The sequence below is a fragment of the Lactuca serriola genome, chromosome 1 (assembly GCF_051521515.1).
Source record: "Lactuca serriola cultivar US96UC23 chromosome 1, Lser_US96UC23_V15, whole genome shotgun sequence".
Classification (NCBI taxonomy): Eukaryota; Viridiplantae; Streptophyta; class Magnoliopsida; order Asterales; family Asteraceae; genus Lactuca; species Lactuca serriola.
In genome coordinates this window covers 97,618,905-97,690,993 of record NC_136408.1, presented here as the reverse complement: position 1 = coordinate 97,690,993, position 72,089 = coordinate 97,618,905, and the positions used below count along the sequence as shown (strand labels likewise).

The 72,089-nt window shown below is 35.3% G+C and overlaps 3 protein-coding genes, 1 long non-coding RNA gene and 1 pseudogene across 13 annotated transcripts; 2 read left to right on the top strand and 3 right to left on the bottom strand.

The window, feature by feature from the left end:
* The first annotated feature begins 4,631 nt into the window (after positions 1-4,631).
* APO4 (APO RNA-binding protein (DUF794)) lies at positions 4,632-6,355 on the top strand. 2 transcript variants are annotated; one of them, XM_079033642.1, is made up of 3 exons: positions 4,632-4,699; positions 5,048-5,303; positions 5,451-6,355. In XM_079033642.1, the coding sequence occupies exons 2-3, from the start codon at positions 5,050-5,052 to the stop codon at positions 6,172-6,174; spliced, it is 978 nt and encodes a 325-aa protein (XP_078889768.1). In that variant the 5' UTR covers positions 4,632-4,699; positions 5,048-5,049; the 3' UTR covers positions 6,175-6,355. The 2 variants fall into 2 exon arrangements, with proteins under 2 accessions (XP_078889768.1, XP_078889764.1); XM_079033638.1 differs by having other exon boundaries at positions 4,661-4,750.
* Positions 6,356-18,489: 12,134 nt separating this feature from the next.
* On the top strand, positions 18,490-20,738 carry LOC145059303 (uncharacterized). The gene is made up of 5 exons (XM_079007163.1): positions 18,490-19,128; positions 19,246-19,383; positions 19,496-19,713; positions 19,781-20,241; positions 20,308-20,738. The coding sequence occupies exons 1-5, from the start codon at positions 18,490-18,492 to the stop codon at positions 20,736-20,738; spliced, it is 1,887 nt and encodes a 628-aa protein (XP_078863289.1).
* Positions 20,739-44,784: 24,046 nt separating this feature from the next.
* Positions 44,785-45,423, bottom strand: LOC145059294 (secreted RxLR effector protein 161 pseudogene; annotated as a pseudogene).
* A 4,537-nt stretch (positions 45,424-49,960) lies between these two features.
* On the bottom strand, positions 49,961-50,877 carry LOC145095808 (uncharacterized). The gene has a single exon (XM_079033631.1). It carries the CDS (start codon positions 50,743-50,745, stop codon positions 50,221-50,223), a length of 525 nt encoding a protein of 174 aa, XP_078889757.1. The 5' UTR covers positions 50,746-50,877; the 3' UTR covers positions 49,961-50,220.
* A 1,614-nt stretch (positions 50,878-52,491) lies between these two features.
* Positions 52,492-55,638, bottom strand: LOC145095789 (uncharacterized). 9 transcript variants are annotated; one of them, XR_013703727.1, is made up of 6 exons: positions 55,460-55,638; positions 54,576-55,349; positions 53,926-53,978; positions 53,216-53,378; positions 52,815-52,921; positions 52,492-52,669 (listed from the first exon to the last, which is right to left on the bottom strand). It is a non-coding gene; the product is annotated as an uncharacterized LOC145095789 (long non-coding RNA). The 9 variants fall into 9 exon arrangements; XR_013703724.1 differs by having other exon boundaries at positions 52,492-52,921; positions 54,576-54,691; positions 55,063-55,349; XR_013703726.1 differs by having other exon boundaries at positions 52,492-52,921; positions 54,576-54,680; positions 55,063-55,349.
* Between the last annotated feature and the right edge of the window lie 16,451 nt (positions 55,639-72,089).

The following is a 72,089-nucleotide window of genomic DNA, read 5'->3' as shown; positions in this document are numbered from 1 at the left end:
ATGAACACACATCCCACTATCTATCAAATGAAAACCATATATAACCTTGATGTAAATACAAAGTGATCATATAGTTATTATTCCCCGAACTTGATTGAGTTGAGTATTACTACGTGTATGAGTCATTGTTTCCACGTTGCGAATTCCTATAACCATGCTAATATGACGGATATCCTTACTGTAAATGACATTTGTAACCCCTGAACTTTCGTTCCAACTGTAGCTAACAGTCAGGGCATGGGATTGTCTGTCTCGTATAGATCTATACACAAACTCACGCTCTCCTTACAGGAGACTCTGGCTATAAGTGTTGGACTTTCGTTTAATACTAAACAAAGCCGCTGTCTCACAGATGATTCGCTAACAATAAGTTCACTAGTAATATTTGAAAAACCTTTTAGTAAATAAAAATAACAATTTTCATTTTTAACTTTATACGATAGAAAGAGTGGATTGACTCATAAATTATACTTATCACAATTTATATACGTGTTTTCCTATCGTTGTTCCTTTTAACCTGTAATTTCCATAAAACGATACTTATCATAGTTTCCATGTATATTATTTATATTATGGAACTTTGTTATTAACAACATTTAGAAGTTTATAAGTTTGATAATAATGTTTGTGATTCGAAGTCGATATTTTTGTGTAATAAATACGTAAAGTATAAGAAAACATAACCAATAGTTTGAAACACAAGTTTCCTTGTGTTATACTTGTATTCCCCCCCCCCCCCCCCTATAAAACATATAAAAAGTTTGGAAAAGGTGTAGGGGTATAAACTCACTTGATAAGTGGAGAATCGCGCAACGCTTCATTTCTAGGAAGGATCGTTCTTGACGAAACAACGGGTTTCTGGTGAAAAATCGGGCTTCACGCAAGTAGTACTTTGACTGGAAAAGATTTATTTCTTGGGAACTTCGGGACTTCGAGCCTTCTTTGGGATCTGGACGCGTAACTGGGGCGTCGGGGTAGTCTCGGGATGCTAAACGCAGAGTAAAAGTGGCCAGAAGAAGAGAAATGAGTAGCCTAAACCCGACACCTTCGGTTTCTATTTATAGGGTCATTTTTGGGGTCTCATGTCGTGAACCAAGCTTATTCACGTCGTGGGCTTGATCATCACTGCATGCATCATTGCAAGTTGGGTCTGACAGATTCCAGGAGGCGTCAGCACTGAGTTCACGTCGTGAACCTCTGTTTCACGTCGTTAACTCTGACACAGTGTTGGGGTTCGCGCCCTGAACTTCAGAAGTTCATACTTTCGCATACGAACTCCGCTTTTGACGTTCTTTATATTAACGCGAAGCTGAGATTATGCTCTACAACTCTCGTTTAGACTTCGTCGACTAATTTTGACTTTAAATTTTATTATATTTATTTTTAGTAGGTCGGGACAGGAAAACTCCGTCAAAAATCCATAACTTCTTCATCCGATGTCCGTTTTCGTCTGTCTTTTTACCGTTGTACTACTATTGTCGAGATCTTTGATTCTCATTTAGATTGCGTTGGCTAAAAGTCGCTCGATCTCTATTTCGAGTTTTTAGCTGTCTACTGCTATGTCTGAAACTTCGAAAAATCATATCTTTCTTATACGAAGTCAGATTTGGGCGTTCCTTTTGTGTACGTTTCCGGTTTAATGATATCTACAACTTTCATTTAGATACCTAAGGTTGAAAAGTATTTTTATTGAAATTTCATATTTTACCCTTAACAGTATTTTACCGGTTTTGTTGTGGATCTTCGATTAGTCATAACTTCTTCGTTATAACTCGGATTTCAGTGTTCTTTATATTTTTGGAAACCTAGTTACTATATCTACCAATTTATTTATCCTAATTAAGGTTATTGAACAATTTATTTGTGACCTAAATTTGACTAGTGTTACATTTGTTATCCTTTAACGCGTAGTTTACTCTAAAATGAGCACATAGTCGGCCAAATGATTCACGGGATATGCATAGCACTTTAACACATTGTAGAGGATTACGGTGAAGTAACACTGACGTAAATTCATGTCCCGTCATTTCCGAATCGTTGTCCCGCACTTGTTTGACACCCCTCTTTCAAAAGTAGCGGACATACAAGTACATTAGAATTATGAGTAGTATTTTTTTTTGTCGTGATCCATTAGGCACCTATTAATCAACAAAACTACCAAATAACATAAAATAAAACTCAAGAACCAACTAGGATAAGATAATAACATAACATAAATCTCAAGTACCAAATAACATAGCATAAATCTCAATTACCAAATAACATAACATAAATCTCAAGTACCAAATAACATAAGATTCAAGTACCAAATACTACAAATAACATTCAAGTAGCAAATAACCAAAAAACATAACCATAGTTCCAAAACATGCAATTAAAACCTAAACAACTCAAACATATAAACTTAACGAACAATATTTCCATCCTTTAAAACCCCTAAATTTGTAGTTGTCATCTCGATCCATCCTATTAATATTTTGTGGATCATTAGGCAAATTTACCCACATCTTTCTTTTATTCATGGTCCCTCCAAAAATGTGATATGCAGCAAATCGTAGAGGGTCTAGTGGGTCTAACTCGAGCAACTCAAGCTTCTCTAAACATTGGGGAATTGTTGGCCCTTGAGTCAAATGGCGTAGAGCTTTTTGCATCTCCAATGCTAAATCATCAACAGTAATAAAAGTTTTAGGCGAGGCACAAGAAGGTAGATCAGGTGAGGCACTATGAGCTCGAGGTCTAGGAGTTGAGGGTTTAGCCCTTTTGTTAGGGTTACCAGAAGGTGAAGCGGCTGAAGGTAAATCAGCAGAAGGTGAAGCAACAGAAGGTGGTGGCTGAGTAAAATGCTCACTAGTATGATTGGAAAAGTAATCCTCTTTATCTATGTTAATGGAAGGGGCGTCCATAAGCGTTAGTGGTGCGTCATGGAAAGAAGATGATCCATGTCCCGATGGTGTTTGGGATGTGGCATAACTGAGATTACCAGATGCACTGTTTCCATCAAAGAGTTCTATGGGACGGCTTTCAAAGAAGCGGCTTTCGGATGTCCCTAAACCCAATCAATGTAACAAAAGTAATATAAGAATAAATGACAACTATATACTCACACTCCTCATTTGTTAAGTTAAAAGTATTTGTTTGTGGATTGTAAAGGTTGCCAGTTTTGTTTTTTAAGTATAACCATCATGTGTATTTGGCTTTAAGGTTATCATAGGTGTTTTTTAATTGTCATTGATTCAAATCCACACTATACTTTTCCTTGATGGTTGTTCCTAACTTGTGTCATGATAGTTTGTGCAAACTCAAACCTTTTCTACACACGGTTTGTACTTCTTCAATACAAGTGAGCAATAAGCGTTTTTTTTTGTAGGGCGTTTTTTTAGATGAGGTTAGAAGCGGTTAGAAGAGCCAAACCCAATGTTGTATGGGGAAGAGGACGGAAAGAGATTTTTGAGCCCGAAATCTGCGGAAAAACAAACTGCTGCGAACTTAAAAGTGTTGCGCGTGTGCTGCGCCACGCAACACTAAGAGGTAAGAAGAGTTTTTTTAAAAAAAAACAAACACAACCTAACTCTAAAAGGTGGTCATAATTTTCAATTTCTTGTCTTATTTCATAAAAAAAAATATCAATACTTATACAATTATACGATGCTAATAATATTTTTATTTATTTTATGAGACATGAAAAGAATACAAATCTCATGATAGCTTGGAGGTTTTTGGTTCTATTTGAAAAAAAATAAAAAAACATGAAAATATTTGTTCCTTTTGACAATGTTTTTTAGTTACAAATGTTCTTATCTAGGTTCATGAATGGATTATAAGTTTTAAGACGTTCTTAATAGTTGGATTTCATCTTTTTTTACATGATCAATTTATTTTATTGTTTATTTAACATCTTAAGATTTTGCTTTTCTTTATTTCACAAGCTGAATAACATTATAACTTTTACAACATACAAATACAAGATACAAGATACAAAATAAGCATATATCTAAAAATAACGATTTTGCCTCTTGTCATAACACATTTTCAAATTTACACTTATTCTTTTAAAGAAATTTTGATTTAACAATTTTCATCTTTCATAATTTTAAAGTTAAATTATTAGTATTTTATAAGTTTTGATTTTGATCCCTTAGTATATTATAAAGTTATGTTTGTTGTCCCTTACATAACTTACAACATTCGTTTTTATTAATTGAAAAGAAATTCTTTGCCACAATGAACGGAGCAACATAAATACGAGTTTACTAGTGATTGAAGTGTTCATTGGTTTGATAATGTGTGATAAATCTATTCTAGTTTTAATATTATCCATTCTAGTTTGATAATGCCAAAACGAAAGGCATAAAATGGAAAGGAAATTGTGGAAAATCAGATTAAAACAACCATTCAAAAGTTTAAGATCAATTGCATATATAAATTTCAACACATTCACGTGGTATATATGCATATTTATGACGTTTTTCAAAATATAAAAAACCTTTTCAAAATAATAATGACATTTTTATGTGAACGTACAATGGGCTTAACCGGGCTTTAGGTCAACAACAAGGCCAATTCGGATAATGGGCTTTGGGTCAGCAATGAAGCCCATTTGGATAACTGATATTGGTGATTCAGAAGTCCACAACACCTAGCTACCTTCATCTTCTTCGCATTCACAGCAGCGAATCTCCAAATCCGAGCACCTGCGCAAGTAACTACATCACAATCTCTTCATCTTTCTTCATTAATTTTATGTTTAGAGGTTTTCCTTCGTATCTTAATTTCCTGCTTTTTAATTTTTTTTACCTGGCCATATATCCTTTGCCTCATGTCTCATTAATCTCGTTAATGTTTGTTGATCATGAAATCAATTTCATGTTTCATTTGAACGCTAATTCGATCAATTGCGAACTGGATTCACAAATCACATTGAATGTTACCATTTTTAAAGAGTCTTCATTTGATCTTGACGACGGAATTTCTAGGGTTCGAATGATTGTATGTATCCATTAGACATTTGTAAAAGCTTCTCATTTGATATAATATACATATATGGCAGCTATGAAGAATCCGAGACTATGGTGTAACACAATCATGGTGCAAGGGTTAATTGGGATCACTCGACACTACAGATCAAATCCAAAAGTAGATTTTAAGAAACTGAGGCCCATGATTCTGAAGAGGATCGAGAATCGAGCCAAATATTATCCAGTAAAAGACATGATCCCTGTTGCTTATGATGTCGTAAGATCAAGAAGCCTTTTGATTCAAGGCGTATCCACTCTTCTCCAAGTAATACCCATCTGGTCTTGCAAGTATTCTCTATCTCTCATTCACTGTTTTCTTCTTCTTCTTCTTCTTCTTCTTGTTCTTCTTTTTCTACACCTTTTGTTTTTCAAAATAAACATACAATTGGTTTGATGATTGATAAAACACACATATACACTATCTTCCACTTACAGATTCTGTCAAGAAGTGTACATTGGTGAAAAGGGTCACGCAATCAAAACCTGCCATGGGTACAAACGTCATTCCAAGAACAAACCCCACGAATGGATCAAAGGAGGTATAAATGACATTCTTGTCCCTGTAAACACATTCCACCTAAAAACCATGTTCCAAAATGTGATCAAACACGATGAAAGATTCGATTACAACCGAATACCCGCAATTCTTGAACTCGCGCTCCAAGCAGGTGCCGATTTTGATTTTGACCACGAGGGTATATCCGGAAACAAAATTGAATGTTTAAATGTTGAATCTTTATCACCCAATGATCTGAGGGTAATTTCGGAAGGAACTTTAAAGGCATGGGAGGTGGTTAGATCGGGTGTTCAAAAGTTGATGATGGTTTATTCGGCTAAAGTTTGTAAATATTGTTCGGAGGTTCACGTGGGCCCATCTGGACATAAGGCGCGATTGTGTGGGGTGTTTAAGTATGAGAAGTGGCGTGGAGGGCATTTTTGGAAAAAAGCCGAGGTTGATGATTTGGTGCCTGAAAAGGTGGTGTGGTTTCGTAGGCCTCAAGATCCGGTTGTTCTTGAGGATAAGTGGCGGTCATTTTACGGACATGCCCCTGCGGTGGTTGATTTGTGTACGAAAGGTGGTGCGGTGGCACCGATTAAGTATTATTGTATGATGAAACTTCAAGGATTATCTGCTGATGTGGCATTTAAGACTCGCTGAGATTAAAGACATTACATAACATGTTGTACTGTGTTTGATATTTATCAGACTGACTGAGACTTAGATTTAGATTGTGAAAGAAAATGAAAGTTTTTGTCTTGTTCTATGTATGTGAAATTAGACATTTGTAACCTTGTGGTATAAAAATGGGAAATGCCTAAATAGTAATCAAGTTTGATAATCGTTTAACTTGTGGTTTTTATACTTTTTGTTCTAATTACTCAAGTTTCAATTTTGTTCTATGTATGTGAAATTAGACATTTGTAACCTTTTTACTAAGGAAAAATCCACCAAAACAATCTTAGAGATCTTAGACGAATAAATCAAACCAAAACAATCTTAGCAACCAATTTTGCAGCCCATTGTATTCCATTACAATATATCCATTTTCAAAAGTTTCGGGAGTTCCTTTGACTTCCTAATTTTTGGCCACAAATGGTTTGCCATCATGTTGTACTTTTTGCAATATGGCAACCGATCCATTGTCAACTTGGCATCCACTAAACGACTTGGCTATCGTTCGATGGGTCGCTAGTAGTTTCAAAATTTATAATTTGAATTTTGAAACTCGATTGAATTTTGAAAAGGAGAAATTGGATGAGAAAAAGAAAGCTCGAGATGAGAAGCAAAGAGCACGAGTGAAAAAAAAAAAAAAAAAAAAAAAAAAAAAAAAAAAAAACTTGCAATATAGAGTTTTTAACGCACAACATCGATCATCTCTTCAAAAACTAACTCGAGATGGTTTTGAGGGTTAGAGAGAAAATCATGTAAAATATTACAGTTAAACTTAATTTGTATCATTTTTATTTAATTTTTGTTTTTAGCTATGTAATTGTTTTAGTTAAATATGTATTCTAAATATTTATATAATTATTAAATTTTATTTTAAAAAAAGTTGGTGTTTGTGGTACCATTTTCTATTAGTTTTCTTCAGAATGAGAAAAAAATGATGTGACCAAAAATATGGTAAGTTGTGATACCACATCAACTAACCCACTCGTCTAAGAGATAAATGACTATTATTATTATTGTTATTATTATTATTATTATTATTTCATGCTGAAATAAGTAGAGGCCAGGCTGTGGTTGTGCAAGATGAGTAAACCTCAATTTTATAATATTTGAAACTGTGATGATCTAGAGATTGTTTTTTCAAGATAAGTCAGAATAATTCAATGTCTTAATTCAACAACCTCATTGCCAAAACAATTAGTACAATAATAAATCTTTGCTGCTTGACTCTTTTTTAAGAAGCTAATTATATGTCAGTTGTTGACTTTCATTTTTTTGTTGTTGTCGAAGACTTGAAGTCAGCTTTTACCTTGAAGTTATGGCATCCATAATCTCTCATTTTGAAATCTTTGTTGTTCCTGAATCTATCATGTCTTTGAAATCGAAGGAATATATAAAATGCATTGAAAATCTGAAAACCAGGTTGACTGGTGACCCCACCAGGGGCCACAAAAAAAAAGCTGGTTTCATTGGTTTCAAAATACGTTGTTGTGTAGAGTCTAGAGAGGTCCATTAATTAAGATATTATTCAAAGTTAACTACTCATAACTAATGTCATGGGAGTAGTTTAGATGTGAAATTTTATAAAAGATGTTGTATGTAAAACTAGATACGTCCAAAATAGTATTATTATGTTATAATAATATGTGATAGGCCTGATGGATATGCCAAAAGAGTATATACAATTAATCTTTTCACAAAATAGCTAAGACTTTTGCAATAACTTGAGAAGGTTCATCAAATTTATTGAGACAATTAAAAAATTTCTTGTTCAATCCCGAAAAGCAAAAAATGTTTGTTGACGTTCTACAATTAAAAAAAAATTCACAAATTCGACTGTGGATTAATCGATCATTGTGATCATGTGAACCATGTTCAATTCTTTTTTCACTTCGTGTGTTTTTTATTTTATTTGCATCTCTATTATCGTGTACATGTTTATTGATGTTTTGATAAAGTTAGATATTCAACCCTTACTACAAGAGGTGACCATTAGAAGAGGAGGATGTGGGAGTTACAGATAGCCGAAGGAGATGACCCCTATTTGTATAGTACTAACAACTTTGTTGGTATAGTAGACAATACTGGAAATTTAATCAGGATGCTGGAACTCCCGAAGAGAAAGAAGAAATTGAAAAGATTCGTCAAAACTTCAAAGATAATCAGAAAAATGGAGGACAACATGCTTGTGGCGATCTCGTGATGCAGATGTGGGTACCAAGCACCATGATTTTCAACAAAAAAAAAAATTTTCAATTTATATCTAGTATATCAAATATGCAGCTATTATATGCCATGTGTTTTAAGACCGGAAAATGTCACTATAGTATAATAAACTTTTGCTGTTTATCCAATTTGGTTACTAACTTTTTTTTTTGCACAATAGATTATTAAACTCATCTATAACTTCTCAATTAACTCATTTTCCTCAAATTTAACACGTTACCTAGTAATAAAGCTGATGTGACATTAATAATTACTTTTTCTTTGTTGTTGGGTAGCTATGTAATTAGTTTAACATGTCATCCACCCTTTTCCTATTTGTATTTGTAACATCCCTAAAACAACCATAATTTTTTTTCTTTCAAAAAATCAGTGTAATAATAAACAAAATGGGTTTCCATCCATAACATGATCAATATAGTATCACCAAAAACATCATCCAAAGCGAAAGTCAAATTCTTCTTTAGAAAGAAAAGTCACAAATGATAAACATAAAATGGATGGCATAACCCCTGATCAAGATATCCCAACCAAATCAGCTCCATGCCTTTCGAACCTCAGGTCCTGCAACTAAAGACAAAAAACAAAAAAACTATAAGCCTACGATCATATGCATTCCACTTCATACATATAAGCATCAAGTATCAAACACTATCACTTATATTCTAAACACATAATATTGGTACCAATTACATACCAACATGATGATTCCCCCTAAAGGTCTATCTCAGACACTGCCAAACACTTCCAACTGAGACTGATCACATCCCCCGAAGGGTCTATCATGACCATCCAAACCTTGACCACTTTATCGGGGTCGTGAATCTAACTAGATTCCCCAAGGGGATGGTCTCTAGCCGTCATACACATAACACATAGACCATATAATAAGTAAGTTCATGAGAATTCACATGATTGACTGATAAGGAAATCTACACAATGAGCTAAGCGATATAGATGCTTCCTCGAACCACTACATAATAATAAAACATAATTTAATAATTAAGATAATATACTTAACTTTCCTCTCTAAACGAGTCGTTCTCTTCCAAATCTGATTTTTAGGGAAAAAAATACCATTTTGCCTTTACTCAATGATTTAAGACTTACTTTCACTAAAATTGACTAAAAGTCAAACTTGGTCAAAAGTCAACGGCCCACCACGCCGTGGCGAACCCCTGACCACGTCATAGTCTAGACATGACAAAATAGACGCAACAATCTTGACCACCATGTCGCAGTTTATCTAGAAGATTAACCCCTTCATTAAGCACTTAATCCTTAACGATCAAGGCTTAGGTTCTCAGATCTAAATCTTTTCAGTGATTCAGTGGTTAAAGTTTCCAACTTTATCCACTCTAATGCCCTAATCTCATTAGATCTATAGCCCTAGTTTGTTTTGTGCATTTAAGCCTTTAACTCTTTGCATGGCTGAACAAAAACATTCATAAGGACATTTTTCTACATCATCAAACCAACGACTTGCTCAATAACTCACTGAAGTTATGGAGTTGCTCATACTCCCAAAACATGGTGTCCCTTTTCCAAAATGGCCAAAAACTCATGAAGGAATCTAAATCTAGGAAGTAATAAAGATGAAACAAATTTCAGGAGACTTACAATGCAAAAACAAGGAAGTTACAGGTGAATTTCTTGTGCAAGAAGGGGAAATAGCTCCAAAATGTGCACCAAAAGAGCTCCTTAAGCCACCTAGAGCTTCGAACACCTCAAACAATGACCATGGGGGCTAGGGTTCGGAATAGAAGGATGGAGGCTGAATCTATGAGAAACCCTAGAAGTTAATGATGCTTATATATGCTCAAAGCCCAAAACTTAGGGTTTTGTGCACATAGCGGCGACGCGGCGTGGTCATTAGATGACTACTGCAATGTGGTGACGTGGCAATACCATGAACTGATAATCCAATCATCGCGCCACGGGGAACCAGTATTCCCAAAATGTAATTAAACTCTAAACATGGAAATGATTTAGGAACTCAAACTTGATTAGAGATTGTGAAAAACTTAGATGCTTTGGAAAAGGGTTTCTTTACGATGGAAATGGCATATATAAGATTAGAAGAAGGGATGGTCGAGGTCTGTGCAATACTACAATAGAGATTTTAGGTCTCTACTCTATTGATGTTTTGTGGAAGGGTTTTTTTTACTATGTAGAAGATTTTTCTATGGATGGTTTCATGACAAGGTAAAATCAGCAAAAAAAAAAAAGACTTCTTTCATTTATCCAATAGTTAAACTTTTCATCCTTTTTATTGATCCATATGGATTTGAGTTGCTTAGGAGGATCATTGACAGTAACTGCATTTGGCAGTGGTACTACAGTTTCATTTTAATCAGTAGAAGATGAATCCACATATGATGAATTAATAGAGACATATTCTACGGTAAGGGAATCAACAAAATTTGATGTATCCTACATGGATTTCGACATATCCATGTTCTCTACATATTGATCACTATTTTTGTGATTTTGGCTGATGGGAGAAAGATTCCTAGGAATATCAGACAGTTAAGCTTCTATTTCAAGTAATATAAGAGAATTTCACTTATTGATTTGTCTTGAACCTACTCTCTGCCTCTTCTGCTATAGTTTCGCCTCTATCTCAAGGAACAAAATGTCATAGCTATTCAACATGGGATGCATGGATTACTTTTTCTTTCTATAGTGACTAGATTTCACTATATCTTTGGCATTTTCAACTTTTTGAATTGGAACATTCATGTGTTTTTTAGAGTTTTTAGACAAATGATTGGTTAATATTGATAAAAAAAACTTGCTAGGTTTTGTATTTCCATTTGTTAGAAATATGGTTTAGTGGCACTTGGAAATTTGAGAATCGTGATAATCACTTTCAAATCGAAGTATTTGGGTGGTACTCCCAAATCCTCAATTGGATAAGACTCAGATAAAATCAGAGAGAAAAGAAAGAGAGAATGAGATGGTGTAATTTCGTGAGTACCAGAAAAGTGACTAAAATTGGTTATAAACCTTCCTTATCTGAAAAACTGTCAAAACTGTCATAGAACAATTTTTCTCAACAATAAAAATTGTCATAAATCTGGGTTTTGTATAAAGATGAATTCAAAGTCAAAACCGGGTTAAAATATTCAACATTTGGATTTTCTGATGCATTTTTAAAACAGCAATATAACCCAAAGTCAAAAACTGTCATATAACAATTTTTCTCAACCGTAAAAACAGTTTTTCTCGACCCCAGCCAGGAGGCTCTGCCCCTTGGACCCCGCTCCCAGGGGCGCTGCCCCCGGACCCCCGTTCGTTCAGGGGCTTCGCCCCTAAATGACAGTATACTTTAATACTTGATCAAACTTAAACAAGTGTGTACTCCACACCCTTCCTTACTTGTTTAATATTTATCAAGATCATCTTTAGTCAACAAAGTAATCCCTATTACACTTAAATAACATTGATGATAACGAATCACCAACACCATTTGGGCCAAATCAGGCTTTCGAACAACTTAAGCAACCAAATCATACATACCATTTCTCACGTTTCCTTTATCAATAAAATAACTTAATTATACAACCAATTGGATACCCTCACTGAATTGCAACTTATAGTCCATAAAATGGAATAAAGAATAACACATATCAAAAACATCCTAAAATCATACAAAATTCAAAAACCATGTACTAATTCACCCCTTAATAACCTTCAAAGTACAAAAATTTAGCCTTTTTAACAAGTGATCATGCAACAAATATTAAGAAACCATAAAACTAAAATGGAACTATTAATTGTTATATATAAATAAAGGTTGAAATTAAACTAATCTTCATAAAGAATCCACACATGCTTATGTTGTCTCTCCCATGTTACCTCTACCTTTCTGACATATTTTATTCTGTCTCAAAACTAACCTCAACTTGAAACACCACAAAGCTTAAGAGATGAAAGAATAAATATTAAATGAAAAATCAATTTTGGTTGACAATTGAACTTTAGAACTTCATATTTTAGGATTCAGTATGTATAATGGTAAAACTTCATAGAATTAGAAATCAGATGATTGAGAAATCGGAAAACTCAAAGAGTAAGAGAGTGAGACAGATAGAGTCGTAGTCTCGTTGGGGGCTTCACTTCAACTTGTCCACTTCGATCAATCGCTTGGGAAATTTCCGCCACCACTAATCCATAAGCTTTTAAGATTCAATACCTTTGTGAATCTTATAAAATCCGTGTAAACGATTGACATTAATTTGTGACCTTCAGACTAGTTAGGCCCTAGGCGGTCTCCCAACCCCGCCCCCCTTACGGATAAGCTTTGTGTATAAATGAAGTTATTTCTATTTTAATGTGTGATAAATTTTCCTAGAAATCATTTATAATAGAGATTATAGTATTGTGATAATACATAAACCTGATAATGATGTTATATTATGAATAGCTTATAAAGGAATATCAAATGGATCTTATGGACGCAATTATTGTGCTAATATATGAACCTGATAATCATATTATATTATGAATAGCTTATGAAGGAAAATCAAATCAATCTTATGGACATAGATCCAATAAGACTAAGTGATGATGAACATGTCACTTTTGAAGCTGTAACAATTACAGTGAAGAAAGTGCTCTGACTACAACGTGCAATCCAAGCAAAAGATGGTCATTGGCCTGCGGAAAATGCTGGCCCATGTTCTTTACTCCTCCACTTGTGAGTATAATGAGTAGAAATACAAATTAATTTTTAAGTTAGTTATTTTATATTGTGTACATATGACTTGTTAACCTAAAATTGCTACTTACTTCACCAAAACATGCAAATGCAATGTGATTCATTATTTCTAAGTAGAATTCGGACTTCAAACATGAGTTAAGGCCTTATATATGTGTTCGATTTCATTTTTCTAAAATTGATATCATGAACTTGATTTTTCCATTATGTATCTACATATATGATTATGTGTCTATCACCAATTATCTTAAGCCTAGCTGTAACTGTTAATTTTTATTGCAGATAATTGCTTTATACATAAGTGGTGCCATTAATACAATATGGAATGAAGAACACCACAAAGAGATGATAAGGTATTTCTACAATCATCAGGTAAGGTATCAAGTCTAAATAAACCATATATGTTATATTTTCCCACACTAGGAAGGAAATCATATTATAGGTTTCAGAGATTTATTAGTAGAGGGATAGTAAGTTGATGGTTAAAGGTGAAAGATTATTCATAAGGTAAGGAATAAACTTATGAAACAAGTAGGCTACAAAAAAACATGTGAAAGAGAGAAATGGATATAAATGCCCATTTACTAACCCAATATTACTAATAAGCATTTATTTAAATAAAACCTGAAGTAAATTTTAAACTTTTGAAACAATTTGATCAACTATTAATTAAACACACATATATATATATATATATATATATATATATATATATATATATATATATAGAAACATAGTTATACCTTTTGATGACATATACACTACTAGAAAAGAAAAGAAAAAACCTATTTACGATGGGAATTTCCATCGCAATCCGCCAATAAACAAATTCCAGCGGATTTTTCGGACATAAAAAGTGTAACGTCCTAAATTTGAATCCAAAATTATTTTATTTGAACAAAATATATCGACAAACTGTGTTCCCAACAGTAATATAAAATTCCCTTTTTGTTCAATCATTATAATATAAATTTTCCAAAATAGGGTAATATCATAAAATCAGTGGAAGTTTAATTCATAAATCAACAATGATGCGTGTGTGATGCAGTTATGATGCTCCCTTCCTTGTGACAAGAGAACAACATGAAAAACATTTAATCTATAAATGTAAGTATAAAACTTAATGATTTCCTGAATATACCACATATTACATCACATACACAATGTGTACATATAAAGGCTCATGGTTAACACCTCAATGGGACTATAGGCTCACGTGCATCATCCCAAAGACCTGAAGAACTTCTGGTTGTTCTCCTAGTGGACCTGAAGGCACACAAGTAACTTCCCCTAGGTACCAGCACACATATAGTAAGTAAACTAACCAACATAAACTCACATCGGTAACCCCAGGGGCTCACCAATAAAAAGTCTAAAAAGTAAATAAAAAAAAATTTGGTGAACTAGTCCGCCAGCACAAACCAAGTTCACAAAGGCTCGCCTTTTTCAACATAAAGCAACGTGCCCATAAGCTATTAGTAGAGATAAATCACTTTTAATAATAAAAAATAGTTTTACTATTAACTACAATTAATTTATAGTAAAAATTTAAATAAAATATACTTGAACAAAATGATAAACGATTTTACACACAATGTAATAATGAAAACAAAGAAACCATAACATTAGATGTAACATGGTTCACACGATCAGAGTAATCGGTTATATATATATATATATATATATATATATATATATATATATATATATATATATATATATAATTTCCAAATTACACATTTGCTTGCTTAACTTTGGTTACACAAATTTAATGAATTTATACATAAAAGGAAAATACCTAAAATCCTATAGTAAGGCCAAGCCTAGAAACTCTACTAAATTTAGCCAATGACATATTTTGGTGTCGAATCTAATATAGGAGTGAGATCTCATGCTTGGTCTGTCTAGCGGCTATGAGTTGAAAGGTGAATCATGCTAATCAACTTAACATTGTAATCATGCTACATCCATCCACGCTCGAACTAGAGAGATTTATCATTGGTCTTGGGGTCAAGTTTATAATTACATTGAGACTTAATATATAGAGTTAAAGATATACAAAAAACTTTGTCTAGAGAATATTGGGCACTAACATAGTATCACCCTTTGTTTGGTATTTATAATTTTCTCCTCCATCATTTCTGAAATGGGAAACCTGGATTCACTCCTCAAGAAATTAAGTACGAAAGATTCACTTGTCGATCTTGTCATTCCTCTTTGGTAATATTGAACCCTGTCAGAACTGAAGGCCCACGATTGATTAGATTAGTAATCGTCTTACTCAATTTTCCCAAAACATACTTAACGATGCTAAATGAAGCCTCACACTCATATACTCATTGTCATTTCATTCTTTCTGTAACTCCATTCTATTGAGGTTTCTTTGGAACAACCTTCATGATACTAATCCAATTCTCAATATAATAATCAATAAACTCTTTTTTTTTTTATTCTTCCTCATTGTGAGACCTTAACTAATTGATCTTTTAGTTATTATCATTCTTTACCGCAACCTTATAATTCTTAAAGGTATTGAAGAATTCATATATGTTTTTCATAAAATAAATCAATACCTTTCTCGTCGAATTACATATAAAGGTAACATAGTAGAACAGTCCTCCATTTGAATAAATTAATGTAGGGTTGCACACATCAACTTGATCCACTTCAACTTTCCTAATATTAGGAGATGTTCACAGTTTGTTAACTTCCTAAACTAAATAGCTTAAAGAAACCAATTGTCACACATTACAAATCTAGAATCATGCCTTTTCTAGTTATCATCTTCATACCATTCTCATTCATGTTCCCCAATATATTTGGTGAAACAAAATAGATGTACCAGTAACCTAAATAGTTATGTTTTATGTATTGTAGATACCTCAACAATGTATAAGGTTCTCTGTTTCCTTTTTCATACCTGACCAAGTACCAAATTCCCTTTTTTCACCTTGCAGTGATGATATCTAAAATCCACATCATATCTTATGAAACCATGAAAATCATCACGAGGATGATCGAGTCGAGATCTCAGATAAGTGCTTCGATGCCGCTAGTGAGCCCCGATGGGATTCCGGTTACACTTATAAATGAGTATCGTTAGATTCCCCTCAGGACTTGCATCCTGGGAGCGACCACCGATGATCAAGTTAGTATCGATATGAAATGTGGGTCGGGTATTTCGAGCGGAAGTAAACTAATTTTATGTATGTGTGATTCGTATGAGAGATTTCGAGCTTACTTCTTTTATGTGTGTTGATATATATATATATATATATATATATATATATATATATATATATATATATATATGTGTGTGTGTGTGGGGGGGGGGTGGTAGGAAGTACATTTTCTTGTAAATAAAGCTGAACAACTGTACCTGAGATGATTAAGTTGGCTAGTGCACATTTTGTCTTGGGAAGGAGCCAAACATATTACCAAACTGAACCTGGTTGGTCGAACCGAACTATCAACAAAAGACTAAACTGAACATGGTTGGCCGAATGGCTGAACCGAACCATCAACAAAAGACCAAATCGAATCAGGTTGGCCGAATGGCCGAACCGAACCATTAGCAGAAGCCTGAACTAAACTTGGTTTGCCGAATGACCGAACCAAACCATCATCAAAAGACCGAACCTGGTTATCTGAATGGCTAAAGTGAACCTGGTTGGCAGAATGGCCGAAGCGAACCTGGTTGGCCGAATGGCGAAACCGAACCTAGTTGGCAGAACCATATTTGGACAAAAAAAAGTATGTTTGAATTCGAAAAAAGGTCCAATAAGATATATACATCATCAATATCATTCTTCATCTAATTGCCCCACAAATAAATATTAACATCAATATCTGGTTTAGAATGTTTCTGACATCTTTTAGTATTCCATTGGATCCAAGAGATGTATTGAGGACAACATCCTCAACTCCCATAATTTCAAGACTTTTATTATCTATGAGACTCATATTTCTACTATAATGCTTGAAATTATGCATCCCTTCTTTGCATGGACTGATATGGAAAAATGTACCACACTCCATAATTCATGATTCAGTTGGTCTTGCTATACAACAGATGAATGTGTATCAAAATCGGCTACTACATTTTCTTTTATCTTACCTTTATTAATGGGATAATGACTTAGGAGGGTAACTACCTATTAGCGTTGTTCACATATTGGCAAATTGTTTTTTTTGTACCTAACAAACCAACTAACTTGTTTTAACCGTTTACATTATAACAATATTACCGGCTAACCTCCATTTTAACCGGTAAATGCAATTAATTCATTTAAATGAAAAGGAAAAGAAAATACGTGGCTTATGACGTGGCTATTTCACCCTTTGTCTGTATTCGACTTCATTTAAACAGGTTCTAGGTGTATCGATCTAATTTATTTAGGGTTCTTAATCTTAACAACTACTCCCAAATCATTCCCCAAATCGATCCCGGTTACTTAATTGTTTTCTCAGAATTCAGTCGATCGAAGCAGTAGGAACTGAAGTTGGGACTTGAAATCGTCTAACGATACGTATCTCACTACAATGGAAGCATCTAACGGTAAGTATCTCACTATAGATTTTCATTTCAACGGCATGTTTGCACCAAACCCGTTAGTGTACTTAGACCCTATGAGAATGTCAGTTCGTGATGTGGATTTTGGTGGCATGGACTATAGAGAATTTGTGTTGTGGGTTTCAAAGCTGACAAGACGAAGCTGTGAGAACTTGTACTATTGTAGTACTCATGAAAGATTGACAGAGGGTATTAGAAGAATCGACAATGATGCTGACTATTTTGAGTTTATTGAAGTTGGTTACATGGATAAGCAGGAGCTAAGGATGAATGTGTACATTGACCACGAAAACGAACCCATTCTTGACTGGGCCGATAAGGAGTTGTTAACAGGTGATGAGCTGTCTGATGTAATAGAAGATGATGATACAGAGTCACAAATTTCAGATATAAGGGAATGTGAGCATGAACCTGATGAAGAGGTGCATACATTTGACAAAACAGATGATGATGAATTCTTGAACAAGTTGTGTGGTAAACCCATTCTCAATAGTAATCAAGAAGAAGTAAATGATGCTGATGATGATGAAGATAGTGATAAAGATGATGAGGTTGTGTTCCCTGTCTTTGATGAGAAGCAAGAATGGGATAAAATGGTCCCAGTTTTAGGTATGAAGTTTGCCAACCCTCTTGAATTGAAGCTTTGTCTAACCAACTATGCTGTCAAGAATGGGTATGACTTATGGTTTGAAAAAATGATCATCAAAAGTTGTTGGCAAAATGTTGTAAATATAAGAAGAACAAGAAGAGTAAGAGTTGTCCCTTTAGGTTGTGGGCAACCTGGATGAAGAATGAGAAGTCTTTTCAGATTAATTCATTAATTGATAGGCATAATTGTGCAAGAGTTTTCAAATTTGGGTCCATTGTAAGCTACAAATGGATTGGAACTCATTTCATGAATGATATATTACAGAAACCAAAGATGAGCATTAGGAAATTAAAAGCTAAGGTCAGTAAAAGGTTTAACCTGATAGCTAGTGTTGGACAATGCAGAAATGCTAGGAAATATGCATTTCAGCAGATAGAAGGTACTTTAATAGAGCATTATGCTAAAACATGGAGTTATGGAGAAGAGCTAAAAAGGAAAAATCCTGGATCAACAGTTAAGATGGAGGTGGATGTGATGCCTGATGGAGAAACATACTTCTCAAAGTTTTATGTGTGTTTAAAGGGTTTGAAGGATGGATGGATGGAGGGTTGTAGGAGGGTAATTGGAGTAGATGGTTGTTTCTTAAAGGTCATATGCAGAGGTCAGTTGCTTGCAACCATTGGGAGGGATGCAAACAACCACATATATCCTATTGCATGGGATGTGGTTGCAGTAGAAAATAAAGAATCATGGAAGTGGTTTCTTGATCTTCTAATTGATGACATTGGAATGGGAGTTGGGCATGGACTAACCATAATATCAGACAAACACAAAGTAATGTTCACACTTCAATTATTGTTATTTTCCATACTTATTTTCCATACTTATTTTCCATACTTATTTTACATACTTAATATGTTTTTGCTTATGTTGTTTATGTTTTGATTATAGGGATTAGTTGAAGCTGTGAAGGAAAGGGTTCTAGCTGCAGAGTATAGGCAATGTGCTAGGCACATATGTGCTAATTTCCAAAAAAGATTTAAGGGGAAAATGTTTAAGAAACTATTTTGGAGAGCTGCTGGATCTACAGTTCCAAAAAAATTTGAATACCATATGAATGAAATCAAGAAGTTGGAGCCACTAGCTTATGAACGTTTGATGGAAAGGGACCCTAAAACATGGTGTAAAACATTTTTTTCAGGTTGATAGGATTTGTGATGCATATGAAAATGGTGTTTTTGAAAGTTTTAACTCTGTGATTGAAGCTGCTAGGAAGAAACCACTTATTACCATGTTAGAAGAAATCCGGATTTATGTAATGGAAAGGTTGTGTATATACAAGGCCAAGGGTCAATCTTGGGATTTAAGCATATGTCCTTCCATAAGGTTGAAGTTGAATAAGCACAAGGAAACACAAAGGTAAATTCTTATTGCTTATATGTTTGTCATTTTTAATATTTTCTAATTTGTATATGATTATGGATAGGTTTTGGCAAGGGTATGTTGTAGACCTGAATACTAGGCAATGTGGATGCAGGGCATGGCAGTTAGCAGGGTATCCCTGTGTGCATGGATATGCTGCCATTTCAAGCCTCAATAGGGACCCTGAGGAGTATGTGTCAGAATGGTTTACTACATCAATGTATGCAAGTTGTTATAGGTATAACATTAGGCCACTAAACTGTAGTGCTATGTGGCCTGAAGTGGATTACACCAAACCATTGCCCCCTAAAAAAACAAGACTACATGGAAGACCAACAATGAAAAGGAAAAGGGATCAGGTTGAGAGAGAAACTAAGGGAACAAGGCATACAGTCTCAAAAAAGGGAATGATCATGAGATGTACCATTTGTAGGGAAAGAGGACATAACAGATCTACATGTCCTCAAAGACCAAATGGTGTACCATCTACTTCAGGTTCTAACAAAAAGAAACCTAAGAAACAAGGTATGGTGTTAAATTATCTAATATATTATACTTGTGTGCCATTTCTGAATTTTTTCCCTTTTACAGGTAAAGTAGACCTTGAAGCTGAATTGGAAGTGGAACATGTTGTCATGTTTGAAAGTGAAAGTGATGTGGAAACTAATGTTCCTGAAGTTGATGTTCCTGAACCTGATGTGGAAGCTGAAGTTGATGTTCCTGAAGTTTATGGGGTACCTGAAGTTGAAGTTGATGTTCCTTTAGATCAAGATAACCTTGTAGGGGAGATTCAAGATGACATTCAAGTTGATGCTAACATAGAAGATGAGATTCAAGCTAACATTGAAGTGGAACATGAAATTGAAGTTCAAGATAATGTGGAACAGGAAATTCAACACAATGCAGAAAATCAAGTTAGGAAGAGTACAAGAAAAACTTCAGAAAGAATCACAAAGATTCAGTTAAGGAAGAACATAAGGAGGAAGGAAGGAAGCAGTACTGACCACCCACTGGAGATTTGAATTCAATGTGTTGTTTTATTTTGCATGTTTTGGAATCTTGGGTCTTGTAATATCGTTTGGCACAATAGGACAAACTTGGCACATCTTTTGGAATATTTTGATACTTTAACATCTTGGGTCCTGTATGTTTGGGAATATTTTGGTACTTTAAGTACATGTTAATTTAAGTACATGTTTACCCTCCCAAGTCATTATCCCCTAATTTAAGTACATGTTTATTTATGTGTTTGTATACATTACATGTTTACTGTCTTAATACATCAAACTCCCAAGTTACATGTTTATTGTCTTAATACATATTTATTTATGTGTTTGTATACATTACATGTTTACTGTCTTAATACATCAAGTATTAAACATCAAACTTTAGTCATAACTTTCATTGCATACAAAACTTCATGAAGTACATGATTTAGTCAGAACACATCAAAGAAGAATACATCAAACAAGAGTACATCAAACAGGATGCAAAGAACACATCAAACTTTAAAAAATACATGTTTAACATACAAGAAAAATAACACAAACAATGCAGCTTTATGAGTAAACAACTTCCACTTCACTTTGTCCAGTTCTTGTCTGAAAACCAAATCAGAGTTCTTCTCTTCTTCCAACTTCTTCCTGCAATAACTAATTTCGTTTTCCAAATTTCCAATCTTGAATGTTAGGTTGTAGATTTGTCCCAAATCACTGTTCTTCTGTAGTTGGTACTCATCATCTTCCATCCATTCCCAGAAATTACATCTTGGAGTTCTTGCACTCTTCATGAAAGGATAAAAAAAGAGTAAATTACATGAATGGTCCCTATGGTTTTGGGTAATTTGCACGTTTGTTCCCTAACTTATTTTTTTAACTCGGAAGGTCCCTAATGTTTTTTGTTACACGCTTGGTCCGTACATTTCGTTTTTGTTACACGCTTGGTCTCTATCTTACCTAAAAAGACTATTATTTAAATAGAGAAAAATGGTGAGGTAGGTAAGGTAAGGTGAGGGGGGTGGGATTGGAGATGTGTTTATTTAAAGAAATTAGAAAATCACTGGCAAAATAGTCTTTTTAGGTAAGAAAGGGACCAAGCACGTAACAAAAACAAACAGTAGGGACCTTTCGAGTTAAAAAATGAAGTTAGGGACCATTCGTGTAATTTACTCAAAAAAAAATTAAATTGAAGAGAAGATGAAGAAGAAGATTCAGTTCCGGGTTGAATAAATAAAACATACTTACCAAAGAATTTTGACAAACTCGAAATTTTCTTCCTGGATTGTCGGGTGTTCTTGAAATCTTCACACGAGATGGCATGTCACACTTACATGGATGGTCAGCTTGGAGTTCGACATTTCATTTGGAATAAGCAGATGAAGCAGAAGAAGAAGCCATTTTCGATCTAGGGCTTCAACGACAAACACCCTCTATATAATAAGTGAGGTGTAAATAGACACGTAACATGCCACGTATAATCTTTTGGAGCCACGTATTTTCTTTTCCTTTTCATTTAAATGAATTAATTGCATTTACCGGTTAAAATGGAGGTTAGCCGGTAATATTGTTATAATGTAAACGGTTAAAAAATGTTAGTTGGTTTATTAGGTACAAAAAAAACAAGTTGACAATATTTGAACAATGCTAATAGGTAGTTACCCTCCTAAGTCATTATCCCTTTATTAATTGTAGGTTTTAGGAATTTATTAAAGAAGTGTCAAGTTTCTTTTTCAAATTCTTATAGACGAAATCCTTCCTATTCTTAAATTGATCTATTGTTCTTGATTTTGATCTTCCGCTCCCATTACCCCTACCCCTATAGGAATTTTCCCATGCCCTTTATAATCAACATGGAACCCGAGCACCCACTTACTTTATTCCTTCATATATCTTCTTCTTGTATTAGATCATGAATGTATTCAGTGTATTCTAATGAAAGCTTAGTAGCTCTAGATGAAATACTAAGTTTTGTAACTATGTAAAACCAACTCTCGAGCACTGAAGATAATAACATAAAAGAATAATTTAATATTAAATGATCCCAATATAGGTAAACTGATTTGTCACAAATCCGCCTTCATTCATTTTTGTATCGCCAATTGCTAAATCAAGAAAAAATTATTTGCAGGCTAGAATTTTTTGTAAATACTGGAAAACAAATTGTTTAGTATATATATTTTTTCTCATTGACGGTATTGTATGAAACATTCATCGCCAATGACAACCTTACCACCTATGGATTATGTCAGTCCAGTAACACCCAATCCTCCTATTTCCTTCTCTCAGGTGTTCGGAAAAGGGTCTATGTAACCCTTTTTTGGGAGAGCTAATCTTTGATATGCATCTTCCAAAATCTAAAATCATAGCCCTTAAACTTTTTAATCTTTCCATCCCATCTTCAACCATAGCTTTAATACCATATGTTATGTATTCAACCGACAAGAACATAGTTATATGATGCAAGAAATATAAATAAGATAAAAGAATTATATGGGCCACATGATCAGTGTAATCATGCAATATCCATTTATAAAGTAGAGAGATTTATTATTAATGTCAAGGTTAGTTTCACAATTACATTAAAGCTCAATGTATAAAGGTAGGGAGATACAAAAGAAACTAGGTGTAGATAATATAGGATGCTAACATACTATAACCATTGGTTTGGTGTATATATATATATATATATATATATATATATATATATATATATATATATATATATATTTTATTCCTTTATAATTTCCAATGCAGGACACCGTTGACACTCTCCACAAGTAATTAGTCTCCACAAATCAACAACATCCACTAAGACTAAACTACATGGAATGAGTTTTTCCTATGTTTCCGAGAGACACATGCTTCACAAAAATCAAAACTTCTATGTAACAATCCAAAAATTACTAAGTAAAAGTTTTATTTTAAAAACAATAGAAACATCATTCATTCATTTCAAAACCCATCAAAACGTGATAATGTATAAAATAGTTATCAGAATACAAATCATGTCATAAAATGTGGAATGTTGGTGGATGCGGTGTGATCATGCCCTTTTGAACTCGAAGTACCTAAAACCATGAACATAAAACAATAAGCACAAAGCTTAGTGAGTTTATCCCAAAAATACCCATATTATACATACATAACAGTTTAAAACTGAAATGTGTCTATTTCACCCCCCTTGGTATCTTTCAACCGGTACTGGGTCTATTTCACCCCTTCGGTATCTTTTAGTCGGTCGGTATCTTTCAACCGGTACTAGATCTATTTCACCCCTACAACTAAGCATATAATCATATCAGCAAGAGTCACAAAGACAAAAGCACATACATGCATAGCAATAAGTGTCACAAAGACAAGTATCATCCTTCAGACATAATCTAGTGAGTAGGCATTGGTGCCTTCGACCCACAAGTATAGTGAGGAGACTCAGCTAACAAACGATGATCAATTACAATTAATCCTACTCCCATGAGTACAAATGCTACAAATCATCTATACAGCCATATAAAGTACACCCTTAGCTTTCCTTCCAAAACTAGTGGTTTAACTAAAATTCAATGCAAGTCAAAAGTCAAAGTCAATGGTCAAAGTTGACGTGCCATGTCATGCCCATCCTTGGGCACGTCGAGGCCCCCAAACGACAAAACAAACACGTTTTCCCTAATCTCCAAGTCGTGGGAACTGGATCTAAAACATCTTAATGAGTTAAGCCAAAACCTCTAATACAAGAGGTTCCAAAACCCAGATCTGATCATTATTGTTGTCTAAAGGGATAAAGTTCCAACTTTATCCCTTGAGATCCACCAAAAGGTCTAGATCTCAACTTAGATCCACAAAGCATAACCACGACATAGGTTTAATCAAGAAGCACTTAATCCGGTATGTCTTGAGCCTATTTGTTCCAGAAGAGCTTATAACACTAAAACCATCCAAAAGATTCATGCTTTTTAGACTTGCATGTTTTTGGACTCCACTTAGGTTAAAATGGGGTTTTATGACCAAAATCTTATGCATGGCACAAAAAACCACCAAACTTCAGATCCAAACCATAAACTACTTCAAATGATCTAAAGATTCATAAAGTTGCAATCTTTATGAAGTCTCACCATCCCATCCAACAAGATCAAGAAGCAAATGGGACAAAATACAAGATCTAGCACTCTATAATAAAAAAGGTGGAGCCTTGAAAGGTAGATAGGGTTTTTTTTTATCATCCTTGGGTGACTCCTTGATTCTTCCTTCAAGACCTCTCAAAAGCACTCAAGAAAGCTTCAATAATGGAAGAAAATAGTTAAGGTTTTCTTATGGATAACAGAGGGTGGCGGAGGCTAAGGGTGAGCAAACCCTAGCCTCATCATTCCTTTAAATAGTTGCATAACCTGAAAAATTAGGATTTAAGGCATCAGCGATGGCCACGTCGTGGCGAGTGAAAAAGACCCGTGGCTGGAAAATGCCTCGCCACGTCGTGGCGATCCTTACCACACCGTGGCGACTTGCCAAAATTCAAATCTTAAATTAAAAATAAAACATACCTCAAACCCGGATGTTTCATCTAATATGGAGAAAACTCCAAACCACTAATTTCTGATTCAACAACACCAACTTTTATTCATTAAAGTGGACATACCTCAAATGCCATAAATTAGACCTAATATATTTTTATTGGTTGTAGTTTTTTCAACAACAAGAGATAAAGTGTTAAAACCATATTTTTAATCATAGAAGACAAAAAGCATTACAGAAAGATTTTTTCTTGAATAAAACATTGATCATAACAAAATATAACTCTAAAATGTCTATGCATAAACTTCAAACACCTTCAAAAATGTAGGTCATTCTAGTTACATACTTTACATCATATAATACAATCTTTTTGGTCATTGCAGTTGTAACAATAATGTGATGCTTATTTTCAACAATGATTTTTCTTCTATCCCCTAGATTAACAATATATTTTTGTGACTGATCCAACATCTCAAAAAATTTCTACAAATTAGAAATGTTATTTGATTATCCATCATAAAAAACTAGACATGACTTCCTTATGTAATGAAATATCCTTAAATTTTGTTGGAGAGTAGAATGTAGGGTGATGGTGGAGAACCGGATTACTTATGGATCGTGTAAGTTCACTTTCCAACTGATATTCTCACCCTATCTCTAGGTTACAAGAAATCCAATATAGGATAATCCAAAAGGACATGTGTGTATCTAGGCACATATACGTAAGCCAAATCTCCAAAGAATTCTGATTTTGTTCAAGAAGAAGAAGAGCTAAAAAGGATTTTATATAAGACTCAAATGAGGAATCGTATATATGCATGACCAATTAGGGTTTAATCTTATAAATTAGTTAGGGAAATCTTGAAATTAATGTCATAATCAATGGTTTACAAAACTGTCGAGTCTTGTCAATCTTACCATAATCACCCACTAGAATTCGGTTTATTCACAAACAAACAAATTTAAATTTCCGAAGTCCTTTTGTGGCACTGCCCTTAGGACCGTCCAAGGGGGCATGAACCTCCTTGGCCCCCGCCTTCCTGTTGTACCGACTTATCATTCGAGCTTATATATACATGCACTCTGCATTAACCAAACATATAACATAGAGTACAATAGATGAAAATGTTAAAACAAACCAAACCAAAAATCAAGGCGAACTAACATAAAGTTATCTAAACAAACCAAACCAATACATAAATGAAAATGTTCAAACGATTGAATTTTGTAACATCCCAAAAATCAAGGCAAAATTTTCATTTTTTGGAACAATTCCAAAATCCATAAGTTTTACAAAACAAGTTGTCAAAGTCACTATCATGAATAAGAGTATCCAAAAATCATAAAAACACATAAAATCGTGGATGATGTGCACAATCAGGCCTTCACCTTGCCCCTATCCTCTGAAGTACCTATAACCATAACAGTCAAATTGTCAGCCAAAGCTTAGTGAGTTCCCTGAAAAATACCACATACAACCAAATAGATAACAACATGAAAATATGAGCATTCAGCCTGACTGGACCACCTCGCAGGGTATACAACCTATCGGGATTGCTCCCCGGGCCTTCGACCCGACTGGATCACCACATAGGGCCTACATCCTTTCCGTACTGCCCTGGGTATCTTGGCCTTTAGCAGAAAGCAAGATCGCCTCAACCCAACCTCAATATGTCGACATATACAATAGATAAACATTAACACACATCCATCAATACAAGTACCATACATGTCTACCATTCTATCATATAACCAACATATCATCATCTTATATGCCAGGATACATAACCTAGTAGGCAGGCATTGGTGCCTTTGACCCACGAGTACACTAAGGAAAACTCACCTCACAGTCTGAAAATAGCTGAACAACTCGCTGCTCCAAGTATTGCCTCTACAAATCACATATACAAATTACATGACCCCATCTCAAATTACTATGTAAATTTACCAAAATTCCCTCAAGTCAAACTTGGTCAAGTATGTGGTCAAAGTTCAAAGTTAAAAGTCAAAGAGTCAACATAGGCAGAGTACGTCCTACATACTCTATCACTACACATGGGTAGTGGATCCTTTTCCAGATTACGTGGCCTTTGCCTAGTACGTACTATGTACCACTAGGTATGCCTAACATACTCAGGCCAGAAGCAACCCTTCCTATTAAGGACATAACTTCTAAGACCTTACGACCAGGACTCAAATATAATCCCTAATTCCTTCCTAAATGATAAAATTTCCAACTTTAAGACCTTGCATGGCTAAAAGGAGCTTAAAACCAAACCCTAACTTATTAAAAGCTCTTAAAAATCATAACTCATTTATAGGTGAAAGAAAAGTATCAAGATCACATTTTTATGACCACAAACAATCCAAAGCATCTTAAAGGACAACTCATTTGGTCTAGAGTAGGCCATACTCATATACACCAAGATTACAGGACCAAAAGGCATAAAAACTCAAGGACTAGCAAGATCTAACGAAGTATTCATCAAGTTCATAACTTTATACCTTATTGAGGTTACTAATGAGATGAAAGTTCCAGATTCACAAAATTTGATGTTCCTCTAATTCTCTCCAATGGAATCCTTCCTTCAAGAATGACCACAAAACACTCAAAAAACTCAAAACTCTTAAAAGGAGATTAGGATTTGGCAAAGGGTCGTTTTGGAGGATGGAAGCTGAAGGTGGAATGGATTGACAACGGTTAAGTTGCGTAAATAGTGCTCAGAAAGCCCGAATTTAGGGTTTGTACAACTGACGGGCATTATGACATCCCCATTTTTCACGGCCAGAAAAGACCGATTTTGTTTATGCTTTATAAAAATCAGAGTACTTCTTTTAATAAAAATGTTGCGGAATTTGTTTCCAGAAAAACATGATAAATACATTATTAAAACATTTTCGAAGAAACGTATTTATTTCGTTTTAAAACGTTTGGGATGTCATCGTTAATACAGAAACATAAGCATAAACAGATCTTACAATTATTTACACTAGTGATCTACATCTCTTTAAATCTCTCAGTGTAATGTCACTTCATATCGTCACCTGTGATATAAATAAACTGAGTGGGTCAGGTTGGGAAACCTGGTGAGTACATAGGGTTTTCAACCTACAATAATATACTTATTATGTTCAATCATCAAACAATTAACCCAATTACCCATCCCCATTATCTTCTTTATTCCTAAGTACCTTCCCTAAGGATTTATCCTAAGGTTCGTCTCCTACATCATATTTTACCTCTCATCTCCTTACATCGCATCTCCTTTTATGTTTGTTCCTAAGGACTTTCCCTAAGGATCATCACCTACATCGCCTAGATGGTATTGATTCAGGGATTACTCCCTCAATATGTGCCCACCAAGGGTTAGGGTTGTTGGGTTTTGAGCAATCTAACACTCCTAAGTGTACATGCAACCCTAAATACCTTGGATCTATGTTTTCTCTATTATACATGCAAATATCAACTTTCCAAGGTATTGTTCTATTCTAGCATACAAAACTTTGAATAACACAAGTTAGAATAACATACCTTTTGTTGGTGCTTGTCTTCATGAAGCTTGAGTGCCTAGTGCCCCAAGTGTGACACCTCAAATGGTTCACACAACACCATAAGCACTTGGAATAACTTAGAGAGAAATTAGAACACTTCAAGAATCGGCTTGCCCTCCATGCATATCTAGTGGCCGATTTCTCACATCAATAAGATGTTTATATAGTTGTTACAATTAGGGTAAACCCTAATTGTCATGGCTTTCCATTTCCTTGGATCCATGGGTTCAAATACACCATGGAGCATCCAATGGGTTTTAGCCCAACTTGATAATCCATGGAGCATTAGCCCACTATATACGTATGGATGATTTACACAATCAACCCATATATTTAATTAGTCTTCTTTTGATCACTTAATTAATTCTAGATTAATTCTTGATCAATACTAATTAAATAATCTCTATTAATATATTAGAACTTATAATATATTAATAAACCTTAAGTGTTATTTCTCTCATTTTAGTCTATCCAAGTGCATGATGCCATGCAACCCAAATGGACCATGTCGGGTCGGGTTAAGTCTTACCAATTAAAGTTATGGACTTAGACATTAATCCAAAAGTCTCCCACTTGGATAAGTCTAAAACTATTATTGCAAGTATGACTTCAGAACCCGACTAGCAATCGTAGCTCTCAAAAGCTTCTGTCGAACTCTGACCTTGTAGATGAACTCTGACCTTTGTCAATGACTTGTCCATTAGATAAGTGATCATATATTCCTCCATTCTAGATATCATATGGACTGAGACATGGATTATAATCATTCTCTCTGTCCATTTGTTGTTTCCCGATTTCTGATTTATGACGACTGACTAATTGAACAAATCAAATCAGTCCAGGCCCGGCCGAGCACTTACTTTTGTCATCACTAAATCATCGAGGGGCCCATAGATATCGCTTTTATCCCGAAAATAAAAGGAATGGATAAACTTCGACTCATATGCTTGTACTAACTATTTGTTGAATCATACACAAAGGCACGTTTTATAACATCGAGTTACCAATGCGTTTACGTGCAATCAATGTATAACCAACTCATAGTCAACAACTCATATCTCTAGGTTTGAAGAATATAAGATATTATCGTCTCATGATTCACTCGTGATAAAATCCATGAAGTGAATCCAAAATGAGTGTGGGTTGAATCCAATACTCAGCCCTTATGAGTACTCATGAATGTTGTAGCAACTATTGCATTGTCTAAAGCACTTTAGACAAATCATACAAGCCAAATTCATGACAGTCTTGATTCATATCTACTTCCAACATATGACCGACTGTGGATGGTTTGAATAACTTGGTCATTCGGGAGAGTGACCTAGTTATTCTGTAAGTCAAAACATGCAAAGTGAAACACAAAATAATACTAGTCCTATATGGCCTCAACACTTTGAGCGTAAATAAAACACCTTTTATCTAAGCACCATATTGATCACTCATTATTCATGTTCCGATTAATCAACTTAATACTTGAATTGAAACAGTAGTGATGTCATGCTCCAAGCATGTATACTATGTTTCTCTAAACAATAGCTATGCCATACTCCAAGTATGCACACTATGTTTACATATGGTCATCTCTTTGTGAAATGTATATCAATTGAACATAACTTCAATGATTCTCATTTCACAATCCCAATCCTTATTGTAAATGTAAGAACACCAAGTTCTTGTCATTTACTGTAATCTATGCAATGATCCTCTTGTAATGATATTCACACAAGTCACAAAGACTTGGCAACAAACATTACAAAGTATTCCAATGGAAAGAAATTCCATGGAGATGAAGTCTCAAATTCAAAGTACATTCCTTTGAACATCCTTCTTTGCATTAAGTTCTTTAATCTTACACAGATTCAAAGAATAACTTCCACCTATGGAAATAATTCCATATTCCCATCTTGACCATCACTTTTGAACAAGAGTTGCCTCTTTCCAAAATATGTCAATACGATCCTTATTCTATACTTCCAATTGTCCATGAGTAAACAAACTTTGGAAAACCCCAAATTGTTCTCGACAATTGCTTAATCATCTTAGTCATATCCAGTTCTAATCCCTTTTCCCTTCTTAACGCCGTAAGCATTAGGAAAATTTAGAATGGATGAATATTATAACACATGCAATCGATCCTATATCCGAAGCATATGGGATACGATTCATGCTATAAAAATTTTTATTTGCCATGTTCTCATAATTCGAACTATGAAGAGGGATGCCGTAATCATAATCGAATCTTGAGAAAGCAACATATATAGAAATTCCTTATGTGGAACCATTCCAACATAACATTCATATATATTCTTGACTAAAGTTGATTAAAATCTCAATCTAAGCTTGTAGAATTGAAATGAAGTATAAATTTCTCTCCCTTAATTATAGTAAAACAACTTTTTCAAAGCGAGTTGAAACTTTTGTTTTCTATAATTAAAATTGCTAACTTTCAACATAATCATCATGCTCCCACTAGCATAATGATTATTATCTAACTAGCATAACACTTTATGCTCCCACTAGCTTTGACATGTACCTAGGAATCAGTCAGATTGCTGATACTAGATTGCCTTGATAAGACTTTATCAAGTCATACACCTGGAGTCTAAATCTTTCCTTAGATAGCTCACATGTGAGTCTAAACCTTTGCCATTCTCATCAGTTAGTGTGCCGGTTAACCACACACGCTCCACTAACGACATGAGAATGCAAACTTCATACTTGCTATCCACTTAAATCTACTTAGTGAAAGAGTTTCCTCACTATCATTCTCATGAATCGGAGAGAAACCTTATGACACATAGATTTTGATGGTGTATATGTTCCTATCCATGTGAATTTGACATAACCATAATCACACAACAAGGTTAATGACAAATCCAAATTCATATGGACTGAACTTGTGCAGTCTTAATGTCTTGCCACCTGGTAGCACAAGGGCCTACCATTGCTTCCAAGTTGTTATGCAACTAGTTGAGAACTCTCAGAACTCCAATGCAAAACCAACTTTAACTGGAATGGGCACAGAATATGTCAACATGATAGGTTACAAACCTCAAGTCGTGGTCTAGTGATTAACAAAACTCTTGATCAGTTCTTGAATCTATCTTAAGATCCTTTTAAGACTCCCACTGACCTCTTGACATATAAGATTCTCTTTGTCAAGAACCATTCCATGACAAAACAAATATTCAAGAGTTAGTGCATATTCTTATCAAGTTAAACACTTCTCACAATTGGTCTTAGTTGGTCTTTGTTTTATCCAAAACATCACAACTTACCAATTTCAAATGTACAAGAGTAAGAACACATTTTACTCTACATTTAACAAGTGTTTTAAACCTTTCTTAAGATTATGTCACTCAAGGCTTAATCTTGGAGTATGACTCTAAGATTTAATTTTGGAACGAAGTATAATTTATCTTTTGATCTAACCATTTCAACAATTCACGATTCCTCTCCTTAGTCAAACAAAATGAACTAAGGTGTCCTCAGAGGATCAATTGTGACATGGTTTCATAATCACTAAGATAATCATAAAACAAGATACTCAAGTACTCTCCCATCTCTTCAGATTAGAGAAACTTTTATCTTTCTGCCTTATTTGATTCTTCTTACTCATTATGTCTATCATTGAAACTTCTCCAATGATCCAGAATTATACTTAAACTTGTAAGTATAACCACATTTACTAAACTTTAGTAAATCATAATGAATAATCTTATCAACTTTGTGGTGGACCTGATCAGTGCACACCCAAGTGTATCTGATCCCTTTGTCCTTCACTTGATTCACATATACATGTGAACAAGGAATTAGACTTAATTTCCCAAATATATACAAAAATTCTCATGATCATACAATACAAGTTGCATGATTCCAAGTTTCTATCCAACTGAAACTTGGGTGATGAGAATCTTTCCTTATTTGGTAAATTATGACACTTCCACTAATGAAAGAGTCAAATCCATTTACCCATATTGCTTATCAATGGAAACATATAATCAACAATTTTTCACAAATTCCATTGTAAGGATACTTAAAATAGATAAAATCAAAACCATTTTTCTTTTATTTTAAAACTTTGCGGAAAAATTTATCCTTACAATCCATATGGAAAACTTGTTGTTATCTATTCCTAAGCAATATATCATAACTCTTAAGTAATAACTCAAAATTCTGATCACCGAACCATGCGATCGAAATCCATCTTCGCGATCAGAATTAGCATATACTTCCTTTAAGTTTCTTCACCTTTTCTTTGATTCTTAAAACATCAACATGTGACCTCGTCACATTATGCAATAAGAATCTCAGAATAGAAACTTAATAGAGTTAGACAATGGACTTTACCTGAAGTAGAGTCAAACCTATTGACTTTACCATCCTTAAGATGTTTCAGGTAAATTTAGCAGTTTTGCAACCAATGTCTTTCCTTTGGCAACAGAATCATATGGACTCTTTGGAAACGGTACATGGTACTATCACAGACTTAACCTTTCTCTTTACCATTTGGTCAACCGAGTTGACTATGGCCGATCCCTTTCCATTGGGAAGAGAAAGTTTTTCCTGGACCTCCAATGTCACCATTTTTAATGTCCAAATAGGTTTGGAAAGTAGATCTTCCAATCCAATTTGCTTTACTAATTCTCGAAATCATTGCTGATTTAGCATCATCAAGCAAATAGGTAAGATCATTAAGGGTCTTGTCGCAACCTATCATCAGGGAGTGACTGAAGAACCAAGTCAACAGCCAGCTACCTCGAGACTTCGACACCCGACTCTCCCGACTTGTCAATATGTGGCTTAATCCCCAAGATCTAAGCACATATAGACTTTGCTTGCCAATAGGGGTTGAGTGACTTAGAACTTATCAAGTCTTAAAACTTGTGGGATAGGGAGATTTATTGGAAGAGGTGGATGAAGTGAAGTATGATTTCTAGTCCCACAAATGCCCAACAAAGGGATAGATCTTTCACCTTGATTGCCATTTGGGATATCATCTTCATTAGGAAGCTTGTTCCTAAATATTTGGGAAGACCATAGCTGTCTAAACTAGACATCTATAATGGGAGAAATTCAAGTTAGTTGATTTAAAGTCCTTAATATAACACCCAATATGAAATATTAAGGCTAGGACCCAATAACCTATTTATAACTGGAAGAGGGATGTCGTAATCGAAATTATAAAATAGTTGAAGGTAGGTAAATGACGATTTACCAATTTCCACCATGAAAAACGAAATATAATTAAGTTTTAATTGGATTTGAAATTCCTAGATCTTTTGAGATACATTGAACTTTCAATGGCATGTTTGAATCTCGATTGTGCCCTCTCAAGTTTGTGACTGGGATGCCGAGGATCACAAACAAGGTGTGAATAACCATACAAATTGACTTGGTACCCTCAACAATATTACCTAATCGATGTGTCGGTTAACCACACACGCTCCACTGATCTATAATAAAGTCGAGTTACCCTTTGCCACTCTTACTAGTCCATGTTAGTGTGCCGGTTAACCACACACGCTCCACTACTAGGGTCGGAATATCAACAATCTTCTTAGTCATTACCGAAACGATGGTAACAACACACTTGAATAAAACGAAATCAATTACTAGCTTCTTGGTAACCTTGTGACTTTCCCTGATCCAAGTGTGAGTCCTGTGCTTCCGGTAGTATAGGCCTCTACTACCATCCACACCTACTCATACCCGTCCCAAGTATTGTCTCGCAGTTTTCCAAGTCACCATACAAGAAAATCACATAACAGTTGAACACATAAAATATCAAAACGAAGGTTTTATATTATTCCTTAAAATGTTTACATAGGTGTTCAAGTTCACCCTAAACTATGCCCCTAACAGGCTACATCGCGAGGTACTATCTACACGATTACTCCATAACTCGATCCTTGGATGTCAAGCGTTAACTCCTGAATCTTCGCATTGTCATCTGCTTCGTCAAGAATCATTTGAAATGTTCTCGCCTTTTGCTTTGGCGGCACATATGGCTTTGTAGCCCCCTCTCTCTTTGGGTAGTCTTGCTTTCCTTTTTTGGACCTTGAAGATCCTTCAAACTTCCGCTTCTCTCCTGACTTATCTTTTTCTAGACCATTTTCTCTTACCTGGGCCTCTACGTTCTTAGCTGCCCTAACAGTTGTTTTCAAGGTAGTTGCCATTTTGACCATTGGGCCAAAGTCAGTGGGCAGTCCGTTAGCAAACCTATCAATCTTGGAGAGTTTAGAAGGCATCAAGTAGGGGAATAGCTTCATCCTCTTGGTGAATGCGGTGGCATACTCATCAACACTCATCTTCCCTTTCTTCAGGTTCTGAAACTCGTTGTTTAGGTCTATCAGATCTATCTCCGAGCAGTACTGCATTTTCAACTGTTCCAAGAACTCTTCCCATGACATCCTTAAGGCTTCTCCTCGTGGCATCGTATCTGCCAATAGCTTCCACCAGCTCAAGACTCCAGTTTTCAGTTGTCTTACGGCGAAGACATTCTTCTGTTTCTCGCTACAGTCGCAGCTCTCAAACACCATTTCCATCTCGGAGATCCAATCCATAATCTCAACAGGCTTTGGGCTTCCTGAGAGACTTGGTGGTTTCGCACCCAAGAAATTCTTGTACATTCGCCCATCCTTGTCGTTTCTCCTCTCCAGGCCATCTTGAGTCCCCACTTGACTCACTTGGCGACTGTAGTTCCCTTCCTCCGATTGCTCGGGAATCAGCTCGGGTTGCTCATTGGGCATAGTAGGTTCGTCCCTATTCGACATCCTCCTCATTTCTTCCCTTTATTCAGTTCGCATAGCCCGAATCATGGCTTGAACTCTAGCCATCGTGACTGGCTCAGGTGCAACTTCTTCTACAACAGGTATTTGCTGAACCACTAGGGGTTGGTTCCTATTCTCATTTGCATTCACGTTTCCGCTACGGGTCCTTGCCATCTTGATCTATACACCGAATAAGGTGAATCTAGACCTTTACTTAGGATTGACGTTTAAATCATCCTTATCACTCCGAAACGTTTACATGCTAGTTCTAATATCGTAGTCGTACGTTTAGAATCCTAAACATATAAGGTTTCCAGATCCGGTCGGCAACAGACCATAGATCCGAATAAATAACAGCATATAAGGCATAAAGCATTTAGCACATAAAAGCATTTTAGGCATAATTCCTAAAATAAGCTAGTGCTCACACCTCACAATCATCGTTTAGCATTCTAAGTTTAAGTCTAGAAATAAATTCATATTCCTAGTTCGCTTAAACTAATGCTCTGATACCAACTGTGACATCCCCATTTTCACGGCCAAAAAAGACCGATGTTGTTTATGCTTTATAAAAATCAGAGTACTTCATTTTATAAAAATGTTGCGGAATTTGTTCCCAGAAAAACATGGTAAATACGTTATTAAAACATTTTCGAAGAAACGTATTTATTTCATTTTAAAACGTTTGGGATGTCATCGTTAATACAGAAACATAAGCATAAACAGAACTTACAATTATTTACACTAGTGATCTACATCTCTTTAAATCTCTCAGTGTAATGTCACTTCATATCAACACCTGTGATATAAATAAACTGAGTGGGTTAGGTTGGGAAACCTGGTGAGTACATAGGGTTTTCAACCCACAATAATATAATTATTATGTTTAAACAATCAAACAATCAACCCAATTACCCATCCCCATTATCTTCTTTATTCTTAAGGATCTACCCTAAGAATCAGCTATTTCTCATTCATTCATTCCTAAGGATCATCCTAAGGAAACAACATGAAGTCCGTTGTTGCCAATGACACATTGGTCAAGCGCAGCTGCTAATATTGTCACTTAGGCTCAGCTGCCAGATTTAGGACATTTTCTATGAGGCGCTTTTGCCGGTATTGACCTTTAAACACTACTGTCATGGTCATAAGGCTCCTTATTAGGCGCAGCTGCCGATACTATCCTTATAGCGCAGCTGCTAGGACGTTTAACGTAGATCTAAATCATATACGGGTTGTGGCGCAGCTGCCAGTGCTCATCTATAGGATACTAGGTCCATTGCTGCCAATGTATACCTATAGGGCACTAGGTCCGTACTACTAATGTTCCTCTATTTCAGCTTTTATCCATCATCATTCATCTACCCATGTTTTACCCAACATATTTTGTAGATATAAAATACTTTATACAGTTTACATCATTTAAAACATGTATAAAAATCTTTCACCAGCATAGACAACAAGTATTCAGACAATATGCACACATAACACGTAATTTATATTAAAATACTTCATATCTATGTGTAAGATGAAAGAGACCATGCACTCACCTGATTAGGTGGTGATTCCGAACTCAGACAGCACTTCGTTATCTCAAAACAATTTTCCTCGACAAAACCTAGTATCAATACCACTAGGGTTTAGTTTTTAACGTTAACCACGACTAATTAATAGTCTACCTATTATTACTATTATATAAGCGTTAAATAACACTCAATATAACTCATAATAATAGCCCAAATAATTATTTTAAGGTCCTAATAATGTTACTATAATTAAATAAAATCTATATTAAATATAGTATAGGCGTAGCTCACTTACAGCGAGTTTTTATTAAAAACCGGTCTTCGTTGGAGCAGCGTTTCCAAGCCGAAAGCTTTTCTTCTCGGAGCCGTCGGGCGCTCCGGGGCTTTCTTCTCGTGCTAGGGAGGTTCCGTAGACTTGGGAGGGGTTTAGGGAGGCTAGAGAGAAGTTAGAGAGAGAAAGAGAGGCTTATGGTGTGAAGAAAATATGAGGAGTTCACCCTTGTATTTATAGGAGTTTTATAGTAAAGTAGTCTCTAAGCTTCGTCCGTAACTTTTGCATACGAGCTCCGTTTTTGTCTGTCTTTTTACCGTTGAGTTCCTATTAATGAGATCTTCAACTTTCATTTAGACCTCGTTGGCTAATTCTCATTTTATCTCGGATTTACAAAACTGTATCGAATTCGCCGCGCTCGAAAAGTAGGGACTAAGCTTCGTCCATAACTTTCGCATACGAGCTCCATTTTTGTCTGTCTTTTTACCGTTGAGTTCCTATTAATGAGATCTTCAACTCTCATTTAGACCTCGTTGGCTAATTCTCATTTTATCTCGTATTTACGAAACTGTATCGAATTCGCCGCGCTCGAAAAGTAGGGACTAAGCTTCGTCCATAACTTTCGCATACGAGCTCCATTTTTGTCTGTCTTTTTACCGTTGAGTTCCTATTAATGAGATCTTCAACTCTCATTTAGACCTCGTTGGCTAATTCTCATTCTATCTCGTATTTACGAAACTGTATCGAATTCGCCGCGCTCGAAAAGTAGGGACTAAGCTTCGTCCATAACTTTTGCATACGAGCTCTATTATCGACGTTCTTTATATCCACGCGTTGGTATTTACGAGTACTACAACTTTCATTTAGATCCCGTTGGCTAAAAATCGACCGATCTAAAATTCAGATTTCGGGTTGTGCACTGCTATGCTAAATCTTAGAAAAATCATAACTTTCTCATACGAAGTCAGATTTGGGCGTTCTTTTTATTGATGTTCTTAGTTTAACATATTCTACGACTTTCTTTTAGATCGCTAAGGCTAAATCTCGCTCTATCGTAAATTCACTATTTACGCTTCCCGGTATCGTGCCGGTTCCGTCGCGAAACTTCAACGGGTCATAACTTCTTCGTTATAACTCGGTTTTCAGCGTTCTTTATATGTACGAAAACCTTGTAACATACTCTAATTTGACTTAATAATCTTTTGTCGACAAGTTGTTTTCGACCCCTATTGCCTCTAATTTGACTAGCCCATATTTGCGGGCGTTACAATTATCTCCCCCTTAGGATGATTACGTCCCGGAATCATCAACAAAACAGGGTCGTATAATGACTCCATACGTCATCTCTTCATCCTAGGTAATAATTATAACTTCTACATTCCTTCAATTCTATCTTTTAAACTCATTGACTGTAAGTGTACTCGATCGTGCACCTGCTCTCTACCTCAGGTTAGACTCCAAATTATGACCTTCAAGTCACAATCTCGATCCCTGCTGGATAGGGACTTGAGATAAGTTCTTTTATTACTAATATAGATCGATGTATCATATTCTAATGACCTATCATCGTATGTTGCAACACTTAGACTTAGGTCTCTTAGAGTTAAATTCTAAAACAGACTATGACTTCCTTCATGTTCTAATGTGATATAATCACACTTTAACATTAGGCATTTCTAGCCACCAACTTCTTTAACAACGAGTGCGATACTTCTATTGATCGCTTTGATTTCAACCGTTTGGTTTAAGTCGGACGCTACATCAAACTTGGTTCTCTGAACCACACAACATACTCATCGTAGTCGGACTTGATTCGATATGACCACTAGGGTCGGAATATCAACAATCTTCTTAGTCATTACCGAAACGATGGTAACAACACACTTGAATAAAACGAAATCAATTACTAGCTTCTTGGTAACCTTGTGACTTTCCCTGATCCAAGTGTGAGTCCCGTGCTTCCGGTAGTATAGGCCTCTACTACCATCCACACCTACTCATACCCGTCCCAAGTATTGTCTCGCAGTTTTCCAAGTCACCATACAAGAAAATCACATAACAGTTGAACACATAAAATATCAAAACGAAGGTTTTATATTATTCCTTAAAATGTTTACATAGGTGTTCAAGTTCACCCTAAACTATGCCCCTAACAGGCTACATCGCGAGGTACTATCTACACGATTACTCCATAACTCGATCCTTGGATGTCAAGCGTTAACTCCTGAATCTTCGCATTGTCATCTGCTTCGTCAAGAATCATTTGAAATGTTCTCGCCTTTTGCTTTGGCGGCACATATGGCTTTGTAGCCCCCTCTCTCTTTGGGTAGTCTTGCTTTCCTTTTTTGGACCTTGAAGATCCTTCAAACTTCCGCTTCTCTCCTGACTTATCTTTTTCTAGACCATTTTCTCTTACCTGGGCCTCTACGTTCTTAGCTGCCCTAACAGTTGTTTTCAAGGTAGTTGCCATTTTGACCATTGGGCCAAAGTCAGTGGGCAGTCCGTTAGCAAACCTATCAATCTTGGAGAGTTTAGAAGGCATCAAGTAGGGGAATAGCTTCATCCTCTTGGTGAATGCGGTGGCATACTCATCAACACTCATCTTCCCTTTCTTCAGGTTCTGAAACTCGTTGTTTAGGTCTATCAGATCTATCTCCGAGCAGTACTGCATTTTCAACTGTTCCAAGAACTCTTCCCATGACATCCTTAAGGCTTCTCCTCGTGGCATCGTATCTGCCAATAGCTTCCACCAGCTCAAGACTCCAGTTTTCAGTTGTCTTACGGCGAAGACATTCTTCTGTTTCTCGCTACAGTCGCAGCTCTCAAACACCATTTCCATCTCGGAGATCCAATCCATAATCTCAACAGGCTTTGGGCTTCCTGAGAGACTTGGTGGTTTCGCACCCAAGAAATTCTTGTACATTCGCCCATCCTTGTCGTTTCTCCTCTCCAGGCCATCTTGAGTCCCCACTTGACTCACTTGGCGACTGTAGTTCCCTTCCTCCGATTGCTCGGGAATCAGCTCGGGTTGCTCATTGGGCATAGTAGGTTCGTCCCTATTCGACATCCTCCTCATTTCTTCCCTTTATTCAGTTCGCATAGCCCGAATCATGGCTTGAACTCTAGCCATCGTGACTGGCTCAGGTGCAACTTCTTCTACAACAGGTATTTGCTGAACCACTAGGGGTTGGTTCCTATTCTCATTTGCATTCACGTTTCCGCTACGGGTCCTTGCCATCTTGATCTATACACCGAATAAGGTGAATCTAGACCTTTACTTAGGATTGACGTTTAAATCATCCTTATCACTCCGAAACGTTTACATGCTAGTTCTAATATCGTAGTCGTACGTTTAGAATCCTAAACATATAAGGTTTCCAGATCCGGTCGGCAACAGACCATAGATCCGAATAAATAACAGCATATAAGGCATAAAGCATTTAGCACATAAAAGCATTTTAGGCATAATTCCTAAAATAAGCTAGTGCTCACACCTCACAATCATCGTTTAGCATTCTAAGTTTAAGTCTAGAAATAAATTCATATTCCTAGTTCGCTTAAACTAATGCTCTGATACCAACTGTGACATCCCCATTTTCACGGCCAAAAAAGACCGATGTTGTTTATGCTTTATAAAAATCAGAGTACTTCATTTTATAAAAATGTTGCGGAATTTGTTCCCAGAAAAACATGGTAAATACGTTATTAAAACATTTTCGAAGAAACGTATTTATTTCATTTTAAAACGTTTGGGATGTCATCGTTAATACAGAAACATAAGCATAAACAGAACTTACAATTATTTACACTAGTGATCTACATCTCTTTAAATCTCTCAGTGTAATGTCACTTCATATCAACACCTATGATATAAATAAACTGAGTGGGTCAGGTTGGGAAACCTGGTGAGTACATAGGGTTTTCAACCCACAATAATATAATTATTATGTTTAAACAATCAAACAATCAACCCAATTACCCATCCCTATTATCTTCTTTATTCTTAAGGATCTACCCTAAGAATCAGCTATTTCTCATTCATTCATTCCTAAGGATCATCCTAAGGAAACAACATGAAGTCCATTGTTGCCAATGACACATTGGTCAAGCGTAGCTGCTAATATTGTCACTTAGGCTCAGCTGCCAGAATTAGGACATTTTCTATGAGGCGCTTCTGCCGGTATTGACCTTTAAACACTATTGTCATGGTCATAAGGCTCCTTATTAGGCGCAGCTGCCGATACTATCCTTGGAGCGCAGCTGCTAGGACGTTTACCGTAGATCTAAATCATCTACGGGTTGTGGCGCAGCTGCCAGTGCTCATCTATAGGGTACTAGGTCCACTGCTGCCAATGTATACCTATAGGGCACTAGGTCCGTACTACTAATGTTCCTCTATTTCATCTTTTATTCATCATCATTCATCTACCCATGTTTTACCCAACATATCTTGTAGATATAAAATACTTTATACAGTTTACATCATTTAAAACATGTATAAAAATCTTTCACCAGCATAGACAGCAAGTATTTAGACAATATGCACACATAGCACGTAAATTTATAATAAAATACTTCATATCTATGTGTAAGATGAAAGTAACTATGCACTCACCTGATTAGGTGGTGATTCCGAACTCAGACAGCACTTCGTTATCTCAAAACAATTTTCCTCGACAAAACCTAGTATCAATACCACTAGGGTTTAGTTTTTAACGTTAACCACGACTAATTAATAGTCTACCTATTATTACTATTATATAAGCGTTAAATAACACTCAATATAACTCATAATAATAGCCCAAATAATTATTTTAAGGTCCTAATAATGTTACTATAATTAAATAAAATCTATATTAAATATAGTATAGGCGTAGCTCACTTACAGCGAGTTTTTATTAAAAACCGGTCTTCGCTGGAGCAGCGTTTCCAAGCCGAAAGCTTTTCTTCTCGGAGCCGTCGGGCGCTCCGGGGCTTTCTTCTCGTGCTAGGGAGGTTCCGTAGACTTGGGAGGGGTTTAGGGAGGCTAGAGAGAAGTTAGAGAGAGAAAGAGAGGCTTATGGTGTGAAGAAAATATGAGGAGTTCACCCTTGTATTTATAGGAGTTTTATAGTAAAGTAGTCTCTAAGCTTCGTCCGTAACTTTTGCATACGAGCTCCGTTTTTGTCTATCTTTTTACCGTTGAGTTCCTATTAATGAGATCTTCAACTTTCATTTAGACCTCGTTGGCTAATTCTCATTCTATCTCGGATTTACAAAACTGTATCGAATTCGCCGCGCTCGAAAAGTAGGGACTAAGCTTCGTCCATAACTTTCGCATACGAGCTCCATTTTTGTCTGTCTTTTTACCGTTGAGTTCCTATTAATGAGATCTTCAACTCTCATTTAGACCTCGTTGGCTAATTCTCATTCTATCTCGTATTTACGAAACTGTATCGAATTCGCCGCGCTCGAAAAGTAGGGACTAAGCTTCGTCCATAACTTTCGCATACGAGCTCCATTTTTGTCTGTCTTTTTACCGTTGAGTTCCTATTAATGAGATCTTCAACTCTCATTTAGACCTCGTTGGCTAATTCTCATTCTATCTCGTATTTACGAAACTGTATCGAATTCGCCGCGCTCGAAAAGTAGGGACTAAGCTTCGTCCATACTTTTGCATACGAGCTCTATTATCGACGTTCTTTATATCCACGCGTTGGTATTTACGAGTACTACAACTTTCATTTAGATCCCGTCGGCTAAAAATCGACCGATCTAAAATTCAGATTTCGGGCTGTGCACTGCTATGCTAAATCTTAGAAAAATCATAACTTCCTCATACGAAGTCAGATTTGGGCGTTCTTTTTATTGATGTTCTTAGTTTAACATATTCTACGACTTTCTTTTAGATCGCTAAGGCTAAATCTCGCTCTATCGTAAATTCACTATTTACGCTTCCCGGTATCGTGCCGGTTCCGTCGCGAAACTTCAACGGGTCATAACTTCTTCGTTATAACTCGGTTTTCAGCGTTCTTTATATGTACGAAAACCTTGTAACATACTCTAAAACTTGGTTAAGATTATTTATTCTAAATAATCTTTTGTCGAAAAGTTGTTTTCGACCCCTATTGCCTCTAATTTGACTAGCCCAGATTTGCGGGCGTTACAATATCCAAGCGAAGGCGAGAACGTACTATACAACTTTCGTTTAGACTCCTTCGGCTAATTTTGGCTCGATTTTAAATTTTATATTATTAACGGGCCAGGACAAGATTGGTCCGTTAAATCCTCATAACTTCTTCATCCGACATCTGTTTTCGCCCATCTTTTTCTCGTTACGCTACTCTTAACGAGATCTTCGATTCTCGTTCAGGTCGTGTCGCCTAAAAACCGCTCGATCTAATATTCGAATTTCGGGTTGTACACTACTAGTTCGAAACTTCGAAAAATCATAACTTCTTCATACGAAGTCAGATTTGGGCGTTCTTTTTATCGATGTTCTTACTTTAACGTATTCTATGACTTTCGTTTAGATCGCTAAGGCTAAATCTCTCTCTATCGTAAATTCACTATTTACGCTTTCCGGTATCGTGTCGGTTCTGCCGCGAAACTTCGACGGGTCATAACTTCTTCGTTATAACTCGGATTTCGGCGTTCTTTATATGTACGGAAACCTTGAGACATATTCTACAACTTGGTTAAGATTATTTATTCTAAATAATCTTTTGTCGAAAAGTCGTTTTCGACCCCTATTGCCTCTAAATTGACTAGCCCGGATTTGCGGGCGTTACAGGTATGTCATGTGTACTCGTACTTTCCTTTTAATGAATTATGCTATGCGTATGCCCCAAGTACGCACAACATAAGGACCACTTTTGCAACAGTTTTTATACTTTAGATAATAATGGAACTACTTGGTTGGTTGGGTGTTACTAATTCTCATCTTAGTATCAAACAATTCAAATACTTGAGAATCAGGGTGTTTTAAGAATTGAACCCTTCAACCCAAATGAATGCTTAAAAGTAAAATACATACTAGTTTATTAAACTTTCTAGAGAATTAAACTCTTGACACTATTATAAATTCGTGTTTCCTAATCCTCCCATGATTATATCAAGGTCATGTCCCAACCCTCTTGAAATGTGGCTACACATCACAATCACGTAGGTTTTTTCTTTACTTCATGTATCTGCACATACTTTTTTAACAAAGGAATTATTAAGAAGTTAAACTTCAACAAGGTCAACTTGTAGAACTGAGCACATATATGGGATGTAAATTTATGTGTTCTAATCTATAAGTATGGTCTTTCCACATTTAATTCAACTCCTAATGTCATATTAGAAGGGAATTAATTAGGTTTCTCACCATTATAAAATTAAATGTAAATTAATCTCATCCCAATGACATACTTGTGCACTAAGTCTCTTGTTAGACCTTTTGTCAAATGATCCGCCAAATTTTATTGTGATTTCACAAACTCTATTGAAATCACACCATTCATGATTAGTTCTCTAATCATACTATGTCTAACACCTAAGTGTCTAGACTTGACATTGTAAAACTGGATGTAATCCTTAACCAAAGTGGTTGCATTATCACAAAGGATAGAGATGGGTGCTACTGGATTTGACCACAAAGGAATCATATAGATTAAATTTCTTAGCCATTCAACTTCTTTACTAGTAGCAACTATCACAACATACTCATATTCCATTGTTGAGTTTGTAATGCAAGATTGCTTCTTGGAATCCCAGGAAATGGCACCTCCCACAAGCAAGAACACCCAACAAGTTGTTAAGGAATGGTCCTCCATGTTAGTTATCCACCATGCATCCAAATGACCTTCTAAGACTGAAGGACTTCCCAAGCAACTCAACCCATAGTCCATGATTCCCTTCATATACTTAAACACTCTATTACCTGCTTCCCAATGTTGAGCACTAGGATTGATAGTGTACTTGCTTGAATTTCCCACAACATATGCAATATCAGGCTTGGTACTTGTCATTACATACATCAAGATACCAATAGACTTAAAGTATTCTAATTGTGAAGTAGGAATGCCAGTGTTGGGTACTAAGTTCACATTTGAATCCATTGGAGTGCTCACATGATAACAATCACTAAAATTGAAACGTTTGAGAATTTTCTCAACATAATGACTTGGAGTCACTATTAAACTCTTGTTCCCCCTTGTCACACCCTCGGTCGCTGACAGAAATGCTGAGGTGTGCGACAAAAACTAGTGATCACAGTTATTGTACATACATTGGACAGTACAAATATAATCTTCTTTATTACCGAAACAGAAATTACATTGTTGATGGCTATTGCTAAATCGCGATACACGCCTAATAAATTGGTGTTTACAAGGGTATACTACAATAACAAAAAGTCTTATATGCAAACCCTTCCGACCAGTTATTAAACCTAAGAAAAAATTCATTAAGATACAATAACAAAATTGTTGATGAGTTCTACAGGTTTTGATACAAAGTACTTTTATAACCAAAAGTGTTTTATAAAATTTATCTTGTTGAACAACTTTTATATATACATACTTTTCTATTAAAAGTGTAAAATAAATGAGTTATAAAAGTGTGTTTGGACAAATTTAAAATTATAATTTGTTTAAATCCAAAAGTATAAAATTTTGAAAATACATAAAAGTAAGTCAGACTTACATCAAATTTTTCTGTTCCCATGACCAAAATGCATTTTTATATAAGGATTTTGAATACCAAGTTATATAAAAATAAGACGTGTCACCCTTTGTGAAAACATAAAACTACCAACTTTACTCATGAAATTTTGTATAAGATATTTTTATAATTTATATGTAAAACTCATAGATCTTGAGTTTATAAAACTTATAAGGTCGTGTCGTAGTAGTTATTAAGTGCTGTCTTACTTAGCTTGGGAACCAAAACCAAAACTGTAGGGCAAACTCCTCCCACATAAACATTGTGTTTTCGTGCAAAAATGTAGGGTTTATATAAATAAATTATTAAATGTAAGTTAATAAACCTTGACCAATCGTATCATAATGTTAATTAAGTGTTATATAACTTAATTTTTCATAACGGCACTTATCGTTTTGAGTCACCAACTAGCCTACTACATACAGTCTTTTTCAACTAGTATAAGTGAACAAGAACCCTATATAAATCCTATTTCAACTCATATGAGTATCCAAACCACATATAAATACTATTTCTAGTCCATATGTATATTCTAATTATGTGCGAATTCTTATTTAATTTTCATACGAGGGTGCGTGCTAGGTATAATGGTTTACTTATACTATAAGTTCTATACCTACATAAGTTCAAACACTCTATGGTTAAGGATTTATGTTTCTTAAACTTGACACAGCTACCTGTATAACGTACTTGTTTGTAAGTCTTACAGTGTAATTGGCGCTACATGAGACTATACCTGAGCTATATGGCATTCAAGCCTTTGATACAGTGCTATGAGAAGAGCACTAAAAAAATCCTCCTGATGCTTCATCGACATCGGGAATAACAAAACAAAAAGGACAGTTATCACCATTTGTCTCGTCAGACTAGATTTTAGCTAGCAACCACAGGTGGAGTTGTCAACCCGTATATTATTTATACATAACTTCCCCATTCGCATTGGATTAATGATTATAGGCAGAGGAATTTACTAACTTGTTATTCTTAGTTGATAAATCCAACCTCATGTAGACTTCACGATTCCAACAATGTGTGTGCGTATGTCTAAAACCTTAAAATTTCTAGACTAAAGACATAACGGGACATATAGTTCTAAAAGTGAGTGATTTTGTGCCCTGAACTTTATGTTATAAAGTTACTTATCGATCATTAATTTCAAATCGTTCATTAGGTTCAAATTGTTCCTTTCGTTCAAATCGTTCATTACGTTCAATAAGTTCAAATTGTTCATTCGTTCAAAAAGTGTGATGGCGGTTCATGAACCTTAAGTTATAAAGTTTACTAGATTTACTGTTCGTTCGTTATTTAAAAACTATATTTCAGTTTTATGACAATACTTGGGTAGCATAACGCCTGCTTTTATAACATTTTACAATGTGAAACCAACAATTCTCATATATAAGATATGTTGGTAGCATTTAGGTTGCTATTTCAATATCTTTTTTACCATTAACAAATTATAATGCCATTTTGTGTATAAAAACTTGTAATCCATCAAACCTTTGATGAACCCGCATGTATTCTCCCCCAAACATGAAAACGGTAAAATAGGGGCTGTAGAAACTCACCCTTTAAGAGTGAGTTTAATTTGTTCGGATTTGGTTCATCTTTGTCAAGCTTCACGTATTTGAGCAACATATCAACCTCCAGACTAGATATTGAATGTTTACCGCCATCAGCTTGAACTTGTAAATGGGAATTAAGTTTTCGATTAAGGATTTTGAACTGTTTCCCTGTAAGAAGCATATTATCTGGAATATCCTCCTCCTCTTGATCAAACTGAATATCAACAAATGTTCCATCAAATACTTCCTCATCATCATCAGTTGGGGTTTGAACATCTTCGTGAATAACAGGTGGATTGGAATGAACTGGGAAGAATGTAATAATGTTTCGAAATTAGTCCCTAGGCTTTCGAATGTTTGTCATTTTTAACCCATTTCAAAATCAGGAGGTAATTTCAAAAGTTTGAAGTTATGGGCAGACTTTTCGAAATCAGTACCTAAAGTTTTGAATGTTTGACATCTTTTGCCGACCTTCGAAAGTTAGGTTAATTTTCGACATTTTGGGACAAAAGGCAGAAATTCCGAAAGCAGTCCCTGAAGTTTCGAAATTTTGGCTATTCATACCCAATTTCGAAATTGTACTGATTTTGTTGAGAAATTAAAAAATATTCATTTCAGGCCCCTGCAGTTAATGCGGATTGATGCTTTCTACCCAGTTTCGCAAATGGGGGAGAGTTTCGCATTTTTGGCTATTTTGGGCACACCGGGTCACTGCATAATTTTGAAATTGACAATTTCTACCCATTTTTTAGAAATTTTGTCAAAGGCGGTCCGTGAACGAAGCTAAAAACTAGAAAAAAAAATTTGTATTTTCCCTATTGAAGCAAAAAGTTTATGCCACATGTTAAGGGGGAGTTTTGGCAAGAAAATTTCTGAATAGAGCATATTCTCTTTCCTTGTTGGTTTTATAATCAAATTTCGATTATAAAAAGGGGGAGAAATTTATATGGAAATTCGAAAGTTGAATTTTTCATATTACGCGGACTTGAAGACTGAAGTGACCTTGAGTTTTTGAAGTTTATGAAATGATTCGATTGGAGATTCGGAAGTGATCTCGGTTCATGATGGGTTTAGACTTATTGAAGATTTTTGGGGTGTGCTTTTATGCTCAACTTTAGGATGATTATTTGGAGTTTGAGAAGCTCTTAATTATCCGTCGATGCTCGGTCCGTAAGGTCTCACATCCTAGAACCCAAATTGAAGAATCATGGAAGAATTGAAGATTTGAAGTTCATCTCTACATGTGTCACACTTGAGGCTCGGATCGCGTAGTTGCTCGATTTTGGAAGATTTGAAGTGGGTCATCCATTTCTAACTTTGAGGGGGAGAATGTTGGGTACAAAGTTATCCATGTATGACTTTGTAAATGGTTTGACTTTCATAGACTCACTTGCATATGGTGCATTAGCCTTGTGGCATGAGATAGAGAGTGAGCGCGAGAGAGAGGGGGGGAGAGAGAGAGAGAGAGAGAGAGAGAGAGAGAGACATGTAAACACCTCTATATAAGATGAGTTCATACCACTTATGGAGGTGTGCTTGAGAGATGTAACATTGTGTGTGTGTGTGCGTGTTAACTATGTAAATTTAGATCTAGATCCTTTTTTGTAACACCACACATAATCGAATGCATCTCTTAAACATACAAATCACCGTGTTCATTGTGTGTTTTTTAATTTCGCATGTCAAACCAATGTTCATAATTCACTACAAATAAATAGGGAAATCTTTAGAAAAATCCTAATATTTTAGGAAAATTTTTAATAAAGTCCTAAATTTTTATTTTTTGAACAAAAAAGTCCTTACTTTTTAACTTTTTGAATAGAAAAGCCCCAAAAAACTGGTTAATTTATTCATTTTAGCCCTTTTTAACATGTTCAGCAGATAATGGGGCCAAATCATTAATTTTTCTAAAATAATAGGACTTTTCTGCAGATTTCATCAAAACTTGTATGTAATGTATAAACGTATTTTTTATGTATTTATATCTACAGAAAAGTCTCGTTATTTTCAAAAAATTAACAATTTCGTCCTATGAACTACTGAAGAAGTCAAAAATGCTAAAATGAATAAATTAGCTAGTTTTATTAACAAATTTTCTAAAATATTGAGAATTTTTTTAATTCCACAAATTTTCCAAAATATTGAGAATTTTTGAATTCCTTTGGTGGAATTTGAGTAATTGAGTTGTCAAAATGGGATAGAATTCAAATGCACAATAATCACAATGGACTTTGTGATATAATGATATCTTTTTGTGAGAAGAAATAGCTAAAAAATTTATAAAGATTCTGGTGGTAGGAACCCTAATAGGAAGATTTCTTAAAAGATTGAAGATCAGCAATTGATATAATATTTATGGACCCTTGGATGTTAAAAACGTGCCTCGGAATTTTCATTTAACAAAAAGTTTTCATCGGTGTCCATATCAGCTGATGAGTTTTTTTCACTTCCCATCAACAAATTTCCATATAACATTTTCTTAATGAACGAATGAAGCATAGCTGCAGCAGCAGCAGATTCTATAAATAAATTAAATAAATAAATAAAGTTACATATTCAAAACAAATAAAACATACAAAATTCATTTAATATATAATTTATATATCTCCTTCTTCATCATCACATGCCTTATACTTGGAACGGTGGTGTCCACACCTTAGAGTTTTCCTCCGCCTGTACCTTCCCGCCGGTCCGGCTGCCTTCAACAAAAGCATAATACCTCAAGAAGAAAGCAAGAGTCAAAACCAACCACTCCAAACAGAACATCAGAACACAGAGCCCACCGGCCATCTTCAATATCACCGCCGCATCGTCCTCCCTCACATACGACTTCAACGCCGCCAAGAAATTCGAAGTCGTCGTGAAAATCAGAACAGATACAGATCCCTGGAAAATCGCGGTGAGGACAGCCGCCACCATGTGGGCTGCGTACCACTTGTTTGACCCGGCCGACACCGCGTTGCATCCTGAGATGGCTCCGGCGATGGTGATAATGTGGAGGAGGACAAGTAGTCCGCCGGCGACGGAGGGGAGAAGGCGGAGGGAGAGTGTGAGGAAGATGCAACTGGAGGCTGCTCCCAGTAAGACGTAATTGCTGATGAGGAAGAGCTTGTGGGTCTTGTAATGTGATTGAACATCGCTTGAGAAACCCATTTGCTTAAGCTTGTTGTCTGAACTTTCCGGCGATCGGTGGCGGTGGCGGTGGCGGTGACTTGGTGGCGATGTAATTACAGTAGCGGAGATTGGGAGGAGATGTTAGATGGTATTGAAGAGAAGGCTTTGGTGTGTTAATTTATATGTATAGATACAGATACATACGCATTGAGGACCGTTGGTTTGATAACGGCTATATGATGGCTCTTGTAATTTGTTGCTTATTGTATAAGGAAGAAAAAAAGGTTGTCTACCTTTTCAAATTGATGGTCAATTGACATTTTATTTTATTTAGAGGTTTAAAAAATAGATGTTAATGAAATTTTGAGAAAATCCTTTATAATTTTTATATTTTATACGAAGATTTACTGTTTTATTTTTTTTCTAATATAAAATTCCTATGTTTTAAGAAAAATAATTGTTGATAACTTGATATGTTATATATCCTATTAAAATGTCATCATTAAAGTAAAAGATCATTTCCTCAATAAAACAAAGGGTTTCTTATAACATCTTTAATGAGACTTTTTTTTAAATCTTAATTATTATTAATATTTGTATATTAAACATCTTTAATGAGACTTTTTTTTTAAATCTTAATTATTATTAATATTTTTATATTAAGCATTTATTTTCATGGGAGCATATAACGTTTTATCGTTTTTTTTTATTTACTACTCAATATATATGGAGTGGCGGTCAATATAGTTTAAAGTTTTGTTCATCTTAGTCCTTCTCCTATAATCATGTATTATTTCATCCTTTTAATTATATTTTAGTTTTAATTCATTGCAATTTCTTTACTAACTAGAAAAGTGACCCCGCGTTGCAGGGTCGGATCGCAATAAAGACGATCAGACAAAGAAGCAGGGGTATATTCGTCATCGATATTTAAGAATTGCAATTACAATTGATTCATTTATATGAAGTTACAGACTTCGTTTTCTAAAAAACCACATATGGACACATTCGATAAGTCAAGAGAAATTAGGATGACATAATTAGTAGATTTTCAAAATCCAGTTCTTCAAAAATAAACAAGAACAAAAATATGATGTTTTAATAGATTGATTTAGTAACTACGATGCTTTAAAATGATATGTTAAGACACTTAGACTTTTGTGGATCTTGTTTAAAAATGTAGCAAAACTGCTACCCCAAAAATGTTTTTTAATTTATTTTTATTTATTTAGTTATGATTTTACATTTTGTATATTACTTTTCCGTTCATTCTAGATAATCCAATCGGGCAAAAAGTGAATTAATTACATAATTGCAACCATTTTGAAAGTTAGATATTCATTTGCTCTGAAAAGTCAAAACCATACAAATTTATAACATGTAGTTATACCAAAGTACAGTTGCTCCATTGCTCGAGCATATCAAAAAATTTTACCAACAAAAGGCTCTGAAAAGAATATTATAAGGCCATTAAGTGATTTGTAAAGGCAAAAAGACATATAATTTATCATCTTATTGTAGCAATCTTATTATCCAATGGTGTAAAGTATCAATTGTTTTATTCTTTTACTTAATGGTCTTATTCAACAGATTCCCACCACCAACGTTTATCATCTTTTTCCTTGTACATATACAAAAACATGAAATACAGACCAAAATTGTCATAGATAAACAAAACTGGTGTAGTATATATATTATTTAATAATAAATAACAAATTTGACTATACATAAACTCTTCCCATAAACATGAGTATGAATTTGTAGAAAAAAAAAGACAAACATAACTGATTTAATTTGTTCCCATTTGATAATGACCAAAACTTTAAAAAGTCAAAAACAAAAAGAAATTCAAGGCAACACAATTTTTTGTAGCTGATCAGATCCGTAATTGAGAGTAAGTTTCCTTGTGGGACAAAACTACAAAAAATGGTTCATTCCAAAAATGATATAATCTGTCATTCACCTGTTATAAGTAATATGATTCAGAAATGGCTCATTCCATTCCATTCCAATAGCCGTTATTGATTCCAATGGAATATACATTTCCATTCTTTCCCCAATAACATCATTTCAAAGTATATCTAAAAGAGTAGTCATTCATCATTTACCTCATCCTTCATCATGTTTTGTCTCCTTTGCACCTAACCAACCTTTTGTAATCATCAAAAAGAATGTTGAATCCAATTGATTTTTTCCAGCCAAATTATTAATCTTCCTACAATCAGCAATAGATAGAGAATTTATAATATCTTGAAACTTAAATTCCGAATCATTGTTGTAAATTGTTACAACAATGGTCCATATGGCAGTAAATTGATACAGAAATGGTCCATGTTATAGTTAACTGTTACATAATTGGTTTTTGTAATAGTAAACTGTCACAGGGACCATTTACGTAAGAATTTAATGTCATAGGGATTTTTTTGTAACATTTAATTGCGATGGAACCAATTATGTAATTGTTTGCTACATCAGGGACCTGATAAACACTAATTAATAATTTCAATACCTCTTCTTATGATAAATGTCTGCATCAGGAATTGAAGCATTTTTCTTTTCAAAAACATGTGAGGAATGTTGAGCAATTCCTGCACCAATACTTGCTATCACCGGTATGCGCATAGCATCTGAGAATAGTTTTATCAGATTAATATCAAACCTTTTTCCCTGACCTGGAAATAAAAAAATAAAAACTCATACATAAACTATTAATACTTTTTCAAAAAAAAATAATAATAAAGAAAGAAAGAAAGAAACTAAAAAATGTGTGTGTCGTTTGATTATTGATTAGATATCATCACAGTTGAGAAAAATTTCACCGGTTCCTAATTCTTCTACAGCTTTAGTAAGCTCATATTTGTATTTCATTAACGGTCCATTTTAGTCTTTACCTTATAATTTGTTGATCCACTTATGAACCACAAAATAGAAACAAATGAAGGGTATATAAGTCATTTTGTCATTTGCATACACAGGTTGAAAAAGAAGAGTATAAGTACACTTTTGGTACCTAAGTATAGATGATTTTCACAATTTTGGTCCTTATTTTGAGTTTTTTGTAACATATAGTCATTTTACTTAGAACATAAATCAAAAACGTTAAAAAAAACTCAAATAAGGACGAAAACAGGAAGAGATTTTTTTTTTTGGAAAAAAAAAACCTTAAAGAGTCAGTTTACTTAGGGACCAAAAATGTGAAGTATACTAAAAAGAACTAACATGTTCGAGATATATGAGGGTCTGGGAAGTTCCAACAGCATCCAGATGTAAACCTAATAAGAATAATTGATAATCAAGTTGGGATGCAAATTGAACAACTATACCAGCAAGTGTTTTAAAAGAAAGATAAATTTGATTTTATGCAACTTTTCTATTTAAATTTGATTTTTAGTATTATTTGTAACTACTATACCTGTTAATTAAGTTAAAACCATTTATTTGGATATTTTTTGGTTAATCATCATCGTTTTTAAGTAACTAATCATTCTAATAATAGTTTTAAATATATTTGAGTTGAACAAACATATCAATTATGATATACATACTTATGTTAGATAATTTCTAAAGACCATTTCTCGAGTGAAAGCAAAATCTATTGTGTAATTTACGTATACATTAATTTACAATAGAGAGACAACACTTACCTTCATATTAAAAATAGATCCATCTTTATCTGTAGTGGAAAGGGTTAAACAACAATCACAACATAGGAAGCAAGCCATTTTATTACATCTATTTAAAGATGAAGAAACCTCTTGTTTCCTATAATTGGGAGTCTTCTTTAAAGGTGTGAAATCAAAACATAATGATTTTTATAAGAAACAAATTACTAAACATTTAAAAAAATGGTATGAAAACTATAAGATTACCTTTTTACCCATTAAGCAATGCGAAAGGGCGACCGAGTAAAAGACAAAAATAACAGCAAACTTTCGAGCAGCCATCCATGTTTAAAATGGAGGTCAATTAGGAACCTATGATCATCCTTAAATGGAATATATCAGTAAACTAAATACAGATGGTAAGGTAGTTAAAATTAAAAAGATGTAAAACAAAAAACAAACAGCAAACTAAAGCAAACAAACATATATAGTTTACGTAGGTTTTATGCAGACAATTCATCGAACAGTTATTGTGCATCAAAACATCACTAAAACCACAACCATACCCTTATTAATCGACAGAAACATTACAAAAATCAAAAACAAAACCTCTAAATTTGGAGATGAGTAGCAACTGATTCCAATCAACCGTACACATCACCAAGTATTTCATGTCGTTTAAAAAAATGTCAATAAAAAAGGAACAAAAACTAATTTGCAAGCAAAAGACAAAGAGACGATTGCAGATGCTTACCGGTTCAATTCTTAATCTTCATTTTACATATGCCATATTTGAAAGCTAAAAAAACAGATCGAATCAGAAATTTGAACATGCATAACAAATTTCAGAATTCTTACGTAACTGGAAAATCACAGCACCATCGCCACTCCAACCCACCAGCAGTGTTGCCTCTTTCTGCTATGAACAGTATCGACATCAACACCAAGGCGTCGGCAGCTATCTTTATCTCTCAATTGATAGTCATTGAACTTTCTCGCATTCTTAAATGTTGTCGGATATGCCTGTGGGTTTAGAGTTTTCTTACCCAAGGAAAGAGATAAAAAGTGACGATTTTAGTAGTAATCAGCGCCATAACTATATTTAATAGTGGAGGAAAAATAGATAATAGAAGAGAAACCAGGATGTATACCTGAACTGGGTGGCGTTAACAGCGTGAAAGAAGGCGGAGGTGGAGGCGTCGCCGGAAGCATCATCTGGATACAGTACGCTGAGGCGGCCAGCGTGAAGATGCGCAAGGTTAGAGTAGGTGGGGGCTAGCTGTAGCAAAGATGGGGAACGTTGTAGCTGGAAACAAGTTGGTAAAGCTTTGGTGTTCCTGATGCAGTGTTTCTAAGCTAGTCATTAATATTAATATTACAGTCTAGGTTAACTTTTGTAACTAATTTTGAAGAAATGGAAAGGAATTATGTGAATATTATATGAATTATGTGTTTTATGTTTAATTATTAAGGTTTAATTAATTGAGAACAAAAATAAACGTCAAAATTAAAGTGTGAGATAAGCCCGATATCTTTACATAAAGTTGTAGTGGTTGAAACAAGGATTTCGGGGATATAAAGAATACCAAAATCCGAGTTATAACGAAGAAGTTATGACCTGTCGAAGTTTCGCGACAAAACAGACACGGTGCCGAATGTCGTAAAAAGTGAGTTTTTGATAAACTACTTTTTAGCCTTAGTAATCTAAACGAAAGTCGTAGTATTCGTTAAACCGAGAGTTCGATAAAAAGAACGCCTAAATCTGACTTCGTATGAGGAAGTTATGATTTTTCGAAGTTTCAGCTTAGCAGTAGACAGCTAAAAAACTCGAATTTTAGATCGAGTGATTTTTAGCCGACACGACCTAAACGAGAATTGAACGTCTCGTCATTAGTAGCACAAAGGTAAAAAGTCTTACGAAAACGGACGTCGGATGAAGAAGTTATGAATTTTTAACGGATTTTCTGTCCCGGTCTGTTAAAAATAATAATATAAAAATTAAATTCAAAATTAGCCGACAAAGTCTAAATGAAAGTTGTAAAGCGTAATTTTACCTACGCGTGCATATAAAGAACGTCAAAAACGGAGCTCATATGCGAAAGTTATGGATTTTAGAAGTTTTAGCGCGAAAAACAAGAAAAATCCCCAAAACCGAGGAATTTCGCACACGTGGACTTCGGCGACGTCACCCTCGTTCAAAACGCGCCACGTATTCGAAATCTGTTGAGTCACCGAAGCCAACTGGCGAGATGTGTCGCCTGCCCTCGCATCCGAAGTCCGGTCCAATGGGTGCCCGACGCGTGCCCTTTATCACATGTCCGAGCCTCGCAGGAAGTGCCACGTCCGAAGCCTCGGACTAGACCGCGGTCCAATCAGGAGGCGACAGCGAGCCCTTCGCATGCGCAGCCATGTGCGAGCCCACGTGCGAGCAGGTGCTGCGAGCCCTTCGAATCTGCGACGCGTGGCTTCTTTCTAGCCCTTGGATTAGAAGCCTCGCCCCTACAAATAGAAGGGTGCGAGACCTCCCTGGTATATTTTGGAAACTTGTCACTTTTAGCCCACTAAACCCATAGTTCTTTCATCTTAACATCCCCCAAAGCCCCGATATCGATTATAAGCCCCGAAATTTATCTTTTCAGTTTCAAAGCCCGACCTTTGCAGAGCCCGGTTTCTTAATAAAACTCCCGGTTTTATTAGAAACGATCGTTTTAGGAAACGAATTGTTGCCCGATTACCATCAAATCATGTGAGTGTATAGTCACATTCATCTTACACCTAGATATGAAGTATTTTATATGAAATACGTGCTACGTGTAATTATATTAATTGTTTGACTGAGGTGACTATTGAATCGATGTTTTATACAAGTTTTAAACTGTATATGTATTTTTATCTACAAATATGTTGGGTAAAACATGGGTAGATAGTGATGTGTGATAAAATAAAAGTGACGAGAGGCCTCGATGTGATTTGAGATCAAGTCATCTAGCGGAGTTTGGATGACGACCACAGACTTTCTAGACAGTCCAGTGGAACACTGGTAGGCCCGCAACCTGTAGGTGTAATGAACTAAGAGTGTTCATTCGCTGTACTCCATCCCCCTCATGGTTGCCTTTAGGACATGTGTGGCTGAGGAAACCCCTTAGCAGTAGTGTCCATCCCGATAATATTCCTTAGGCTAGGTCCCTTGTGATAAGTGTTTAGGGACGTAAAGTGAGGATAACGGGAACAGGTAATTAGGGTTATTGTTGATTGGTGAACTTAATAAGTTTATTATTACTATGGGTTGAAAACCCTATATGCTCACCAGGCTCCCAAGCCTGACCCACTCAGCTTTTTATGTTATAGGTAGTGGACCCCGAGCATAGTCGGAGGACGACGAGAGATTTTTGGATTATAGGCTAGTAGCTGTAAATAACTGTTGAAAGGCTTATAATGTCTTGTTTATGCTTTTGATCTGTATCGGAACATGACATCCCGAGGTTTTGATATGAAATGAAACTATACATTTCTTAAAGAAAGGTTTTGCTAAACTTTTATCATGTTTTGTTTTGGGGACCAATTCCACAACATCTTTTAAAAGGATTTCTCTGATTTTATTTTAAAAAGCATAAATTAAATCGGTCTTTTCTGGCCGAGAAATTAGGGGATGAAACACCCCGGTTAGAGGCGGTGTTAATTTTGTGAGCAAAAGAGAAACACTGTGAGAGGCAAAAGAAAAGGAGCATCGATCACGAAAAAAGAAAGATAGAAGAAAAGAAAATTCTAGGAACGGTGGGTGATGTTGATGTGTTGGCTACAGAGGGTGTTATCTGGTAGTCGGATGCTTTCTAAGGAAATCGATCGATGGAAACCGGTGGATTGGAATGGACTGGAAACAGAAAGCGATAATGAAGAATCAAGAAAAATTTGAGGCAGTGGATGGGTGGAGGGATTAAGAACGGAACACGTGGAAAATAAAAGAAACATAACATAACACGTGGAAAGTAAAAGACACAAAGGCAGGAAAATGTAAAAGATACCATTTGACACCCAAACAGCCAAAAACATAAAGGAAAAACCAAAAGAGAGATAAGGAAACTACAAGGACTGAAATAGACAAAAAAGAAGAAATTTTACTATTGTTAAGGTAGGACAATTTTAATATATATATATATATATATATATATATATATATATATATATATATATATATATATATAAATTAATTATTTTTAGAGTAAATTGCAAGAAAGGCAGTATATTATCACAAAATTTCAATTTGGACATCGAATATTTTTCTCAATTATGTCATTATATTTACAATTTTGTTGCAATATCAACCAAATGATTGATTCTCCCTATTCTCCCGGTAACTATTTTTCCCGAATGCAATAAAGTCACTATATTAACACAAAATTTCAATTTTGACACCGAGTTTTTTTCTCAATTATGTTACTATATTTACAATTTTGTTGCAATATTAACCAAATGACCGGTTCATTGCAAACCCTATATTTGAAACTTAATTATGCCACATAAGATCCAATGTGGCTTCCACATCATAATATTGTCATGTCATTTTTGGTAACTTGCTAGATTGATGGCAATCGATCATTTGGAGAAGCATTAATAATCTATCAAGATAATAGAGGAACAACAAGTTCAACAGTGCTGATGTTGGTATACCTTAGTGATATGAACTCTAGAAGAATGTCAATCATCCTTGGGTGAGTCACATAAGTAGGTCTTTTCTTGCTATTTGTGGGACACAAACTGATCAAACATGAGTTAAGAGAAATCCAAATGTTTATTCTTGACCATATCATACAAGATCCAAAGTTCAAACAAATTTAACTGGTCAAGATTTTCAATTTTATGCCCTAGGCATTTACCGATGACACCCGTGAGAAACTTCCAGCCATGGGGGAGACATTTTCTGAGAATAAAAGTAGAACCATCTGAACTTCCTTGAAAGGAAAGATCATACCCTAACTTGGCAAGCACAGACTTGCACTTTTTTTCAGATGGATAAACAGAAAATAATCACATAGCTCATCTTCCAAATTGTGCTTGCCAAGTTAGTGTATGATCTTTTCCAAGGTTACAAATGATGTGAGGCGTAGGCTTGGCGGTAAGGTCAATCCAAAGCCATAGAGAGCTATGGCGTTTTTCAAGGCATGACGATTTTATATACATTAAAAAAGATAAATCATATAAATATAGAATTATATCAAATATTTCAAGTTTTTGGAAGTGTTATATTATCATTTAATATAAAAAAAAAAGTTAACAAAAACTTAATTGTTTTAGGCCTGATAAAAAAACAAAAATAAAAATATATATGCCATGAAAAAAACTCACGATAAGGTGCATCTTGACACGTTATTTGGGCACCACGCTTCACAAACCCACCATGGACGTTTTCGTAACGGCTACACCATGCATCGCTTCATGGCATGCTTTTTAGAACCATGATCTTTTTAGATGGAGAAGCAGAAAGTAATTACATACCCCGTCTTCCAAATTGTGCTTGCAATGTTATGGTATACCAACATCAATGTTGTTGAACTTGTTCATCTACTATCTTCAAAGATTATTAATACTGCTCCAAGTAACCAATTACAATCAATATAACAAGTTACCAAATAAATGACTTGGACATATTATGATGTGGAAGCCATGTCAGATCTTATGTGGTAGGATTGAGTTTCAAATGCAGGGTTTGCATCGAACCGGTCATTTGGTTGATATTACAACAAAATTGTAAATATAGTGACATAATTGAAAAAAAATATTCGGTTTCAAAATTGAAATTTTATGATAATATAATGACTTTATTGCAATTTGGGAAAATTGGTTGTTAGGAGAACAAGAAGAACCGATCATTTGGTTGATATTCCAACAAAATTGTAAATATAGTGACATAATTGAGAAAAAATGTTTATGTGAAAATCGAAATTTTGTAGTTATATATTAACTTTTCTTGCAATTTGCCCTTATTTTTATTAAGAGTAAATTACACGAATGGTCCCTGTGGTTTAGTGTAAATTACACGCTTGGTCCCTAACTTATTTTTCTAACTCGGATTGTCCTCAACTTTTAACTATGTAACGCATCTAGTCCCTAATCTCAAATTCCGTCGATTGTTTCCGTTAGACACCCCACGTGCCTTGCACGTTGGGGGTATAAAAGCCATTTCACATTTCCAACGATCTTCAAATACTATTTTTTCATCAGGATCGAACCTAATTTAGAGTTTCTTTCAATTCTCCATCGTTTGAAGCAGTTACACCTAATCTCCTTCAAATCAAGGAGGGTTCAATGCGATTGTGCACGTGCTGCTGTAATTCGGACTTCAACTACTAACAATAATCCAAGAAGACCCTTTTACGCATGTCTAATTAAGGTATGTTGTAGTTGATAATTTTGTAATCGTAACCCTAGATGGGGATATCACTGTATGCGATTATAGGTATTGTAACTGTGGCTTTTGAAATTGACAGGAACCACGTAAAGGATTTATTGCTTGGGTAGATGATGATGAAAAGGATCATGGTGACAGATTGACAATCTCCTGGCTTGTGAGGTTGAACAAGAAGCTGAAAAATGAAAATCTTTTCTTGAAAATATGTTTATTTATTAGTTGGGTATTGTTCTTGGTGATACTTGTTTACAAGTTGTAAGGTGGGGATGAGTTGTTATTGTAATGGTAAAGTCTTCTGTAATGGTTAGGTTGTAGCAATGTATGTGATGGTATCATTATCTGTAATGGTTAGGTTGTAGCAGTGAATGTGAAGGTATCCTCTTCTATAATGGTTAAGTTGTCTATGTATTGTAATGCAAATGGTTAAGATTTTTAAGATCAATGAAAATGGTGTTGTGTTGTATTGATTATGTTTTAAAGTGATGTATAAGCAGCATATTGACCATTAATTAGTACCAAACTATAACATGACAATGAGGATGACATCATAAGAAGAATATAACAATCTAATTTAGTATCAAACTATTATGGAAAATATAAATGTAAAAATCAATATAAACCAAATTATTATCGAATCAATGGTGTATCATAAGAATAAAACATTCCATTAATTAGTACCAAACTATTATAGGGCAATGAGGGTGACAAACTAGTTCATCCAAAAGTGCCAACATATTGGCTAAAACAAGTAGCAAAATATTGCCCCTATTACAAACTATTCATAAATAATGTACCAAAATATTATCCCTATTACAAGCAGCAGCATAACACAATCCATTCATATTTAAAGTAACAAAAGACTAGCCCTATTACAAACCATCAAGTGGTTGCCTTCCCTTTCCCTTTTCCTTTGACTTGTGACTGTCCACCACCGCCACCAACAACTGGTCTTTGCCCTTTGCAGGTTCTTGCATTGTGACCAACATTGTTACACTTCGTGCATGTTACTGATCTATGGGCCCTCGATGTTGTGTTTCCTCTAACAAAGTCCTCCTTTTCCACAATTGATATTGTTCTCTTCTTCTTTGTTCTTCCTATGGGAACATGATGTTTTGGAGGCAACAGAGTTGTTAGTATAGCTGACTTCTCCCACATGGACCTTCCATTGATTGGACTAACCTTAAAAGAATACATCTCTTTCCAGCTTGATAACCAGTAACATGGATGCACAAATGATTCTGGGATTCCCGCATCTTTGCTATTCCTCCCCATGTCCCAAATAGCAGCCACACCATGTTTGCATGAAATTCCTATTAATTCTCACCTTTTTCACGTGCAACTTTGTTGACCTACATCCACAATACACTAATCTTGCCATGGTCCAACAACTTGATATTTTCCAGCACCACAAAATGTTGCAACATATTGTTCTGCCTTACTCTTTATCTTATCGAAGAGTGTTGTAGCTGTAGGAGTCAAAGGACCTGCAACTTTCTGAATTTCCTTGTCAACTTTGACTATCTTCTTCATAATGTACTCTCTAATGAACTCGATGCAGTTAATGATTGGTGCATCACGCCCTTCTTCTATCTTGATGTTGAATGTTTCACACAGGTTATTAGTCAGAGCATCATAATGTGCTCTCCCTGAACATAAACAAATTCTATGTCAGTATTCAATATACCTTCTTTTAAAATTATTAAGTAGAGATCGAAAGTCATTATACCAGTAAAGTGGGAGCGAGCCCAACTTTGAGGAGGTATTTGTTTCAACCACTCATAAGCATCATTGTTAAGCTTATTTAGTTTTTCCATTACTTGATGAAAGTGTTGTACATTAGAGGTCGTGGCACATTCCCAAAGAAGATCCTTGAACTCCTTTCCCTTCCAGTTCTTTTTCATGTTGTCGTGTATGTGACAAAGACAATAGCGATGCTCTGCACATGGAAATAGTGTTGCAATATCAGGAAACAAACCCTATCAATAGTAACATGTTTGTATGTTAGTATAACTGCATCAATAGTATAAAACTATAAAACCTAGTTTGGATAGGTTCGAATACCTTTTGCCTGTCACTCATAAACGTGAAATTGGAATTTGTTCCCAAACCTAAGTCATCACCCAAATTACTTAAAAACCAAGTCCAAGAATTCAATGTTTTTGATTCAACCACAACGTAGGCTAAAGGATATATCCCATTATTACCATCCAATGCCTTTGATAAGAAACATAAATTACCAGAAAACATTGGTCAATTAACACTACTTTAAATAAAGAACATACAATACAAAAAGAAATAAGAAGATCTTACCACAGCAGACAAAACTTGCCCTGGAAATGGACCTTTCACGAAGGCTCCATCAAGTCCAAGAAAGTCCCTTCTTCCCGCTGCAAAACCTTGCTTCAAAGCTCCAATGCAAACATAGATACGCCTGAATGTTCTTGTCTCAACAGTTGGATTTGCTTCACTTTCAACATCAATTTTAACCGTAGTATCTGGGTTACGTGCTTGTACCTCAAAAACATAATCCCTTAACAACCTATATTGGCTGGCATAATCTCCTTGAACATGCTTTAAAGCTTGCTGCTTTGCCCTAAAAGTTTTCATATGCGAAATGTCCATCTGGTACTCACGTTGGAGTTGCTCTCGTAAAGCCCTAATAGGAATCTTTGGGTTTGTCTCAATAACTTGTATTATATGCTCTGAAAGGAACTTATAGTCACATGCTTTGACTTTCCTTATTTGTAGACATCGATGCTCCTTCGTGCATGTCTTAACCATCCAATCTATGTCACGCTCCACTTACTACAATAGATAACCCATGGGCATTTCTCTTCTTCATTAGTAGCAAGATTTGGTATAGTTCCCTTACACACAAACCTAACCCTATTCTTATCATTTTTCTCTAATTGTATTTCCCTTCTTGTCCTTATGGAATGTAGTTTCACTTGTGTCTTAAAGTCCTTAGACGAACTGAAAGTTTGAAAAATGTAGAAGGGCTCACTAACCAAAGCTGCATCATTTTCATAAGCCCTCTGTATGGCCCTAATAGTTTTCCTTCGCTTACCATCATTTTCCTCATCTGATGAAGACCTAGACAACAAAACCTCTGTGTGATCACTTCCAAGTCACCTTGTTGTGTATCTTCAGGTACATTACTTTCAGAAGAACCTCCAACCCATGCTACATCCTTGTCAATGTTCATATGGAAATCTTTCATATCCACATCAACATCGTGTATGAGATTGTCCTCATCAATAAAAAAATCACTATCTTGACTCTCACTATCATCATCAAACTCATCATTTCCACTGCCATTGTTGTGTCCACTACCATCATAATCATCCTCATTCTCTATATTCATTTCAAAATCAATATGGTCGACCAAAGATGGTTCTTTGTCCAAATGACTATCATTCTCAACTTCTGTTAGGTCTGGAACACTCTCATGCTCGATTGGAGAGTCATTCCACTCCAAGAACAACTGTTTGGAGCAAGCTAGTGGCTCTTTAATTTCAATAATTTTAACCTTACTAGGGTTGGGGGACATAGAATAAGTATGTAAATTTGTTTTCCCATGCTCAATATATACATCTATTAGCTTATGGTTAGCAACATACGTACCCAGATGATGAACATCCTGATCTGAACCCAAAGTTAATAACCCAAAATCCATATCGCCAAATAGTCTCAGGAAATGATAATAGAGTAGTGTCTGGTCTGAATCAATATGCCCAAGTTCCTCCATCATCTCGTCAATGTCGTGAATGAAAAAGGTGTCAATGTTTAGTAAATCAACATAATTTTGCTTGCCTTTGATGTACTTTCTTCCAGGGAACTTTGTAAACTGTCCACCATGGTGTAATCGGACAGAGAATATCATCGGATGTCCGGTTGTATATTCACGGAAAGATAAATTAGTCACATTTTTCTTTTTAAGTTACTAACTGATTGAGGGAGTAAACACTTACCATATCTACGAGCAACGTCAATCTCATCCATGGTAGCACGTATCCTCCAAGGCGCCATCGTCGTCTTCAAATGTAGGGTTCTTTCGATCAAGGGTTTTCAAAGGTTTTGTCTGTGAAGCTTGTTTCTGATCACGTTGATCAACGATACGTCTTTTATTTCTTGGCGGTATAACATTGGATATGTGAAATGACTTTTATACCCCCAACGTGCAAGGCACGTGGGGTGTCTAACAGAAACAATTGACGGAATGTGAGATTAGGGACTAGACGCGTTACATAATTAAAAGTTGAGGACAATCCGAGTTAGAAAAATAAGTTAGGGACCAAGCGTGTAATTTACACTAAACCACAGGGACCATTCGCGTAATTTACTCTTTTATTAAATATTTAATGAAATATAATGTAACAATCGCATCTCGGGTAACCTTTTAAACCTTCATTTTAAATATCGTTGCAAATTGGGCCGTAGGTGAGTACGTTAGGCGTACTGACTCGTGGTTAGGCCGCGGATGCTCCCACGTACGCAGGGTGTACATGGGAGTACGTTGGACGTACGATCGGCTGGGAAAAACCCTAATTTTTAGGATTTGTGCTTTATTTAAACACCTTAAGTTGCTGCTAAACTCTCTTATGACCAGCCTCCACCTCTCCAAACCCTAAGAATGAAACCTTAATTGCCATTTGAGTGTTTTGAGCTTAGAAGTGAACTTTGAGAGTGTATTTCGTGATTTTGAAGGAATAGGAACTCTTGGAAGTTGCATTGGTGTGGCTAGAGCTTGTGGATCCAAAATCATCATCAACTTGGAAAGCTATTTGAGGTATAAAGCTCTTAACTTGATGATTCAATTTGTTAGATCTAGTTAGGGCTTGTTTTTGTGCTTTTTATGGTCCTTTAAGCCTTGCATAACGGTATCAGCTACTCCAGAAGATAAGGATGATCTATCTTAGCATTTTTGAGGTTCCTTATTCATAAAAATGCAATCTTGATGAGTTATAGTGGACCATGAATGAGTTAGGGTTCTTAATATGGATTTTATTAAGTATTGTATCCCATTAAGCCATGCAAAGGAGTGAAGTTACCAAATTTACGTGTTAAGACATCATTTAGGATAAGAGATGAGAATTATACATAGTGGCTTAACTGATTAAGCACTTAATGGTTATATGGGTTGGCTGTGGAGTATGCTGGGCATACCCAGCTCGTACACCGCACGTACTGGCCAAAGATGGTGTACGTTGGGCGTAATTCTAAGTACTTTGGGTGTACTTAGCATCCTTGAATTTTGTTGACTTTTGGGTTTTGGGCCATATATAGACTATTAGGGTTTTAGGCCTTGTTGGGCCACTAGTCTTTATGACTTTGGGTCATTGTTAGGCTTTGGGCATTCCTAGATTTGGGCGCATAATGGGCTTTGGGTGTCATTTAGAAATATAGGCCATATTAAGCTTTTGAAGCCATTGGGTTAGACCCTGGTTTTGGGCCAAGTAAGGAAAAGGTAAAATGGTCTTTCACCCTGGGTATTGGACAAGTGAACTAGATTCCTAGTTAGGGTTTATGGCCTTATAATTAATTGGGATCTTTATTTGATTGACTAGTGTCGGGATTTTCCGATTCAGTAGTCCGATCATTTGTTTATCTGCCAGCAGACTGAGGTGAGTTTGTTCACTATACTGTAGGACATTAGGATATGTTATGTGATTGTAGTCTTTGTGACTCCTACTGTATGTGTTATATGTCTGTGTGATTGTTTGTTATATGTATGTGAGGTGAAATAGACCTGGTACAACATGAGTTGAAATAGACTCGGGGGTGAAATAGACCTGACATAGCTTTGATTTGGAAAATATGTATGGTATATGATATTTTGGGGAACTCGCTAAGCTTTGTGCTTACGATTTTCAGTTTATGTTTCACATACTTCCAGATCGAAGGGGAAGGGCTCGGGATTATCACATCGCACACATGTTGTTTCGCATTTTGGTGACTTGTTGTATCTTAATGATTATTGACATACTTTTATTTTATTTTATGGTTTTATGAATACCTTTTGGATGATGGTTTTATTATTATAAAAATGAAATTTTTCGTCTTAAATTTTGGGACGTTACAAGTTGGTATCAAAGCCTTGGTTTGAGGGGTTCAGACATACTCTCGGGTGTGTCTAAACTCAAACTGAGGATTTGGTTGATTTTTCATAAAATGAATGTTTTATAAAAAGAATTTTCTAAAAAAAAAGGGTGTGGTGCATGCAATCGAACGAGCTCAAGTAAGCTTTCCTAAAATACCCATACATGTGTTATGTTATGCTTTGAATTGCGAATCTGTGAATTGCATGCCAGATTAGCGCTAAGGATCTGCTCAGGATTGCATAATAGAATGTTAGGAGAGATGCATTTGCATGCCTGCTGTATGAGCTTATAGACTTGAATGCTAGTACTGACCAATCAGTGATAGGATGACCTGATTAGGTTATGCTTGTTTGAGATTACTCGATACTAGAATGCTGTTTGCTTTGCGCTTTTAGGAGTGTCCATGTAACGCCAATTTTTTGTTTAATTATTTAATAAAAGAGTTATATGTAAAAATGAAAATAAATAAATACCATTATTAATAATTAATAAAAATAATGTAATAAATATAATAGTAATTAATTAGCGAAATCTAAAGATTTTTCTATGTGAGGGGTCTAAAAGGAATATTTTTGAAACTTCCTTTGAAAAGAAATTGTGGATGTTTCCATTATGGCAAAGTTTGGGGGCATATGTAAATTCGAATTCCAGGTCATGTTGTGACGTGAGTTTAGGGCTTGATGGGATGATGGTCTACAAACTATATATATATATATATATATATATATATATATATATATATATATATATACACACACACACTAATTAAACTTGAGAAGCCCTAAACCTACTTTGGTGTGTGTGCGTGCGTTTTGGTGTGTGGCCGAGAGAAGAAAACAAGGAGGGGGATTGGGATTTCTTGTGATCGATAAAGATGCAGTATGTGTAGAGTGTCAATCTTAGGAGGAAGAAGGTTTGAGGAGGTTGAGTTTGAAGGAAGCTTTGGCAGGAGGATCGGCTAAGGGTATGTTTCTCAGTTTCATTTTTCCTTTCTTTTTCAGTTTTGTCCCTCCAATCGAGAACACCATGGCCTTCGGCCATGGATGCCATTCTTGACCACCTATAGCCTCCATGCTAGGGTGGAGATGGCTGGTGTAGTTACATCGTGCAAGCCTTGAGGACGTATTTTAACCAAACCCTAAACACTTGAGCTTGATAGTTTTGGCATTGTACTTTGTTTTTCCCTTTTAAAGCATTTTACTTTGAGTTAGGGTTTGTAAATCCTATTGGCTTTCTGTCTTAGCAATTCATCCTACTTCTAATGACTTGTTTCCAGAATATAAGCCACTTTGGATTAGGTCTTAATGGGTTAAGAAGCTAGTTAAGTCAAAAAAGCCAAAGCTGTGATTTCAGGAGTTTTCTTTAATCTGTCCATGTCTTTGAAAGATCATATCTCGGTCATACGAAATCAGTGCACAAAGTTTCATATGTGAGGAAAATAACATAAAAGCCCTTAAGTTTTCTAAGAATTGTTCGTTTTACCCTTGGAGAAGTTTTTGGGTTAATAAAGCCCGAAATTTGCCTATTCTTCCTGTGATTTTAACCTTTTGGCCAGTTAACCGATTAAACAAAACAAACAAAGGAATATGGGGACAATGGGTTTCGAACACCCGACCTCAAGGACAACATAACGCCGCCTTACCACTAGGCTGACCCATCTTTTATGTAATTACTCATGAATCATTACCTATATTATATAACACGGATACTATTATCATTATAATTATTAAGTTTTATTTATATGTATAAATATTATTATTATTATTATTATTATTATTATTATTATTATTATTATTATTATTATTATTATTATCGTCATCATTATCATTATTATTATTATTATAAAGTTTTATTTTATGTATAAATACTTATATATACCATTAAAATATATTTATGTATTATAAAGTTGTATTTATATGTATAAATATGTATGTATTTTCTATAAAAACATATTTATACATGTTAAATGTATAAAAAAAAATTATAGAAAAAAATACGTTTTTAAAGGTATTAACATATTTTAAAGGTATTTATGTAGTTTATATATGCGGTTTTACAATATAAACCATATTAATAGGTACTTTCCTATTTATATGTATATCATATTTTTTATGCCAAACAAATATAAATTCAAACATGTAAAATTCAGATAAATATTTTTTAATGCATTATTATGTTTTGTAAATATATAAGTACATATTTAAATATATAAATTTGTTTTTAAACGTATAGATATGTAACATCCCCCTCTGTCACGTATCACAATATTGTCCGCTTTGGCCCACTCGGCACGAGGACTTCCCAGGGGGTCACCCATCCTGGTACTACTCCCGCCCGAGCACGCTTAACTGCAGAGTTCTTATGGGATATGCTGCCCTCACGGCTTTAAAACGCGTTGTGATAGGAAAGGTATCCACACCCCTTATAAGGAATGCTTAGTTCTCCTTCCCAGCCGATGTGGGATCAGATCTAACCCACTTTAATTGTAACGCCCGTAGATCAGGGCTAGTCAATTTAGAGACGATAAGCGTCAAAAATGACTTTTTGATAGAAGATTATTTAGAATGAATAATCTTAACTAAGTTGTAGTATATGTTACAAGGATTCCGTACATATAAAGAACGCCGAAATCCGAGTTATAACGAAGAAGTTAGGACATGTCGAAGTTTCGCGACAGAACCGGCACGACACAGCGTGACGTAAAAAGTGAATTTACGTTAGAGCGATATTTAGCCTTATCAATCTAAATGAAAGTCGTAGAATACGTTAAACCGTGAGCGTGCATAAAAAGAACGCCCAAATCTGACTTCGTATGAGGAAGTTATGATTTTTCGAAGTTTCGACTTAGCGGTATGCAGCCCGAATACTCGATTTGAGATCGAGCGGTTTTTAGCCGAAGTAAAATCTAAACGAGAATCGAAGATCTCGTTAGTGGTAGCGAAGCGATAAAAAGATAGGCGAGAACGGACGTCGGACGAAGAAGTTATGAATTAATAACAAAGTTTTCTTGTCCCGGCCTACTAAAAATAAATAATACAAATAAAATCAAACCGACGGAGTCTAAATGAAAGTTGTAGAGCGTAGTCTCACCTACGCGGGGATATAAAGAACGTCGAAAACGGAGTTCGTATGAGGAAGATATGAATTTTTGAAGTTTATTAAACATTTTCGATATTTAATTTAAATATAAATTTCGATATTATCCGGAAGGGGGGAGTCACTGGCCTTATCCCCATTACGCCCAGCGTAATTCGGGTTTCAGCCCCCTATAAAAGGGTGTCGAGGGCAGCCGAGTTCTTTGCTCATTTCTTCCCTTTCTCTCGCGTTTTTGCATCGTTTTTCGTGCAAGAATTACCCCGAAGCCCCGGTATCATTCCCGAGCCCCGAAGCAAGTCCCGAGGACCCGAAGATCCCGAGAAGTGCAATTCCCGAGCCGAAGCTCTGCCCGCGAGGAGTCCCGTTTTTGTGAAGATCTTCCAGATCTACCGAAGAATACTACTTCTACAAACCTTGGTGATGTTCGATCATCTTCTAATCAAGTGAGTGTATAGTCACTTTCATCTTACACATAGATATGAAGTATTTTATAAAATACATGCTATGTGTACATATATTGTTGTTTATATGTGTGAGTGTGTAGTTACTTTCTTCTAACACATAAATATAAAGTATTAGCTATGAAATACGTGCTATGTGTTATATATTATTTGTCTATTTGAGATGGGCTTGGAATTGATGTTTTTATACGGGTGTTAAATGATTTAAATTGTGCTTGTATTTGTATCTACGAAAATGTTGGGTAGAACTTGGGTAGATGGGATAGTTGGTGACTATGGAGTTAGCGCCTATTGTATAAACCTTGGCGACTATGGAGTTAGCGCACGTTGAGTAAACCTTGGCGACTATGGAGTTAGCGCACGTTGAGTAAACCTTGGCGACTATGGAGTTAGCTCTTGTTAAGTGAACCTTGGCGACTATGGAGTTAGCGCTTGTTAAGTGAACCTTGGTGACTATGGAGTTAGCGCCTGATAACTATGGATTTAATACTTGATAAATAAACTTTGGCAGCAATGGATTTCGTGCCAATTCCTTAGGAATAAATGAATGAAGGATAGTTGGTTCTTAGGGTAAAACCTTAAGAAGATAATGGGGATGGGTAATTGGGTTGATTGTTTGATGATTGAATATATATATATATATATATATATATATATATATATATATATATATATATATATATATATATATATATATATATATATATGATATAATATTGTGGGTTGAAAACCCTATATCCTCACCAGGCTCCCAAGCCTGACCCACTCAGTTTAATTGTATCACAGGTATCGATACGAAGCTGCTTTGCACTGAGAGATTAAAGGAGATGTAAATCACTAGAGTAAATGAATGTATGTTTTGTTTATGCTTATGTGTCTGTATCGGAACATGACATCCCAAGGTTTTATTATTTAATGAAAATACATTCTCTTTGAGAAATGTTTTGATAAGTTTTTATCATATTTTGTTTTGGGGACAAATTCCGCAACAATTTTCTTTAAACGATTACTATGATTTTAAAAACAAAGCATAAACAAATCGGTCTTTTCTGGCCGTGAAAATGGGGATGTCACAGTTGGTATCAGAGCATTAGTTTAAGCAAACTATGAATTTGTAGGAAATTTCTAGACTTAAACTTAGAATGCTAAGTAATGATTGTGAGGAGTGTGTCTAAAATATGTTAGGTAGTACACCTAAATTGACACAAGCACTAGTTTATTTTATGAATGATGCCTAAAATGCTTTTATGTGCTAAATGTTTTGTGTGATAGCTATATTGATGTTATTATTTGTTCGGATCTATGGTCTGTTGCCGACCGGATCTGGAAACCTTATGTGTTTAGGATTCTAAGCGTATGACTACGATATTAGAACTAGCATGTAAACGTTTCGGGGTGATAAGGAGATTTATACGTTTATCATGATTAAAGCTTTCTTATCTTAAATTCTCGCTTGGTACACCGAACGTCTGCTTGGGTGTACGAAAGGTCACGGTGAAGACACGTAGGGAATTAAGTAAATGGAAGAAATGAAAAGGCTTATGATAGTGAATGACACCTATCGGAATATATATTAAGAGTGGTATCTTGCCTTTTGAAAGTCTTATAAGATAACAGTACGTTTAAAGGAGTACGGTACATCTAAAGTACACCTTCGATTAGCAGGATGATGGAAGTCCTAGTAAAGTCTTTTAAGAGTGGTATCTTGTCTCATCGT

Bases quoted from the DNA above. Each gene is read 5' to 3' on its own strand.
- APO4 (XM_079033638.1), top strand. The intron at 5,304-5,450 runs GTATTCTCTATC...TTCCACTTACAG, and splicing joins ATACCCATCTGGTCTTGCAA to ATTCTGTCAAGAAGTGTACA.
- LOC145059303 (XM_079007163.1), top strand. From the start codon at position 18,490: ATGAAGAATGAGAAGTCTTTTCAGATTAATTCATTAATTGATAGGCAT. The intron at 19,129-19,245 runs GTAATGTTCACA...TTTTGATTATAG, and splicing joins TAATATCAGACAAACACAAA to GGATTAGTTGAAGCTGTGAA. The intron at 19,384-19,495 runs GTTCCAAAAAAA...CATTTTTTTCAG, and splicing joins GGAGAGCTGCTGGATCTACA to GTTGATAGGATTTGTGATGC.
- LOC145095808 (XM_079033631.1), bottom strand. From the start codon at position 50,745: ATGGGTTTCTCAAGCGATGTTCAATCACATTACAAGACCCACAAGCTC.